We start from the raw sequence: 62,994 nt of genomic DNA, 5'->3' as shown, positions 1-62,994 counted from the left end.
GCATTTGCCCACTCACCTCACCTATCCAAGTCACCCTGCAGCCTTTTAGCGTCCTCTTCACAGTTCACACTGCCACCCAGTTTAGTGTAATCTGCAAACTTGGAGATATTACACTCAATTCCCTCATCCAAATCATTGATGTATATTGTAAATAGCTGGGGTCCCAGCACTGAGCCTTGCAGTACTGCACTAGTCACTGCCTGCCATTTTGAAAAGGACCCGTTTATCCCGACTCTCTGTTTCCTGTCTGCCAACCAGTTCTCTATCCACGTCAGTACAGTACCCCCAATACCATGTGCTTTAATTTTGCACACCAATCTCTTGTGTGGGACCTTGTCAAAAGCCTTTTGAAAGTCCAAATACACCACATCCACTGGTTCTCCCTGGTCCACTTTACTAGTTACATCCTCAAAAAATTGTAGAAGATTTGTCAAGCATGATTTCCCTTTCATAAATTCATGCTGACTTGGGCCGATCCAGTCACTGCTTTCCAAATGTGCTGCTATTTCATCTTTAATAATTGATTCCAACATTTTCCCCACTGCTGATGTCAGGCTAACCGGCCTTTAATTACCTGTTTTCTCTCTCCCTCCTTTCTTAAAAAGTGGCGTTACATTAACTACCCTCCAGTCCATAGGAATCGATAAGAGTCGATAGACTGTTAGAAAATGATCACCAATGCTTCCACTATTTCTCGGGCCACTTTCTTAAGTACTCTGAGATGCAGACTATCAGGCCCTGGGGATTTATCGGCCTTGAATCCCATCAATTTCCCTAACACAATTTCCCGCCTAATAAGGATTTCCTTCAGTTCCTCCTTCTCACTAGACCTTCGGTCCCCTAGTATTTCTGGAAAGTTATTTGTGTCTTCATTCGTGAAGACAGAACTCAAGTATTTGTTTAACTGGTCCGCCATTTCTTTGTTCCCCATTATAAATTCACCTGAATCTGATTGTTTTCACTAATCTTTTTCTTTTCACATATCTACAGCAGCATTTGCAGTCAGTTTTTATTTTCCCAGCAAGCTTCCTCTCATACTCTTCTTTTCTCCCTCCTAATTAAACCCTTTGTCCTCCTCTGCTGTATTACAAAATTCTCCCAGTCCTCAGGTTTGCTGCTTTTTCTGGCCAATTTATATGCCTCTTCCTTGGATTTAACACTATCCTTAATTTCCCTTGTTTGCCACGGTTGAGCCACCTTCCCTGTTTTATTTTTACTCCAGACAGGGATGTACAATTGTTGAAGTTCATCCATGTGATCTTTAAATGTTTGCCATTGCCTATCCACCGTCAACCCTTTAAGTATCACTCGCCAGTCTATTCTAGCCAATTCACGTCACATACCATCAAAGTTACCTTTCCTTCAGTTCAGGACCCTAGTCTCTGAATTAACTGTGTCACTCTTCATCATAAAATAAAAGAATTCTGCCATATTATGGTCACTCTTCCCCAAGGGTCCTCGCATAACAAGATTGCAAATTAGTCCTTGCTCATTACACATCACCCAGTCTAGGATGGCCAGCCCTCTCGTTGGTTCCTCGACATATTGGTCGAGAAAACCATCCCCAATACACTCCAGGAAATCCTCCTCCACCGCATTGGTACCAGTTTGGTTAGCCCAATCAATATGTAGATTAAAATTGCCCATGATAACTGCTATACCTTTATTGCACGCATCCCTAATTTCTTGTTTGATGCTGTCCCCAACCTCATTACTACTGTTTGGTGGTCTGTACACAACTCCCACTAGCGTTTTCTGCCCTTTGGTATTCCACAGCTCCACCCATACAGATTCCACATCATCCAAGCTAATGTCCTTCCTTACTATTGCATTAATTTCCTCTTTAACCAGCAATGCCACCCACCTCCTTTTCCTTTCTGTCTATCCTTCCTAAATGTTGAATACCCCTGGATGTTGAGTTCCCAGCCTTGGTCACCCTGGAGCCATGTCTCTGTGATGCCAATTACATTGTATCCGTTAACTGCTGTCTGCGTAGTTAATTCATCCACCTTATTCCGAATACTCCTCGCATTGAGGCACAGAGCCTTCAGGCTTGTCTTTTTTTAACACACTTTGCCCCTTTTAGAATTTTGCTATAATTTGGCCCTTTTTGCTTTTTGCGGTTGGTTTCTCTGCCCTCCACTTTTACTTTTCTTCTTTCTATCTTTTGCTTCTGTCCCCATTCTACTTCACTCTGTCTCCCTGCATTGGTTTCCATCCCCCTGCCATATTCTCCCCAACAGCACTAGCAAACACTCCCCTTGGGACATTGGTTCCGGTCCTGCCCAGGTGCAGACTGTCCGGTTTGTACTGGTCCCACCTCCCCCAGAACCGGTTCCAATGTCCCAGGAATTTGAATCCCTCCCTTCTGCACCACTCCTCAAGCCACATATTCATCTGAGCTATCCTGCGATTCCTACTCTGACTAGCACATGGCACTGGTGGCAATCCTGAGATGTCCTACTTTTTAAATTTAGCTCCTAGCTCCCTAAATTCGTCTTGTAGGACCTCATCATGTTTTTTACCTATATGCACCACGACAACTGGCTGTTCACCCACCCCCTTCAAAATGTCCTGCACCCGCTCCGAGACATCCTTGACCCTTGCACCAGGGAGGCAACATACCATCCTGAAATCTCGGTTGCAGCCGCAGAAACGTCTATCTATTCCCCTTACAATAGAATCCCCTACCACTATAGCTCTCCCACTCTTTTTCCTGCCCTCCTGTGCAGCAGAGCCATCCACGTTGCCATGAACTTGGCTATTGCTGCTCTCCCCTGATGAGTCATCCCCCTGAACAATACACAAAGCGGTGTATCTGTTTTGCAGGGGGATGACCGCAGAGGACCCCTGCACTACCTTCCTTCCACTGCTTTTCCTGTTGGTCACCCATCCCCTATCTGGCTGTGTACCCTTTACCTGCAGTGTGGCCAACTCGCTAAACATGCTATTCACGTCATTCTTAGCATCGTGGATGCTCCAGGGTGAATCCACCCACAGCTCCAGTGCCATAATGCGGTCTGTCAGGAGCTGCAGGCGGATACACTTCCCGCACATGTAGTCGTCCGGGACAATGGAAGCGTCCCTGAATTCCCACATAACACAGGATGAGCAGAACATGTGTCCGAGCTCTCCTGCCATGACTTAACCCCTAGATTAACTTAATTGGGCAACAACAATGCTAAAGCTTACTTACTTAAAAAGAAAAGAAAAATAATAAATTACTCGCCAATCCCCTTGGCTGTGACGTCACCTTTAGATTTTTTTCTACTTCTTTTTTGCCACAGCAGCCACACCAGCTGGCCTCTCTGATCTGCCGACGCTCCTGTTGTGCCTTTTGTAGGCCTCACGAACTGCCTCTCCGCCTCCCGACAATCCGCTGGCCTCTCCAATCTGCCGACGCTCCGGTTGGGCCTTTTGTAGGCAGCACGAACTGCTGCTCCGCCTCCCGACTCCCCGTCATAGTCTATCTTCCCTTTCTTAATCATTTTTTTAGTCATTCTTTGCCAGCTTTTAAAAGCTTAAACTAGTGCCGTCCCACTATTTTTGTCCACTTTGTATACCCTTGTTTTTAATGGATACCATCCTTTATTATGAAATAACTCCTTAAATGTACGCCACTCACTCATCAACCCCCCTACACTTTAATCTATGTTCCCAGTCCAATTTAACCAACTCTGCGCTCATACCTTTGTAGTCTCCTTTATTTAAACTTAGTACTGGTTTGTGATCCAACTTTCTCACCCTCTACCTGAATTTGAAATTTAACCATGCTATGATCACTCATTCCAAGGGGATCCTTTACTAGGAGATTGTTTATTAATCCTGTCTCATTACACAGGACCAGATCTAAGATAGCCTGTCCCCTGGTTGGTTCCGTTACAGACTGCTCAAGGAACCCGTCCCTTATGCACTCTATGAATTCTTCCTCAAGGCTCCCTGACCAATTTGATTTGTCCAATCAATATGTAGGTTAAAATCACTCATGATTATTGCTGTTCCCTTTTTACAAGCCCCCACCATTTCTTGGTTTATACTCCAACCAACAGAGTTCCTACTGTTAGGGGGCCTATAGACTACGCCCATCAGTGACCTTTTTCCCCTTATTATTCCTTATCTCCACCCAAACTGTTTCAACATCCTGATCATTTGAGGCAATATCGTTTCTCACTATTGCAGCGATTCCATCCTTTATCATCAGAGCTACACCACCTCCTTTTCCTTTCTGTTCTTCCTTCCGAATTGTAAAGTACCCCTGAATGTTTAGTTCCCAGTCTTGGTCACCTTGCAACCATGCCTCTGTTATGGATACCAGATCATATCTATTTGTAACTATTTGTGCTGACAGCTCATCTAATTTGTTCCAAATGCTGTGTGCATTCCGATAAAGAGATTTAAATGTGTGTTCTTCCCATTTTCTCCTGCTACGGCCCCAGTTTCTGATACACTCTGATCTTTATAGATTCTGTCCTTTCTTGTCACGCTCTGGTTTTCGTTTCCCCAATGCTACCCTGCTCTATTGCCTTCACCTTGTTCTTTGAGCTTTTAGGTTTCTGCTCACCTCCCCCCACCCCCGCCCCCAACTAATTAGTTTAAGACTCTCTTTAGATCTCGCTCCACCACCTCACTCCCCAAACCACAATCTCACTCCCCTCGTACTCCCCAAACCACAATCTCGCTCCCCTCGTAACGTCCCCACCACAATCTCGCTCCCCTCGCACCTCCCCACCACAATCCCGCCACAATCTCGCTCCCCTCATACCCTCCACCACAATCTCGCTCTCCCTTCGTACCCTCCCACCACCGCCACCTGCTCCCCTGACCACGTTCTACCCCCTCAATTACCATCTCTGCCTCCCCCCCGCCCCCGACTAGAATGCCGACAGCCATCTCTCTCTACCTGACTTTCTTCTGCAAGCTTCTTCTTAACTATCCTGCTATTTCTACTCTGACTAGCATGTGGCACTGGTAGCAATCCTGAGATTACTACCTTTTGAGGTCCTACTTTTTAACTTAACTCCTAGCTCCCTAAATTCAGCTCCCTAAACACAAGATAAGAGCTCATGGGGTTGGGGGTAATCTATTAGCTTGGATAGTGAATTGGTTAACTAACAGGAAAGAGAGAGTCAGGATAAATGGGTCATTTTCCAGTTGGCAAACGGTAACTAGTGGGGTGCCACAGGGATCGGTGCTGGGGCCTCAACTATTTACAATCTATATTAATAACTTGGATGAAGGGACCAAGTGTATTGTAGCCACGTTTGCTGATGATACAAAGGTGGATGGGAAAGCAAGTCGTTAGGAGGACACAAAAAAATCTGCCATGTAATATAGACAGGCTAAGTGAATAGGCAAACATATGGCAGATGAAATATAATGTGGGAAAATGTGAAATTATCTACTTTGGCAGGAGAATTAAAAAAAAACAAATTATTATTTAAATAGAGAGAGATTACAAAATGCTGCAGTACAGAGACCGAGGGGTCCTTGTGCATGAAACACAAAAAGTTAGTATGCAGGTACAGCAAGTAGCAAATGGAATGTTGGCCTTTATTGCAAGGGGGATAGGAGTATAAAAGCAGGGAAGTCCTGCTACAACAGAAAAGGGTAATGGTGGGGCCACACAGTTTTGATCTCCATATTTAAGGAGGGATATACTTGCAATGGAGGCAGTTCAGAGAACGTTCACTGGGTTGATTCCAGAGATGAAGGGCTTGACTTATGAAGAAAGGTTGAACAGGTTGGGCCTATACTCATTGGAGTTTAGAAGATTGAGGTGACCTTATTGAAGCATATAAGATACTGAGGGGGGCTCGACAAGCTGGATGCAGAGAGGATGTTTCCCCTCACGGGCGAATATAGAACTAGGGGGCATAGTTTCAGTATAAGGGGTCACCCATTTAAAACTGAGATGAGGAGGAATTTCTTCTCTCAGAGTGTTGTAAATCTGTGCAATTCTCTGCCTCATAGAGATGTGGAAGCTGGGTCATTGAATATATTTAAGGCAGAGATAGACAGAATTTTAGCGCTGAGGGAATAAAGGGTTATGGGGAGCGGGCAGGGAAGTGGAGCTGAGTCCATGATCAGATCAGCCATGATTTTATTGAATGGCGGAGCAGCCTCGAGGGACCAAATGACCTACTCCTGCTCCTATTTCTTATCTTTTTCTTATGAACTGAATGCAATACTTCGGATGTGGTTTCACCAGAGTTTTATAGAACTGTAACATAACTTCCACCCCTTTATATTCCAGTCCTTGAGATAAATGCCAGCATTATATTGGCCTTTTCAATTATTTTTTGTACCTGAATTGTACAATTCAATGGTAATTCGGGTAATATAATCCTCAAGTGTATTAACATTCTCTCCCGTGATGCACCTTTCCTTTCCTCAGATAATCCCACAAGTATTTCCCTTCCTTGTAATCTATAGCTATTCTCCATTATTTTCCACATTCGATATCATAGATCTCTGCCCAAACTGACTCAGATATCTCATTTCCCCCAAAATTCAATCAGCAATTTTGTTATATTTCAATCTCTCCCTGATTAGCAATACCGCTCTTTTTCCAATTTCTGACAGCTTAAACCCAGCTGATGAAATTATTAAAAACATTTTAACAGAGAAACATTATTCCCCAAATTTTAAAGTGGTCAGTTAAAACGATTGCTATTTTGTTCCCAACATGTTTGTGGAACTTAAGTTCAATAATGACATAAAAGCAATCACGAAGCATCTGTAATAATATTGGCTCCACTATTATAATAAAATAAAAATGCCTTTTATTCAGTAAAGTAACATTCAGCCAATTTACAAATGAATACACAGCAAATGAAAATGGACAACATGAGCGCAGAGCAGAGAAAAGCTGCAAATGAATTGCACTCGCTGGTGGAACAGCAACTGAGAAAGCAAGCTGCTTTTGCACCTTTTCTGCAGAAAGCAAATTGCTTTTGAGATTGGCAGTGAAGTAGACAGGAAGAGAGATAACAATAACAGACGTGACATCTGGGTCCGCCCAGTTCCCCGATTGTGGTGAAACTCGGGCTGTTTATCCGTGAGCTAAAACTGAAAGTGACTTTCGGGAAATCGGGGTTCTTTTTGCTCTAACTGCATTTACAAGAAGCCACTTGGACTGAATATCCTTCTGATGAACATAAAAGTTGCCTTTACTTTGTTTATAGAATGACAGAATGATAGAATGGTTACTGCACAGAAGGAGGCCATTTGGCCCAATGAGCCCATGCTGTCGCTCGGTGAGAGCGCTTCAGCTAGACCCACTAACACACCCTTTCCCTGTAGCCCTACCCCATTTTTTTCCCTTCAGCTACTTATCCAATTCCCTACTGAAAGCCATGATAGAATCTGCATCCACCACCCTTTCAGACAGCACATTCCAGATCTTAACCACTTGCTGTATAAAAAAGATTTTCCTCTAATGTCACCCTTGGTTCTTCTGACAATCACCTTAAATCCTCTGTGTCCTCTGGTTTGCAACCTTTCCACCAATGGGAACCATTTCTCTCTATATACTCTGTCTAGACCCCTTGTAATTTTGAACACCACTATTAAATATCTTTTCAACCTTCTCTGCTCTAAGGAAAACAACCCCAGCTTCTCCAGTTTGTCCACGCAACTGAAATCCCTCATCGCTGGAACCATTCTTGTAAATCTTTTCTGTAACACCCTTTAAGGCCTTCATATCCTTCTTAAAGTGTGGTGCCCAGAATTGGACACAATACTCCAGTTGAAGCCAAACCAGTGATTTATAAAGGTTCATCATAACTTCTTTGCTTTTGTACTCTATACCTCTATTTATGAAGCCCAGGATGCCATATGCTTTTTTAACCGCTCTCTCAGCCTGCCCTGCCACCTTCAATGATTTGTGCACATATACCCCCAGCTCTCTCTGTTCATGCACCTCCTTTAGAATTGTACCCTTTAGTTTATATTTCCTCTTCTCATTTTTCCTACAAAAATATATCACTTCGCACTTTTCTGCATTAGATTTCATCTGCCACATGCCCGCAAATTCCACCAGCCTGTCTACGTCCTCTTGAAGTCTATCACTAACCTCCTCACTGTTCACTATACTCCCAAGTTTTATGTCATCTGCAAATTTTGAAATTGTGCCCTGTACACTCAAGTTTAATTCATTAATATATCAAGAAAAGCAGTAATCCCAGTACTGACCCCTGGGGAGCACCACTGTAAACCTTCCTCCAGTCCGAAAAACAACAACAACCGTTCACCACTACTCTCTGTTTCCTGTCACTCAGCCAATTTCGTACCATGCTGCCCCGTCCCTTTTATTCCATGGGCTTGAACTTTGCTGGCAAGCCTATTATGTGGCACTTTATCAAACACTTTTTGGAAGGCCATGTACACCACATCAACAGCAATGCCCTCATCAACCCTCTCTCTTACCTCATCAAAAAACTCAATCAAGTTGGTGAAACACAATTTGCCTTTAACAAATCCATGCTCACTTTCCTTAATTAATCCACACTTGTCCAAGTGACTGTTAATTAGAATTGTACCCTTCAGTTTATATTGCCTCTTCTCATTCTTTCTGGATTATCGCTTCTAAAAGCTTCTGCACTGCCATGGTTAAACTGACTGGTCTATAGTTGCAGGGTTTATCCTTACACCCTTTTTGATCAAGGGAGTGGCATTTGCAATTCTCCAGTCCTCTGGCACCAGGCTGTATCCAAGGAGGATTATGGTCAGTACCTCCACAATTTCCACTTTTACTTCCCTCCGCATGCTAGGATGCATCCCATCCGGTCCTGGTGACTTATCTACTTCAAGTACAACCAGCCTTTCTAGTATCTCGTCCTTATCAATTTTTATCCCATCCACTATCTCAACCACCTCCTCTTTCACTATGACTTTGGCAGCATCTTCTTCCTTGGTGAATGAGATGTAAAGTCCTCATTCAGTACCTCAGCCATGCCCTCTGCCTCCATGTGTAGGTCTCCATTTAGGTCCTTAATCGGCCCCACCCCTCCTCTTGCTATCCGTTTACTATTTATATGCCTGTAGAAGACTTTTGAATGTCCTTTTTATGTTAGCTGCCAATCTATTCTCATACTCTCTCTTTGCCCCTCTTATTTTATGTTTCATTTCCCCTCTGAACTTTCTGTATTCAGCCTGGTTCTCCCTTGTATTCTCACACTGACATCTGTCATATGTCCCTTTTTCTGATTCAACTTCCTCTTTATCACTTTCATCATCCAGAGAGCTCTGGCTTTGGTTGCCCTCCCTTTCCCCTCGTGGGAATGTACCTCGACTGGACCCGAACCATCTCCTCTTTAAAGGCAGCCCATTTTTCGGTGACAATTTTGCCCACCAATCTTTGATTCCAATTTACCCAAGCCAGCTCCATTCTCAACCCACTGAAATTGGGCTTCCTCCAATTAAGAAATTTTATTCCAGATTGCTCCCTGTCCTATTCCATAACTGGTCTTAACCTAATGATACTGTGGTCACAGCTCTCTAAATGTTCCCCTAACGATACTTGCTCCACTTGACCTATCTCATTCCCCAGAACCAGATCCAGCAATGCCTCCTTCCTTGTTGTGCTGGAAACATCCCCTTTCCTTAAGGCCTGTTCACACCGGAAATCAGCGACCACGCGGCGGAGTGCAATGGCTGCTGACTTTTTGTGTAATGACCGCCATTATCAAAATTCTGCTCCTGCGCTATCCCAGCGGTGACTCGCTCCCCCCACTGCCGCTCCACTGCTGCCCACCCGTCCTAAGTGTGTCATCATTAGAACATAAGAACATAAGAATTAGGAACAGGATAGGCCATCTAGCCCCTCGAGCCTGCTCCGCCATTCAACAAGATCATGGCTGATCTGGCCGTGGACTCAGCTCCACTTACCCGCCCGCTCCCCGTAACCCTTAATTCCCTTATTGGTTAAAAATCTATCTATCTGTGATTTGAATACATTCAATGAGCTAGCCTCAACTGCTTCCTTGGGCAGAGAATTCCACAGATTCACAACCCTCTGAGAGAAGAAATTCCTTCTCAACTCGGTTTTAAATTGGCTCCACCGTATTTTGAGGCTGTGCCCCCTAATTCTAGTCTCCCCGACTAGTGGAAACAACCTCTCTCTTGTCTGTCCCTTTCATTATTTTAAATGTTTCTATAACATCACCCCTCATCCTTCTGAACTCCAACGAGTAAAGACCCCGTCTACTCAATCTATCATTATAAGGTAACCCCCTCATCTCCGGAATCAGTCTAGTGAATCGTCTCTGTAGCCCCTCCAAAGCTAGTATATCCTTCCTTAAGTAAGGTGACCAAAACTGCACGCAGTACTCCAGGTGCGGCCTCACCAATACCCTGTACAGTTGCAGCAGGACCTCCCTGCTTTTGTACTCCATCCCTCTCGCAATGAAGGCCAACATTCCATTCGCCTTCCTGATTACCTGCTGCACCTGCAAACTAACTTTTTGGGATTCATGCGCAAGGACCCCCAGGTCCCTCTGCACTGCAGCATGTTGTAATTTCTCCCCATTCAAATAATATTCCCTTTTGCTTTTTTTTTTTCCCAAGGTGGATGACCTCACACTTTCCTACATTGTATTCCATCTGCCAAACCTTAGCCCATTCGCTTAACCTATCTAAATCTCTTTGCAGCCTCTCTGTGTCCTCTACACAACCCGCTTTCCCACTAATCTTTGTGTCGCACCGCCGATGTTCCGTCCCGACAGCAAAATTCCACCGAGAAAATCTGCCTTCTGCCAGGTGGAGCCAAAACCTGCTTTTTTCAGATGGTGCAGCAAGGCTGTGGCCTTCTGAAATGGCGGTGCATCCAAGATCAGATCAGCCAGGATCTTATTAAATGGTGCAGCAGGATCGAGGGGCCAAATGGCCTACTCCTGCTCCTATTTCTTATGTTCTTGTGTTCTTAATTGATGGTGCTGGAGTAGAATTGAAATAGCAGGGAATAAGCAGGAAAATCTGTTACATTCAGAATAACTCCAAGACTGTATATCTTCAGCTCAACTGCTGTGACCTTGGTCTCTTTATTGTAACTCCAGAGTGAGGAGGCAGCCTTTTAGACCTGCTTGCCCAGGGTGTGCAGGTGACCCTTGGGTCTTCCACTGGTGTGCTCCCTAGTGGCAAGTCTTACAAATTGGTAATATTTACATACATAACAAAATCAGGCTTAATGTTATCTCTAAAGGCTAACAGAGATGAGGAATAATGTGGAGATGGTGTCCATTGGAAGAGGCAGCAACAGTGGGAATGAGAAATGATTTCTTGCACTTCTGGAGAGAAGGGATTGAGGGGCTTGGTGGGCAAGGAGGTCAAGTGAGGTCGATCCTTGAGAAAGGACATGCTTATTGTGCCTCTTTGGCCTTTGTCTGCTCTTAAAAATGCTTCTGTTGTAAGAGTTACTATTCATCCCTCATTCTGTTCCCTGTAGCACTCAGTACATTAGTGGAATATTGTGTCCGTCTGTGGAACCGTGGATTGATCTCCCCCAACAAAAGTGTTCCACCATGGAACCAAGACAAGAATTTAAAAGCAGCTGAGCCGCCTAGAGCAACATCAAGTGACTCCCAGTCCGACAGAAACGTCAACAAAATGCAGGGTCTTCACCATGGAACAGGTGGGCAGTATCAAAGCACCCTGGACAGACATGACAAAGTACCCCGGACAGACATGTCTGCATGTAATGAGACCTACAGTACAGAAGAGTACAAGAGAGGGATGGAGGTATGTGCTCCCATGTTAGAATGCAAGATAAATGTAGATGTGTACAGAATGTACTCTCAGAACTGCCAATATTCAGTTTAATTGCATTAAAATATTGGACCAATCTTTGTCCTTTCTCCTCTCCTAGATACAAACTAGGCAGGACTTCTAGTATAAGAACATAAGAAATAGGAACAGGAGTAGGCCATACGGCTCCTTGAGCCTGCTCCGCCATTCAATAGATCATGGCTGATCTGATCATGGACTCGGCTCCATTTCCCGCCCGTTCCGCATAACCCCTTATCCCCTTATCGTTTAAGAAACTCTCTATTTCTGTCTTAAATTTATTCAATGTCCCAGCTTCTCTGAGGCAGCAAATTCCACAGATTTACAACCCTGAGAGGAAATTTCTCTGTTTTAAATGGCAGCCCCTTATTCTAAGATCGTGCCCTCTAGTTCTAGTCTCTCCCCATCAGTGGAAACATCCTCTCTGCATCCACCTTATCAAGCCCCCTCACAATCAACCTAGTGAACATTCTCTGAACTGCAACCAAAGCAAGTATATCCTTTTGTAAATATGGAAACCAAAACTGCACGCAGTATTCCAGGTGTGGCCTCATCAATACCTTTATATAGCTGTAGTAAGACTTCCCTGCTTTTATATTCCATCCCCTTTGCAATAAAAGCCATATGTCACAGATTTATAAGATGCCAAGTTACAGCTTCCCTTGTGTTTTATTTGTTTGAAGCATTCTTCCGGATGCGGGTGTCGCTGACAAGGACAGCGTATATTGGCCATCCCAATTGCCCTGGGCATGAAAGGGTGGTGTATCAGAATCAATAGTAACTTTCAAAAGGGAATTGGATAAAAACTTGAAAAGGAAAAATTTGCAGGGCTATGGGGAAAGAGCAAGGGAGTGGGATTAGATGGATCGCTCGTTCAAAAAGCTGGCACGAGCACGATGGGCCAAATGGCCTCCTTCTGTGCTGTACGATTCTAAGGTGTGATGGGTCTTCTTAAACCACTACAGTCCGTGTGGTGAATGTTCTCCCACAGTGCTGTTAGGGAGGAAGTTCCAGGATTTTGACCCAGCGACGATGGAGGAAATATTTTTAAAGCCAATGAAATAGTTTTGAAGTGTCGTGACTATTGTAATGTAGGAAGACAAAGGGGAGGCACGTTTGCAGTGGCTCCTCCACAGTTCCCTTCACCTTTCCTGCTTCACTGAACTCAACATTTCCAATTTTAGAGGGAAGAAAGTAAGGAACGGTTCCTGAGGGAGCCCCAGTACTCAGAGCTACGGACTGGAAACTCCTACACTGCCAAGGTCAACAATCCTCGGCCATACGATACCAAGGGCCAAAATCAGGTGAGGTCCAGCTCCGGCTGCACACGTCTTGAGAGTCGGCCAAGAATATTATGGTCTGGGTGCAGCCTCACTGTCGGGTCTGATGACTGCCGATACGTGCAGCTGAACAAAACCTGAGTGGGAGATATTTGGGAAATACAAGCATGACTGTCATTCAATGAATTGTCCAATGCACTGTAGGGGTACATCATCATCATCATAGGCAGTCCCTCAAAACGAGGATGACTTGCTTCCACGCTAAAAAAGGATGAGTTCACAGGTGTTTCAATGAAGGGCCTAATATTGTGGATCCTGAACTACATGTTGATGTGTGGAAGATGCCTGTGCGTGGAGTTTTTTAACGTGTGGTGGCCGTTGCACAGCCACCATACGGGCTTGACAGAGCTAGGTCTTGGTCCAGTGGCAGGGATTGCACAGACCTAGTACACACACATATCGCAGTGTGGGCTGGCCCATGCTGCCCCTGGGCTCCTGACCCCAAACTCACACTTCTCCTGGGCCCCGATCACATACCTCCACAGTCTCTCACCGCTCCTGCTGTATCTGCCCACGTTCCAACCACCAACCTGGACCTTGATGACGTCACTCTTTGCTGCCGTCGACCTCCTGCACCAGCTCGAGTGGCAAACGTCCACACTGCTCGCGGGCCGCCGTACCTCCGCTCCTTATATAGCCCTGACCTGCCGCTGGTGTTCTCACATAGGTCGGGGCCTCCACACTGCTCGCGGGCCGCCGTATCTCCGCTCCTCCCATGGCCCTGACCTGCCGCTGGTGTTCTCACATAGGTCGGGGCCTCCACACTGCTCGCGGGCCGCCGTATCTCCGCCTCTCCCATGGCCCTGACCTGCCGCTGGTGTTCTCACATAGGTCGGGGCCTCCACACTGCTCGCGGGCCGCCGTATCTCCGCCTCTCCCATGGCCCTGACCTGCCGCTGGTGTTCTCACATAGGTCGGGGCCTCCACACTGCTCGCGGGCCGCCGTATCTCCGCCTCTCCCATGGCCCTGACCTGCCGCTGGTGTTCTCACGTAGGTCGGGGCCTCCACACTGCTCGCGGGCCGCCGCACCTCCGCTCCTCCCATGGCCCTGACCTGCCGCTGGTGTTCTCACGTAGGTCGGGGCCTCCACACTGCTCGCGGGCCGCCGCACCTCCGCTCCTTATATAGCCCTGACCTGCCACTGGTGTTCTCGTGTAGGTCTGGGCCTACATGTAGGGGTACATGTAGTGGTTATGTTGCAGGATCAGTGATCCTGGAGAAAGTAAGTTCAAATCCCACCATGGTCGCTTGAGAATTTTAATTCCATTTTCAACAACCTGGAAATAAAATGCTGGTATCAGTGAAAGTTATCACGAAGCTACGGATTGTTGTAAAAACCCAACTGAGGGCCATTATGTGACTCCAGTCCCACACCAACGTGGTTGACTATTAACTGCACAGTGAATTGACCTAAAAACCCACAATAAATGTGGTGTTGCCTGAGAATGAATAATATAAAAAAGCGAACTGTTGGTAGAGTTCTAATGTACCGTAAACATATTTAGTCAGTAATTACACATCCAGCTTGTGTCTCCAATTCTGATTCAGGACAGTCTCCAGGGTCGTGACCCTAAACATTCTGAACAAAATAAAGAATCGACAGACAGATGCAAAAATCTCTTAAAATCTCTGTCTAAATCCGTGGACGACAAATTGAAGGCAGGTGACTACGCAGTGAGTGGTGGGTATCAGAGATATGTGCACGATCGAAATGAAATTCTGGGAAGATATCGCACTGACTCAGGCAATGAAATTCAGGTATTTATTAATATTTAACAGAAGTGAACTTACTGATAAAGTTTTACAAAGATAACTAAGTATTGAATATTTAGTGTGAGCTGGTGATTTTGGTTGGAGTAATGTTCTGAATGTTTCTGATTTTAGAAGTGATTTGCCCAGGAATTAATAGAAAGTCACATTTCTACAGTACCTTTCACGACCTCAGGATACCAAAACACTTTACAGCCAATGAACTATATTTGAAGTCACTGCTGTAATGTAGGAAACGTGGTGGCCAATACAATGACTTTCTCCTCCCTCCTCCCCTTACAGCTTGGAATTAGTTCTGAAACATTCAAAATAACTTCATACGGCTGTACAGCATTTAATGCCTGTGCGCACCCTTTCACAATTGAGGGGAAACTTCCCCAGGCTGTGCTCCCATTGTGGAGCCTCACTCGAGGGGAGTGCAGGTAGAGATCTGGGCACAGATAGCAGCGTTCCCAACTCACGGTGTTCCAGATATCACCGGCAAATCAGCAATGCTGACTTCCCTGCTTGATTTCCTACCCCGGCATTTGGTGAAACAAGGCTCTGAGCCAACAACACAGCCCCACCAAACTTACTCTTTGGTTTCGTTTCAGTGAATGTGCTCAGCTAACTCTGGGCAAAGGTAGTGTACCAAGTGACCAGGCCTTGGCGGTCTGTACCTGTGCTCCAGTCTCAGGAGCTGTAAAGTATCCTTAAGATGGTAGGTGTGCCTCTAGTTTTCACACTGTCCATTGCTCTTTATGTCAGGCCTGGGGTACAGAGATGGTCCAGGTCCCTCCAGCACTGGGTGTGCTCTGCTTTCTTTCTGCGAATAACCTGCGAGGTTATTCACTTTGGTAGGAAGAATAGAAAAACAGAGGGGGGGGGAAATCGAGTGGCTTGCACCTTCCGTGGGCACCCACGGAGGGGGTAATGGGGCACAAGTGACTTTATGCCAGGCGCGGTGCCACTAACGCCTCCCGCTAAATTCCACGGGAGTTTAACAGCAGCAGTAACAGGTAGAGCCCTGTTCCGCTGTGCCGACGATGACAACACCATCACCGTGTGTGATGACCTGTTTTCGCCACGGAGCAAAAGTTCAGGTGTGCCCCCTGAAGCTGCTCCGGGCGATGCCAGCTTAACGAGGCGTGGACCGGGCTGCAGGCCATTCGCAGGGCACTACTTAAAGGGGACGTGGCGTTCGCACTAAAAACAATCGGCCGACTTGCCCATCACGGCCCGTTGAATGGTGGAACGCTGGGTCCGTGCAGCATGGCACTCCGCTGGCGTGCTGGGCCGATACCATGGCTGCTCTCTCCCCGGTGACCCAGGTAGGAGCCCGCAGAGTCAGCAGCATGGTCCTCCCCTTTAATGAAGGGGAGGGCCCTTTCCACGCAGCAGTGCTATGCCTCCCAGCGTGTAGCGCTGCTCCCCTCTCATTTCGCTTCCGCCCACTTGTGCCCCACAGAGCAAGTGGAGTGTGTTATTTTGTGCTCCACTTGCTCTCAGGGAGGAGGTAACACCAATATTGCGAGCCGGGTGGTACATAAGAACATAAGAATTAGGAACAGGAGTAGGCCATCTAGCCCCTCGAGCCTGCTCCGCCATTCAACAAGATCATGGCTGATCTGGCCGTGGTCTCAGCTCCACTTACCCGCCCGCTCCCCATAACCCTTAATTCCCTTATTGGTTAAAAATCTATCTATCTGTGATTTGAATACATTCAATGAGCTAGCCTCAACTGCTTCCTTGGGCAGAGAATTCCACAGATTCACAACCCTCTGGGAGAAGAAATTCCTTCTCAACTCGGTTTTAAATTGGCTCCCCCCGTATTTTGAGGCTGTGTCCCCTAGTTCTAGTCTCCCCGACCAGTGGAAACAACCTCTCTGCCTCTATCTTGTTGTCCCTTTCATTATTTTAAATGTTTCTATAAGATTACCCCTCATCCTTCCGAACTCCAACGAGTAAAGACCCAGTCTACTCAATCTATCATCATAAGGTAACCCCCTCATCTCCGGAATCAGCCTAGTGAATCGTCTCTGTACCCACTCCAAAGCCAGTATATCCTTCCTTAAGTAAGGTGACCAAAACTGCACGCAGTACTCCAGGTGCGGCCTCACCAATACCCTGTACAGTTGCAGCAGGACGAAAGTACCTGGTGGTTGCGGAGGAACGTACGATTGTGGTTGGAGGCCTCCATTCACTGTGCAACGTACGGGAACATGTACTTCACTTACGGATGTGTATCCTGAGATCACGTGGGCCTGGACCACCAATGAGCATCGAGTATTCTCATGGATAATAATGGGAACTCTGTTTGTATGAGCTCCATTACTATCAATGAGAATACCCCCCAAAACACTGAAACACAACACAATAAATAAAAAAACCTCACATTTAAAATTTATTCAATGTAGAAATTATATTTTTGGGATTTTATTTTTATATGTTGTAATAGGATTAAAAATAAACTTGCCTTAATAGACAGGTTTTTAATATAAAAATTAGTGATTAAATTTAATTTTTCTATGTTTTAAAACTCTTACGTTGGTAAAAATAGTCTCTACACCTGCTTTTACCAGGCTTAAGAGTTTGAAGGACATTCGCTGAGCAAGAGTTGGGCAAATAGCCCAATCTCTGCCCCATGGATGTCCTTCTCCCGGGGATGCATGAAATCTGTCAAAAAGAATGATGGCGGCCCAGTCGATGAGTCGGCCCGACAATGGTGGCCCTCGCAAGAGCCGGGCGACAAAATAAAATAGCGGCCTGGGGCATTAAAGGCCTGCCCTTTCAGGGGCACCCCGGTGGTAGATATCCGCCAGCATCGCAGCCCGTGCAGCAATTTCCCCCGCCGGGCGCAAAGGGTTCAGTGTGGGGGGCAGTAAGGGGTCGGCGTGCACGGCAATGACTTGCAAACCTCTGGGGCAATTTCCCCGGAGACACCACCGCCCCACCCTTCCCCGGGCTAAAATGGCATTACGCCCCGTTAGTGTCCCCCACACTACCACCCCCCGGAGGCACTAACGGAGCTATAAAAAGGGGCAATTTCAGCCCCAAGATCTAGTCAGTGTCTCTGCCTTGGTCCCTTCAGGGTATGTACTTCACACTGGCCACAGAGAAACAGTAGTTTTCTGAATTGGGCGTTAGCCAGTGGTACATGGATAGTGGCCACCCAACCCCTAGTGTGCTGCCGACCCCACTGAATTGTAGCGTTTTCATTTCAAGTGTAGGTGAGCACATGGGCCACATCAACACATTGTGTGCGCGATGGGTACATTTAAAGAGAGGTAGGCATTTAAAGATAGGTGATCGCATATGGGGGAGGTTACAAAAGCAGCTAGTATTTATAATGCAAGGGTTGTTTGAGCAACAAAATGTCTGACAAACCCAGTGGCTGGCAGAATAAATGCAGAGGCAGCAAACTGCGTCTCCATTTACAATCCACTCCGAGCAACTGCTTCATAATGTACAGCATTGCAGATTGTGGCAGATTGAATGCCTTTAAACAGAGTTACATAACAACATGGAGACAGGCCGATCAGCCCAATCAATCCATGTTACCCTCCACGCAAGTAAATAGTCCGAACCACATTAACCCACCCTCTTCCTATATCCCTTCAAACCCTTTTCCTTCACCGCCCTGTCCAATCTAATCTTGAAATATTATCGATGTCCAGAATCTCAGCCCCATGGACTTCTAATTGAGGATATGATTATAAGGCTCCCAAACATATAGCAATGTGTATACTAATAATCAGCAATGGAGACACCTCCATTACTTTTGTGCCCCAGGACAGTGATGTGGGAAAGCTGTAGTCTCCCAGGTCAATCTTTGAAATCCCTGAGTCTCGATTGACTACAAAATCAACCTTCGTACCCAGATTTTATCCAAGAGGGGAACCATTTAAAACTGGCATGTCCTGAGACAGATTTTCAGATTGGTTACACCTGATTACCAGGTATAAACACAGTGTTGTCGATCTGTTACGTCTGGTTTTGATCCATTCAGCTTCCGATATAATCTTCCAGTTGGGGTTAGTACTGGTGCCAGATGGACTGACCACTTTCCAGTTTAGTTAACATAGAAAAATGCAATAACTCAGATTGAGTAGTTGTAAGAGTCTGTCTGAACTGAATTCAAAGGCTGGATGAGGGACTCAACTTGCCGATTCATCCTTCAAATTAACCTGGTACCCTCAATGAGCAGGTAGGGTACAGATAGAGTGGAATTGCTGTGATGGGCAGGATCAATACATCTGTCACAGATGATGCAGAGTTAATGATCATGATTTTTTTGGTTGTATGTAGAAATATTAATCCCTCTAGGTACTGAGAAACAAATATCATGATGTTAATGTCCAGTTGTTCCTTTGTACAAGTGGATCTGGAAGTTCACCAACCATTTGAAAACTGGCTCCTGTCTCTTCATTTGCAAGACCGTTAGGAATGACAAAACTCTTGTATTTCAGGAAGGTGTTACCCTGCCTATACTAATCACCATGATAGTATTCACAGTGCACATCTAGGTATCTTTCACTAACATGTTTTATTTTCAAAACAGGCAAATGAAGTTTTAGAAAAATATTTGAAAGAAAAAATGATTGAATCAGAAATGGTTCAACTGATGGATAAATTCATTGCAGATAAAGAGAGGGAGATAACAGGCAAGTTGTATTTTTCTCTTGCTGATTGTGTTTCACCCTAATATTGAAACGATGGTGACTGACTGACTGTTGATGGGTACACAATAACCGATGCCTCTGAATGAATTCACGAGCAAAGGGTTCATGTACTTGTACATCATGAGTCAAAGGCTCAAGCAGCTTATAAGCATACTATTCGGATTTACTGCCTCCTATTTACTGAGTGTCTCTTATTTCTAACATACAGCAGTGAATGTTCTCACTTCTGTAGGATTATGTTTATGGTTCTGTTGGCAATTTGGTGAAAGGTGCTGTCTGACATGCAACATTGGCAATAATTAGTCACGTTTTTTGTTTGAAAGAGTATAAGACTTATATGTGGGGGGCACTTTCCTTAGGCGGGGTGTACACCCGGCCACCTGTCGTACACCCGGCCCGATCTTCATTGCCATTGAAGTCAGTGGCAAGGAGTTTCAGGCAGATGTATAATGGGTAGACCGTCTACAGTCGCCTGGTTTCCTCCCCTGTTCAAAATGAAAATGACCCCCACAGTGCTTCTGAATACTTATACCTCCTATTCAGTAAATTAGAATTTGTTTAAACTTGGTGGCATTATTATTTTTATCATTTGAGTGTCTTTAATTCATTTCATTTCGCCATACAAATAGGAATTTTCACCCTCTGACCGAGGAAATTCCTCTGGGAACATTGCAGCTTGAAATGCTTCATGTCACTACACTGCCACCTTGGCCAGCTGATCTTCCCCATTCAGCTGTACATGAGGTTTCAATCTGAATCATGCCCTCATTGAACAGCAAGCCCTGGGTGGTCTGTAAACCCAAAAGCTTCGGTTTTCTTATTTAGTGTTGATATTTTTCAGTCTCAATGTGGTCTAGTTTTCTATAGTCCAGGAAGAGTTCTGTAGTAGTTTTCACTTCTCTACATGTCATGATGGTTTAGGTTTGCTTATTCATTGACACCATTTTGCCCCAAGTAATACTTGTGTCAACTGACAATTGGCCCAGTAAGTTGGTTGTTTTTTCCAATTGCTTGGTTCCTAATATGTCAATCTCAGTTGTCAGTTTCAAAGTTTATATCCAGATCAACACTCATGACATATACTTACACGGTCTGGTGACACCGCTCGACCTTTAGAAGCCTGAATCCTGGTACAAATTCAGTAAAAGAGGACGGCAAGTGTCTTCTTCACTGGAAGGCTCAGGGTCACTGTCTGGAAGGATGTGCGAGCTTGACATGTGTACGTACAGGGAGACATGGCACTGCTATAAAGCACACCTCCATCTTCAGCTGGCCCGAGGAATTAAGTTTCAGTTGCAAGTGCTGTCAGGAATGTTCTTGAAAGAGACACCAACTGAAAGATATTTGTGCCCATTAGCTGAGTTGGGGCAATGTTGATGTTCAGGTCTTCTGAGCCTCACTCAGGATCCTCCAGCACGATGCACAAGCCTGCGACTGATCCAGTGCCCAGTGACGGGGATGGAGTTATTTGCAAGCTTCGGGTGAACACTGCAGCTGCGTGGACCCTGATGGAAGTCCCAAATACAAGAGTCGTGCCATGTTGCCCCAACCCCGAGAAGGTCCAGGAAGGGCCCAACAGAATGGAAAGATATTTCAAATCTTCAGGGAATTTTAGGGCATTTTATTTACTTTTGGCAGGAAAGGTTTTGGGACCTCTCCTGGGCTATATTGGGATGCAGACCAGCTCCCAGCTGCCATGAGTTCTACCAAGGCCTTTTAAGGCTGCAAAGGGTGGAATTTCAGGAGGAGCCTGGGAACTCCCCAGACGTGCTCATAGAATCATAGAAAAATTATGACAGAAGGAGGCCATTCGGCCCATCGTGTCCATGCCAGTCGAAAAAGAGCTACCCAGCCAAATCCCACCTTCCAGCACTAAGTCCGTAGCCCTGTAGGTTACGGCTCTTCAAATGCACATCCAAGTACTTTTTAAACGTGATGAGTGTTTCTGTCTCTACCACTTTACACTTTTGATGTAGTGTGACGGGTGGAAAATACAATCCGGGGCTCCCACCTGAAAATGGCTGCAAGGAAAATTCAGGAATCTAATACAACCAGGTCCTGCCCCAGTTCCATCCAGTGCCTGATCAGAATTTTGGGCCACATTACGGCTTCTAGGGCTCACATCCTCCAAGGGACTAACATTTACTTTAGCTACTCTCTTCCTTTTTACTGTAGAAACTCTTGCTGTCCGTTTTTATATTTCTTGCAAATTTACTCTCATAATCTATCTTCCCTCTCTTTATTATTTTTTTTAGTCCAGCATGACCAACAGGCCTATAATTGTTGCCACTCCAAGACTTGTAGGATTTTTCATTGTCCCTCCAGCACAGATCTCAACACTGAAGCAGTCACCTTGGGCCCAGGATCAGTAACTATCTGGTTAAAACCAACACTCAACAGGGGTCCAGACACTAAACACTCCCACTTATATCTCACAACAGAATTAAGAAGGCTTCTACCAAGGAAATCCTTCAGACTTTCTCGTGGTATTTGGTCATAGGAAGCCAATCACAACTCAGAACTAGTTTTGTCAAACACTCGAGGTGAACAGACAGTAACAGACACACACAGAATTTTCCAGGGTGGTAGTGGGCGTGATCGGTGACAGGTCGAGTGGGAAAATTATTTTTGACAGCATGTCAATAACCCGCTGTCATCTCACTCCCATGTGCCTTTCCCCCAGGCACCTCTGTTATTGTGGAGCCAACTCGACTGGCTGCAGTGGGAGACCCAATTGAAGTGATTATCGGGTGAAGTTTACAGGCTCTTAAGAGCCTTTTTTCACTTACTTTGTAAATTTCCCTGCACGGCCATGGGATTCACACAGCTCGGGACGCACGTCTATAAAACTGAGGTGGGAGTTTTGTGGTCATTGCTCCAGCTGATTACTTGACAGCATGAGGTACAGTAAAAGCTCCCAGCTGACAGATGATCACTTTCCTCAGGCAGAAGCTGTTGCTCAGTCCATTTCCAGCACAGCTTCTACAGGCCGCAAGTCTTTCCAGCAAAGTCTCCATCCAGTCTCACCTCATTGGAAGAACTCTCTCACCATTGACAGAATGCTTCTGTCATCTGTACTTCGCCTGCCATCTATTTCATCAATATGGGTAGCATTTATACTGTCTCACCTTGGTCCTCAGAATCCGACCACAAAGAGCCCCAACACCAGCAGCACCAGGCACACCACCAACCTTCTCCGCAATCACCTGATGCTGCACAGGACACAGGGCATCAGCACCCGAGCACATTGCCAACTGGGAGGCCAGGGATGGCCTCATCATAGCCAGATTTAGTTAACTTTACACTGTGCACCATATGGTTGTCACATGATGAGGCAGGTTGGCACAACCCACACCAACACCGTAAATCATCCCCACAATGCCCAAGCCATTCTTTTCACACCCATCACCATTGCAGGGGCTACCGTTATGTCTCACCATTCACTGCAACTCACCACTTCCAAAGGTGCACACAAATCTGTTCAAGTGTTGGAAATAAAGAGTTTTATGTTTGACACCACATTAACAGAAACTTTAAATAAAAGTTTGATAAAACACTCAAGTGGCTACTCTTGTGTGTTGTCAGTTGGTATGATTGCACCAGGATGAGGGTGAGTGTGAGGGGTGGTTAGTGAGATGGGGATGTGATGATGTAGATAAGAGAGGGATGGGTGGAGGTGCAAGGTCTGTTGGTGTAAGGATGTGCAGGAGTAGGATAGGGAAGGCAGAGTGTGATGGGATGTGATGAGAGGCACAGCAGGATGAAGTTGAGTGTGGCTTTGTACTAACGTTTTCTGATCTAATGAGATAATTGAAACACTGTACCCAGGTCCTCCTGACCACATCACTGCTTGTGTTCTCCTCTGCAATCTGCAACCAGGCTGTCTTGGTCTCCTGGGGAAGTCCCTTCCGCCCATTGGAGGGAAGAGGGCCTTCCTGGGAATTGTGTCTTCCTCCATAAGCATATGGAGGGAGTCATCAGAGAACCTGCTTCTGTGCTGTCACTGTCAGTGGTTGCAGTACTCCAATGCTGTAGTGCACTGACAGCATTATGCAAGATAAAACTTCAAATATAATGTGACTATGGTCCCTTTTAAAGATCCCAGCTGAAAACGCATCATGAATGACGTCACCAGATCTGCTCCATTTCCTTGGGCTGAGCCACAGAATCCCCGGAAAACATTTCTGTGGCTCTTTGCACAAATTACCACAGTCAATCAATGCAATGCACGTGGGAATTCAACCCAATTTCTTCATTTTTATATTGGATACTCTGCCATCAATAACTTTTATTTGATTTTGTACAGCTCTGAAGCAACTTCTTGCTTTCAGTGAACAAGAAAAACGAACACTGAGTCAGAAATTGGAGGAAACCAACAGCTACTGAACACACGACTCAGGGAAGCTCAGGGAAAGTAAACTACTTTCTCAAACAAGATGATGGAGGAATTCTTGTCCACCGCGACATTCATTAATAATATGTTCTTATGTTCTTAAGAAATAGGAACAGGTGTAGGCCATACGGCCCCTCGAGCCTGCTCCGCCATTCAATAAGATCATGGCTGATCTGGTCATGGACTCAGCTCCATTTCCCGCCCGCTTCCCATAACCCCTTATCCCCTTATCGTTCAAGAAACTGTCTATTTCTGTCTTAAATTTATTCAATGTCGCAGCTTCCACAGATCTCAGGCAGCGAATTCCACAAATTAACAACCCTCAGAGAAGAAATTTCTCCTCATCTCTGTTTTAAATGGGTGGCACCTTATTCTAAGATCATGCCCTCTAGTTCCAGTCCCCCCCATCAGTGGAAACATTCTCTCTGCATCCACCTTGTCAAGCCCCCTCATAATCCTATACGTTTCGAGAAGATCACCTCTCATTCTTAATTCCAATGAGTAGAGGCCCAACCTACTCAACCTTTCCTCATAAGTCAACCCCCTCATCCCCGGAATCAACCGAGTGAACCTTCTCTGAACTGCCTCCAAAGCAAGTATATCCTTTCGTAAATATGGAAACCAAAACTGCACGCAGTCTTCCAGGTGTGGCCTCACCAATACCCTGTATACCTGTAGCAAGACTTCCCTGCTTTTATACTCCATCCCCTTTGCAATAAAGGCCAAGATACCATTGGCCTTCCTGATCACTTGCTGTACCTATCGTTTTGTGTTTCATGCACAAATACCCCCAGGTCCTGCAATCTTTCTCTATTTAAATAATAACTTGCTCTTTGATTTTTTTCTGCCAAAGTGCATGACCTCACACTTTCCAACATTATACTCCATCTGCCAAATTTTTGCCCACTCACTTAGCCTGTCTATGTCCTTTTGCAGATTTTTTGTGTCCTCCTCACATATTGCTTTTCCTCCCATCTTTGTATATCGTCAGCAAACTTGGCTACGTTACACTCAGTCCCTTCTTCCAAGTCGTTAATATAGATTGTAAATAATTGGGGTCTCAGCACTGATCCCTACGGCACCCCACTTGCCAACTGGAGAATGAACCATTTATCCAAAATCTGTTTTCTGTTAGCCAATCCTCTATCCATGCTAATATATTACCCCCAACCCCGTGAATTTTTATCTTGTATAGTAACCTTTTATGTGGCACTTTGTCAAATGCCTTCTGGAAATCCAAACATACCATATCCATTGGTTCCCTTTTATGCACCCTGAATGTTACATCCTCAAAGAACTCCAGTAAATTTGTCAAACATGACTTCCCCTTCATAAATCCATGCTGACTCTGCCTGACCGAATTTTGCTTTTCCAAATGTCCTGCTACTGCTTCTTTAATAATGGACTCCAACATTTTCCCAACCACAGATGTTAGGCTAATTGGTCTATAGTTTCCTGCTTTTTTTGTCTGCCTCCTTTTTTAAATAGGGGCTAATAACCCTAACTTCTCTGTCCAACTGTGCTGTTATATCTAACCTGATCTAAGGAGTGACTGCAGGTCACTGAATAGAAATGAGAATAAATGTTGGCTCTTTAAATCATAATCAAAAATAAACTTAAAATTGAATTGCTCACTTGGGATTAACGTGTGTTAAATGAGAGTCATCTGTTACTCCTTTTATTAGGGGCACTCACGGGTCAAATTTTATCTGACTGCTCGTGTTAAAATTCTTTGGACATTTTACTGGATTAAAGATGCTATAAATAGCAGTTAGAATAATAGAAACTTGCAGCACAGGAGGAGGTCAATCAGCCCATTGTGCCTGTGCTGGCTCTTTGAAAGAGCAACCGTGCTTTCTCCCAATTCCCGCTTTTTGTCCATAACCCTACAAGTTCCTCATCCTCAAGTATCTGTCCAACTCCCTTAAATCAGCTCCCATCACCTTTTTACAGCAAGTATGTTCCCACAAAGCGACTCCCAAATCTACAGCTGCCTGGATGTCAAGGGGCAAACAGGGTCAAAAAAGGAAGCTTATGTCAGATACCGAGGGCTCAATACTGCAGAAAGCCGAGAGGAGTACAGGAAGTGCAGGGGTGAAATTTAAAAGGAAATTCGGAAAGCAAAGAGAGGGAATGAAAAAATATTGGCAAGTAAAATCAAAGAAAACCCCAAAATGTTTTATAAATACATAAAGAGCAAGAGCATAACTAAATAAAGAATAGGGTCTATCAGAGGAAGCTTGTGTGGGGAGGCGAAAGACATGGGTAGGATTCTTTATGAATACTTTGTGTCTATCTTCACAAAAGAGAGGGGCACGATGCAGGCAATGTAGTTAAGAAGCGGGAGTATGAAATATTAGATGAGCTGAGCATATTAAGCGAGGAAACATTCAGGGCTTTAGCATTTTTGAAAGTAGATAAATCACCAGGCCCGGATTAAATGTATCCCAGGCTGTTAAGAGAAGCAAGGAAGGAAATAGCGGAGGCACTGACCCTCATTTTCCAATCCTCTCTGGCTACAAGTGTGGTTGTACCATTGTTTAAAAAGGTAGGAAGGGAGAGACCAGTCAGCCTAACCTTGGTGACGGGCAAATTATTGGAAAAAATATTGAGACAATACTAATCACCATTTAGAAAGGCACAGATCAATCAAGAACTGTCAGCATGGATTTGTTAAGGAAAGGTCATGTCTGATTAATTGATTGAATTTTTTTGAGGAGGTAATAAGGAAGGTCGATGAGGGTAGCGTATATGATGTAAACTGTTATGTTCAGAATAAATCCACAGGACTGTATTGTAAGCTCAAACTGTTGTGACCTTGGTCTCTTTATTCAGACTCCAGAGTGGGGAAGCAGCATGGTAAATCACCTTTTATACCTGCTTGCCCAGGGTGCACAGGTGACCCTTGGGTCTCCCACAGGTGTGCCCCCTAGTGGCAAGTCTTACATTTTGGTGAGGTTTACATACATACATAACACTCGGCCCCCCCCCCCCCCGCCCCCCCAAAGTCTTATGTACAAGTTATGTACAAGTTGAGGCGATCTGGTGACCTGCGTCCCCGGGCCGATCGTCTGGGTTGAAGTCCTGACATGGTGGGTTCATCCTCGTGGTTGACGGTGAGGTCGATTGTGTTAGTGGATCGCTGGGGGCCTGGTCCTTTCACCGTGGTTCCTGGTTATCTGTAGTTTGCAGTTTGGTCTTGTCCAAATGCTTTACACGTTAGCCCGGTACATAGTTTCACAATCAGACACTCCGTTTTTATCACGTACACTCCATTCCCACCCCCACCCTTGGCTAATGCAGTGCTAGTGGCCCAACTGGGGCCCTGAACATGGTCTACATCACTTATTCTGATATCGTGTGGAGGGCCGTGCAATCATGGTGTATCCTATGCCGATTGCATACGGAAGGCTCGGTTCTGAGTGATTCTGTCTGGTGACCGCATAGCACCCAGGATAGCCGGGTCTGTTGGGAGTCTACCGTGACACGCGTGGTGCTTGGTTTAGTGACTTGGGCTGCCTGCTCCGGGCTATTGTCGCTGACCCCGAGGTCTAGCAAGCCCAGGATGGCCGCAATGGCCTTGAGACTTTCGGTAGTGGCGGGAGGCCTAATGGTCCCCATGGATCCTGGGCCGTAGTATGGGGGCCCCAGACCACCGACTGTGTGTAGCCTCCCTGCCTTACTTTGCAACATTGGGATGGGCCTTTCGTCTTTGCAATGGATAGGTTGCAACATCCCGTCTAGCAGTTCACCTTTGGCAGGTTGGTCCAGGTCCTAAACCATCTTTAATAATTAATTCCAACATTTTCCCCACTACTGATGTCAGGCTAACCGGTCTATAATTCCCTGTTTTCTCTCTCCCTCCTTTTTTAAAAAGTGGGGTTACATTAGCTACCCTCCAATCCATAGGAACTGATCCAGAGTCTATAGAGTGTTGGAAAATGACCACCAATGCATCCACTATTTCTAGGGCCACTTCTTAAGTACTCTCGCATGCAGACTATCAGGCCCTAGGGATTTATCGGCCTGCAATCCCATCAATTTCCGTAACACAATTTCCTGACTAATAAAGATTTCCTTCAGTTCCTCCATCTCGCAAGACCCTCGGTCCCCCAGTATTTCCGGAAGGTTATTTGTATCTTCCTTAGTGAAGACAGAACCAAAGTATTTGTTCAATTGGTCTGCCATTTCTTTGTTCCCCATTATAAATTCACCTGATTCTGACTTCAAGGGATCTACATTTGTCTTCACTAATCTTTTTCTCTTCACCTATCTATAGAAGCGTTTGCTGTTATGTCTTGAATTAAGAGTCAGACTAGATACTGCAAACTCAAAGTAAGGTGTGACCATAGTCCTTTACTACAGATCTCAGAGTGCCTCTCCAGCCTGGGAGGTCTCCTTATATTGTGGGTTCCCTTGGGACTCCAGGGGATAAGCCCTCTGGTGGTTAGACATGGTATTTACAGGTTTACATACATAGCAACACTCCCCCCACCCCCCGCCAAAGTCAATAGTGTAACTATTTACAATGTGAGTTGATCTGGGGCCCTCCTTTCCCTGGTTGATTGTTTCGGTGCAAATGCTGGTGTTGGTAGGTCATTTGCTGGGCCATCGCTGGGCTGTTGCACAGCTGGTCTTGCTGGGCCACTGGGGATGGTGAGTCCTGCTGGGCTACTGCGGGTGATTGGTTCTGCTTCGTGGTCAACCGCTGGGTTGGTTGCCACTTGTGTGTTGGAGAGGCGAAAAAAGTAGAGTCTATTATGTGTTGTTCCGAATAGTCCGTAAATCTGAGTTTGGTTTGGTCCAAGTGTTTTCTGCAGGTGATTGCATTTGCGAGTTTGACCACAAACACCCTACTCCCCTCTTTAGCCAAAACAATGCCAGCAAGCCACTTGCGACCTTGTCCATAGTTCAACTCAAATACAGGATCATTTATTTCAATTTTGCGTGACACATTTGCGCGATCATGATATGTATTCTGTTGAAGCCGCCTGCTCTCTACCTGTTTCTGCAGATCAGGGTGGACTAATGAGAGTCTTGTCTTAAGTGCCCTTTTCATGAGCAGTTCAGCGGGAGGAACCCCAGTGAGCAAATTGGGTCTTGTGCGGTAACTAAGCAGGACTCGGTCTGCAGTGAGCCTTCAGTTACCCTTTTCAAGCTCTGCTTGATTGTTTGAACTGCTCGTTCTGCCTGACCGTAGGACGCTGGTTTAAAGGGGCAGATGTGACATGTTTGATCCCATTGTGGGTCATGAACTCCTTGAATTCGGCACTGGTAAAGCATGGCAAATTGTCACACACAAGGACGTCAGGCAGGCCGGGCGTGGCAAACATGGCCCGTAGACTTTCAATGCTGGCAGCGGACGTGCTTGCCGACATTATCACACATTCAATCCATTTGGAGTATGCATCTGCAACCACTAAAAACATTCTCCCAAGGATGGGTCTCCCTAGCCGACATGGACCCTAGATCCTTGGAGGGCCAGGATCATAAACTTAGTGACGCCTCCCTGGATGCATTGCTTAACTGGGAACATGTATTACATTTGTGCACACAGGACTTTAAGTCTGCATCGATCCTGGGCCACCACACGTGGGATCTGGCTATCGCTTTCATCATTACGATGCCTGGGTGGGTGCTGTGGAGATCACTAATGAAAGTGTCCCTGCCCTTTTTTGGCACCATTACCCGATTACCCCATAGGAGACAGTCTGCCTGTGTATACATTTCATCTTTGCACCGCTGGTACGGCTTTATTTCTTCCTGCATCTCTAACGGGACACTAGACCAACTCCCGTGGAGCACACAGTTTTTTACTAAGGACAGTAAGGGGTCCTGACTCATCCAGGTTCTAATCTGTCGGGCGGTAACAGGTGATTGCTCACTCGAATGCTTCCATTACCATAACTAAATCTGCGGGCTGTGCCATCTCCATCCCTGTGGTGAGCAAAGGCAGCCTACTGAGAGCATCGGCACAGTTTTCTGTGCCTGGCCTGTGGTGGATGGCGTAGTTGTATGCGGACAACCTGAGTGCCCATCTCTGGATGCGGGACAATGCATTCGTATTTATCCCTTTACTTTCAGAAAAGAGGGATATAAGCAGCTTATGGTCGTTTTCCATTTCGAATTTCAGCCCGAACAGATATTGATGCATTTTCTTTACCCCGTAAACACATGCTAACGCTTCTTTTTCGATCATACTGGAGGTCTCTCAGCCTTAGACAGACTTCAGGATGCATAAGCAACTGGTTGCAATTTCCCAAATTCATTAGCTTGTTGCAATACACACCCTACCCCGTACGACAACGCATCACATGCTAGTACCAAACGCTAACATGGATCATACAATACAAGCAATTTGTTTGAACATAACAGCTTCCGAGCTTTCTCAAAGGCATTTTCTTGACTGTTACCCCATATCCATTCATCTCCTTTACACAGTAACGAGTGCAGGGGTTCTAACAATGTGCTAAGGCCCGGTAAGAAGTTACCAAATTAGTTCAGGAGTCCCGAAAACAACTGCAGCTCCGTCACGTTCTGTGGTCTTGGTGTGTTCTTGATTGCCTCCGTCTTCGAATCGGTGGGCCTGATGCCGTCCGCCGCGATTCTTCTCTCCAGGAACTTCACTTCAGGCGCCAGGAAAACTCACTTTGAGCGTTTTAGCCTGAGTCCCACACAATTAAGCCGATTAACAACCTCCTCCAGGTTCTGCAGGTGCTCGACGGTGTCCCGACCTGTAACCAAGATGTCATCCTGGAAGACCACGGTGCATGGGACCGACTTCAGCAAGCTTTCCATGTTCCTCCGCAATATCGCTGCAGCTGATCGAATCCGAAACGGGCAACTGTTGTAAATAAGGAGACCTTTGTGGGTGTTGATACAGGTGAGGCCTTTCGATGATTCCTCCAGCTCCTGCATCATGTAGGCCGAGGTCAAGTCCAGCTTCATGAACGTTTTCCCACCCGCCAGCGTCGCAAATAGGTCGTCTGCCTTTGGTAGCGGGTATTGATCCTGCAGGGAGAAACAATTGATCGTTACTTTGTAATCACCACAGATTCTGACGGTGACGTCTCCCTTGAGGACTGGAACAATCGGACTGGCCCACTCATTGAATTCGATCGGCGAAATGATGCCCTCTTGTTGCAGCCTGTCCAACTCGATCTCCACCTGCTCTCTCATCATGTAAGGTATCACGCTCACCTTGTGATGGATGGGTCACGCCCCTGGAATCAAATGGATCTGCACTTTTGCTCCTTGGAACTTCCCGATGCCCGGTTCGAGCAGCGAGGGGAACTTGTTTAGGACCTGGGCACATGCGATGTCGTCGACGGACGAAAGTGCTTGGACGTCATCCCAGCGTATCTTACCCAGCCAGCTCCTGCCAAACAGCGTGGGGCCATCGCCCGGTACCACCCAGAGTGGTAACTCATGCACCGCTCCTTCATAGGAAACCTTTACGGTAGCACTGCCAATTACGGGAATCAGTTCCTTTGTGTACGTTCTCAGTTTAGTACGAATGCGAGTCAGGACTGGCCTTGAGGCCTTGCTGCACCACAATTTATCGAAAGTCTTTTTGCTCATTATGGACTGGCTCGCGCCCGTGTCCAGCTCCATGGACACCGGGAGTCCATTTAATTCAACCTTCAGCATTATCGGGGGACACTTTGTGGTAAATGTGTGCACCCCATATACCTCTGCCTCCTCGGTCTGAGGCTCTGATTCGTCGTGATCCACCGTGGATCTGTCCTCCTCTGCTACATGGAGGTTTGCAGGATTAGCAGGGTTTGCAACTCGCCTGCACATACGTTGGAGGTGTCCCATTGTTCCACAGCCCTTGCAAACGTACCCTTTGAAGCGGCATGAATGGAAACGATGATCACCCCCGCAGCTCCAACAAGGTGTTAATAGCCTTGTATTCACCACCCTTGATGGTGGACTCAGTCATCTGTGGACGTGCAGTTGCAGGCGTGTAAGTCCTGCCCTGTACATTTCGATTGGAAAACAACGTTACTCGTGTGCTGAGAAATTTGTTTAGTATTGTCACTGGTGGCGATAAATGCCTGGGCTATCGCTATGGCTTTCTTCAAGCATGGCGTCTCTACAGTCAAAAATTTGCGAAGTATTACCTCATGGCCAATGCCAAGTACAAAGAAGTCCCTGAACATGTGCTCCAAGTGTCCTTCAAATTCGCAATGTCCTGCAAGGCGTCTTAGCTCGGCGACATAGCTCGCCACTTCCTGGCCTTCAGACCTCTTGTACGTGTAGAACCGATACCTGGCCATCAGAACGCTTTCCTTCGGGTTTAGATGCTCCCGGACCAGTGTGCACAACTCATCGTACGACTTGTCTGTGGGTTTCGCTGTAGCGAGCAGGTTTTTCATGAGGCCATACATTGATGCTCCCCAAACGGTGAGGAGGATCGTCCTTCTGTTTGACAGCGTTCGCTTCTCCATCCAGCTCATTGCCACAAATTATTGGTTGAGTGGCTCCACGAAGGTTTCCCAATCATCTCCCTCCGAAAATTTCTCCAGGATGCCCACAGTTCTCTGCATTGTTGCAGTGGGGTTCGTCATCTGTATCTCGTCGCCAGTTGTTATGTGTTGAATAAAGAATCAGACTAGATACTGCAAGCTCAATGTAAGGTATGACCATAGTCCTTTATTACAGATCTCAAAGTGCCTCTCCAGACTGGGAGGCCTCCTTATATATAGCTGCTCCCAAGGGATTGTGGGATCCCTTGGAACTCCAGGGGATAACCCCTCTGGTGGTTAGACATGGTATTTACATTCATAACATTTGCAGTCAGTTTTTATGTTCCCTGCAAGTTTACTCTCATACTCTATTTTCCCCCTCCGAATTAAGCCCTTTGTCGTCCTCTGCTGAATTCTAAGTTTCTCCCAGTCCTCAGGTTTGCTGCTTTTTCTGGCCAATTTATATGCCTCTTCATTGGATTTAACACTATCCCTAATTTCCCTTGTTAGCCACCGTTGAGCCACCTTCCCCGTTTTATTTTTACCCCAGACAGAGATGTACAGTTGCTGAAGTTCATCAATGTGATCTTTAAATGTCTGCCATTGCCTATCCACCATCAACCCTTTCAGTATTATTCACCAGTCTGTCCTCGCTAATTCACGTCTCATACCATCAAAGTTACCTTTCTTTCATTTCAGGACCCTAGTCTCTGAATTAACTGTGTCTCTCTCCACCTTGATGAAAAAATTGACCATATTATGGTCACTCTTCCCCAAGGGGCCTTGCACATCCCCAAGATGCCTTGCATCTAACAGTCACAGCTGCATGTAATGGACCCACACTTGCACTCATTGCCGAGGCCTCTGGAAACTTACCGACACTTCGTTGCTTTACAGGCCAAGGTGGTGCACAACCGTGTCGCCCAACAAGCCACTGGTGGGGGCGACTCGCAAAATGTGCAGCTCACAGATCCTGAGGAGAGGGTGCAAGGGCTAGTGGGTGCCTGGGTTTAAAGCAAAAGCTGCTGTACGGTATTGGACACCACCTTCCCGGTCCGTCTTCATACCGTTGGGCACTTGTGGTGACACAATATGTCCCACCGCCTACATATGCTGCCTGTGGAGGCATGTGGTTAGGGGCCATTACCTCCATTGTGCAATTGATAGGCGCTGCCCCAGCAGTGTTGAACCCGCATTGTGGCCTTGCAAAAGCGTTCAAGTGCTGGGGGCACAGGATTACCTGTGTTCCCCTGCTCCGACAACCCGAGAGGTCTGTACCTGTCACAGTGTGCTCCCACATTGTGACATAAGGTGGGACCTCTTGGAATCGAACATGCACCCCTCCACGAATGACTCCCACATTCTCCACTCGGTACAGGGGTGCTGGTCGTGGGGACGCCCCCATCACGGGCATCCTGACCACCACACCCATGGTGGTATGGTTTGACTTTCCACAGTCCACCGGTACCGGGTAGGCTTCCGACGCTACACAAAGTTGGCAAGGACTCAAAACATTATCATAAGGGTGCAGTGCTGCTAAGTGCTGGTTGCTGATCCAGGAGGGGACCTGTCCCTGTCTCAGATCCTCGAGGTTACTCCGTCCCTCTCCCAGCGACCAGGCCCCATAGAGCACGCACACCTCATTTTGGGCGGCTTGATCGGAGGCGTTTCTATCCTCCCGAATCAAGGCGTTTACAGCCCTGGCCTGTGCCTCCAATTGAGAGATAATCTCCTATAAGTGAACTGTCATTGCCACCTCTTCGTGGAGCGCGGATCCCACTACGGTATTCTCGTCCCCCAGGACTTTGCGCAGCTGATTCTTTAACCCATTTGTCTGGAGGGCCAGCTGCATGTTATCCAAACTGTTTATGGCGGACGCCCCGGTGTTAAACCCCGTGAAAATTTCATTTAAAGTGCTACACCTCTGCCTGCCCGGTTCAGCCCTATCCCACTGTTTATACAAGTCTGTCACTTTGATATCCCCGAAGTCCAGTTCATAGAACTTCCGGAACATCTCCCGCAGCGGAGCCTGGTATAACAGCTCGGTTTCCCGGGGACACCACGTAGGTAGACGGACTTCTGTCAGATTTAGCACCACTGATGCCACCGCGTAGTGTACCCCCTGATAAAGTAGTTTCTCGGTAGGGACCAACACTAAACCATTCCCCGGCCCCCTGGTTGTTGTCGGTAACCCGTGTGGGACGGTGGGCTTGGCCGTGGGTGGGGGTTTCCTTTCCCGAACTACAAGTTCGGTGGCGTTTACTGGTACCTGGGGATTGGGGGTCACACACACCTCCCCGCTGCGATCCCATACCATCCCATCCCCAACATCCTGGCCCCACCTATAGAAAGCAATGGAGACCCCCTCTGAACACACGCGAGTGGATCCCCACATACACAAATAAATTCCTTGGTCGTACACCCACCATTTCTCCCAGCACACCGTGACCCCGCCAGATGACCCCATGATGGTTCGGTAGGTATCATTATCCAGACGTTCCCAGTCCGAGTGTCGGTCTCCCACGTCCCTCTTGAGCTTTCTGAGCCACCACCACCGTCCCAGAGGTATGTCCCCTTGGCAAGTTAGGCATACCTTCCTGCCTTCTGTCACTCTTACTCTGGAAGTGGCCACAGTGATCTCCGGGCAGGGGATGGAGGCCTCTCCGTAGGTAAAGTCCTTATGGTTGGAGTACTTGGTGGAGTTCGATCCCAACCACTCAGGCCATTTCCCCTCGTGGGAGTAGGTGACCCGGCCATCCGCCGCCGGAGTCCCTTCTCCTGTGGTCACTGTCGGCGCTCTGCCCCCGGAGCATCCGAAAACCAGGGAGTCCTCGGTGTCCCCTCGGTGCCCGGTGCAGATCCTTAGCGATACCAGCATCACTAACGTCCAGTAGGGAGGTGTTGACATCTGAAAGGCAAGAAGAACATGGCCTTGCCCTGAGAGCCCTCTCCAGGCTCGGCCCACTTAACATGTTCCAAACATAAAATGCTGTACCCAACCGTCACTGCCTTACCTAAACACATATACTCACAACACAAAGTAACAAAACAGGAAGGGAAAATATACACACCACCACCCGTCCCCGGGTGGCCAGGCTACATCCTGTCACTGTACAGGCGTCGTCGACCACTCGGCTGACCGTACCCTGGGGACCAGGATGCCCTCCGCTGAGGGTCTCGTATACTCCCCCTTAATGAGTCTTGTGCTGCCCTCCAAGGCCCTCCCGAGCCCCGGATAATCGGTGGGAGACCCTCGCTAGTGCAACAGAGCACCCTCCCTGTTGTCTTTCGCCTTCTCGGTCTGGGGCGGGGAGCTAAGTAAACAGGGGACCACAGTGCCCTGGGCTGAGGCACTCTGTCACTCCTCCTTACTGTCGATGCAGAGTCCCACGTTATGGGCTGCAATGCCATCTCCTCCACCTCTTGGGCTAGCCCCAGCTGATCCACCATGGGAGGTTCAGCTTCCCCTCTGACCTTGCTAATGGTAGAGCCTTTCTCCCGACTTCTGTTAGTGGGCTGGGAAACTCTACCCAGTGGTGGGATAGCCTTACAGGAGCAGTGAACCAGCCCTGGCTGTAGAGCTTCGGGGCCCGCTGCCTCCTCCGGAGCCTCCAAATCCACCGGGGCCTGTTCTTCCCCCAGTGCCTGATTCCCTTCCCTTGCTCGTCCCCTCTGTTTTTTACCTCTTTTGGGGTCAAACATTTGACACTGATTAATGTGATACCACTTCACCCGGCGAGGCAGTCGAACCACATAGACCACAGGGCTGGCCTTGTCGACGATGCTGTATGGTCCCATATACAGTGGTTCAAATACCCCGACCCGGGCGAAGCTGCTCACCATCACCTGGTCGCCCACCTCCCAATCATGGTGACTGCGGGGTTCCAGCAGCAGCCGATTGGCACGGTGCTGTTTACCCATGTTGTTGGTCGCCTGCCAGTGAATCTGGTGAAGCTGTTCGAACAGATTCCTGACGAAGCGGTCCCGGTTCACCTCTCGGAGCTGCCCTTCGGTGAGAACCGGCGCCAACACATGCACTGGGGTCCTCATGATCCGGCCCGTCATCAGCTCATGGGGTGAGTACCCTGTGCTCTTTGACTGACTGGCCCGGATTCCCATGAGGACCAACGGTAAGACCTCCACCCACTTGTTCGGTGAGTCTCCCGTCTCCTTGCACAGCCTTTCCTTTAGGGTCCGGTTCAGGCGTTCTACGGGGCCTGAGGACTGAGGGTTGCAGGCGACATGCCATTTGGCTCTTATCCCCAGCACCTTTAGGGTGGCCTGCATCACCTGGCCGGTGAAGTGGCTTCCTCGGTCGGACTCCACGATTTGAGGTAGACCCCACCGAGGGAACACCTCCCTCACCAGGATTTTCGCAGTCCCCACCGCAGTAGCTGTTCGGCAAGGGAAGGCTTCCACCCACTTGGAAAACACATCCACCAGGACGAGGCAGTATTTATAACCTCCCTGGGCGGCCGGTAGGGGTCCGATATAGTCGATCTGGATCGACTGCCATGGTCCCTCTACCTGCCTGACGTGTCCCATAGACACCTTCCTTTTCTGGGGGTCCGGGTTGTTTGCAGCACAAACCAGACATCCCGCACAGAAGTCACGGACGTCTTCCCGGAGGTCTGGCCACCACCCTGCCTTTTCTACCCGTTGCCAGGTAGATTCCGGCCCAGGGTGTCCCGCACCTGGACCCTCATGGGCCAGCTGAAGGAATTCCCTCCGGTGTTGTGGCGGCACTACCCATTTGTCCCCTTTAAACAACATGCCTTCCCGCACAGCAATATCTGCAGCACTGTATGGGCCCTCAGCCTTTTCCCCCTTTCTGATAGCAGCCAAGGCAGCCTTCAGGACCGGATCCTGCATCTGGACTACTTTAAGGTCCGGGGCCGCAGCCGCCCCTACGCTCCCTTGTGTCCCTGGCTTGCTTCTTGCTGCTGCTATCCTGCCTGCCTCGTATGGGTCCCATGGGCGACCTGTGCGAGCACCTTCCCTTGCCAGCAGGTCTGCCTGCTGGTTACCTTCCCCCCGTGGCTCAGTTTTGGAGTGGGCCTTTACCTTATGGATATATACATCCCCGGTTTCTCCCACTGCAGCCACGATCTTTTCTAGCAGGGGTTTGGTCACAAGGGGCTTCCCAGCCACAGAGGTGTACCCCCGGCGTGACCAAATCGCCAGATACTCTGTACACGAATTGCAAGTGAACATGCTGTCCGAGCAAATCGTGTATGGGGTAGGGAATTCCTCGGGGTGTGTGACCACATACATCACCGCCGAGAGTTCCGCCTGCTGGGCGCTCAGGGTGCATGGGAGTTTAAGAGCCAAGGCAATTCCTGCCTTGGGATCCCAAACTCCGCAGCCCGTGAGTCTTGTACCCGCGGACACTGAACTGGAGCCATCAACGTAGATCTCGCGGCCTGTGGGGTGTATCCCTGCCCGAAATCCAAAGTTAATGTCCCATACTCCCTCCACAGAGCATCGATGCGGCTGCCCTGGATAGATTAAATTTGCTGCGAGCCTGGGCTCGCAGAGGCCCTTGACCTTTAAAGTCATTTGGGAGAGGAGGAGGGTCCAGCGAGTGATTCTAGCACTGCTCACTGTCCCGTCCTTAATCCTCCCGTCCAACAGCATCTGCGTCGGGGTATGATGGGTGAGGAGTGTAATGGGGGATATTCCGGTAAAGATCTGAGCTCTCTTTACTGCCCAGTGGGTGGCAAGCAAGTGCCTCTCACAATTGGAGTATCCCTTTTCTACCTCCGTGAGGACCCTGGAGGAGTACACCACTGGTCTCAGCTAACCGTTTCACTCCTGGAGCAACACTGCACTTAAGCTGTCGCCACTGACTGCCACCTCCAGGAAGAATTCCTCCCCCCCATCAATTGCCCCGAGGGCTGGTGCTACCTGCAGGTCTCTCTTCAGACGGACAAATGCTGCCTCACAGCCCTTGTCCCATTCCCACTCGACCCCCTTATGTAGGAGTCTGAGCAGAGGGGCGGCAGTGGCTGCATAGTCCTCGATGAAGTCCCGACAGTAGCCAGTGATTCCCAGGAAAGACCTTACCCCTGACACATCCCTAGGGACAGGGAGTTCCTGCACTGCCTTTCTTCTAGCCTCATCAATGGCCCTTTCTCCTGCCCTTATCGTCAGGCCCAGGAATTTTACTTCTCCTAGACCTATCTGGGCTTTCTTGGGGTTAACTTTAAAACCCCCTTCCTTCAGTAAGACCAGCAGTTCGGCCAGCAGTGGACCGTGTTCCTCACTGCTGTCTGTGAACAACAACAGGTCGTCCACATACTGGACCAGCTGGTGTGGCTGGCTGAAGCCTTTTAAGCAGTTCGCCATGCATTGGTGAAAGATGCTGGGACTATTATGAAAGCCCTGTGGGAGGCAGCTCCATGTATACTGCTGTTCCCGGAAGGTGAAGGCAAACTTGTACTGGTCTTCCCTCCGTACAGGGATAGACCAGAACCCGTTGGATATGTCCAACACTGTGAACGTGGTTGCGGATGCAGGGATTTCCCCGATCAGATCCCTTTTCCCACCTGCTCCCAGTTCATCAGGATGCACTTCCATTGTGTTTGGAGTGCTCCTAAATGAACTGCGAGCGGGACTGAGAAAAACCCAGCCTTCTCATTACCTGTGAACCCAACTAGTTGATACGGCACCCCGTTTGATAGAGGTGAGGTTGCGGGGTCCTCCGAATGGACTATCGTGCTGGAAGTACCAGTGTCCAAAAGGTAAGTACCTAATACACCCTCAACCTCCATCTTGACCCAGGGTCGTCCCCAGGGGTCGTATTCTAGTGGGCACAGTTATGCAGGCTGGGTCTGGGCTAGTCACGGCCTCTGTACTGGCAGGGTTGCTGGTGCTTCCCTGCCTGTTGCCGTGGTTACCTTCCCAGTCCCCTCCAGCGCTGTCCTCACTGCAGCTACTATCTGGTCAAGGGATGGTGAGGAGCTCGCTCCACTTCCCCCACTCTGGGCGGCTCCTGAAGGACTTCTCCCCCCATATCTCTCTCTTTACTGGGCTCCTGCAATCCCTTTTAAAATGCCCAGCTTTCCCGCACCCGTAGCACACTCCCTCCTTATCAGACGAGCGGCCACCCTCCTGGTCCCATTCCCTTTTGGGAATCGAGTTGGGTTTTACTTCATTTACCCGACCTTTGGAGGTTTTCTCCTCCTCCCCTCCTCCATTCCGTTGGACCAGTGCCAGTTGCCTGACCACTGCTTCCTCGGTGAGGTTGGGGTCCCGGGAATCGAACCACAGTTCTGCCCTGGCCTTGAGCCGGGGCAAGCAGTTTGCCACCAACATCCTCAGCCAGCGGCCAGTCTGTACCGCGGAAAGATTCGCCCGGTCGAGGAGCTCCCCACAGGCTGCGTGGTATACCACCCACAGCCTGTCCGCAAACGCCTGCGGGGTTTCCCCTGCGAGCTGCCTTGTCCTTTCGACCCGTTCGAAAGGACTGCCGTCATCGAAGCCCATAGCCTCAAGGACGGCCCTCTGGACCTCAGTAAATGTACGCTGTCCCCTCCGGCATTCTGCCGGTAGGGCCTGGTACAATTTGCTGTCCAGAGAGAAGAGCAGCAGCTTGGCTGTCTCTTCCTCGTCGCACCCATTAATTTCCCCGGCCTGCATCACCTCCATGAAGTGGATAGACGGGTCCCCGCTGCGAGTGAGTTTGGCCAAATGGGCCACCATGGCCCTGAGTGATTGAACTCCATGGGGAATAATAAAGTCGCTCTCCAGCGCTCCCTGACCTTGGCCACCTCCCTGTGGAGGACCGTACTTGTGCTGCCTGACCGGGCACATCCGCCCTGGTTCAGGATCTTTCTGCGCTGGTCCCTCTACCTCCGGCTGTCCCACCAAACCCGGTGCAGCAGACAGTGCCTGGTCGCCTGATCCAGCCCTTAACTGACCCTCGGCTGGAGCCTCACATCCCCGCTGCCGAGCGGGACTCATTGGTCCTGCCCCCAGCCCTGGGTATGCTACTACCTGCGTGCCCCGCCCCTCCTGGTACCCCACCGGACAAACCACCGGTGCCTCAGGAGGTGGTCGGGCGTCTCTTGCCTTTGGATTCTCCTCTACCCCCCAATACTCTCCTTTGTCCCCTGTGGACCCTCCGGGTCCTATCAGGGCGACCATCCCCTTTGCCTGGGATAGAGCGTGGGTGAGAGTTTTAATCCTCTCCTGGCAGGGACCGTGATCTGCCTTTTGAAACTCACTGCTACTGGCCACTTTATAAGCTGCCTGTACATCTTTTAATTTATTCTCTAGTTCCAAAATTTTCTGGGTGTACCGAGAGTTCTGTTCCCGGAGGGACCCCTCACTACCCTTGGCCTCAGTGACCTGACACTGAAGATAGTCCCGTTATTTCGGAAGGTCTCCTCCAACTGCCGGTTCCTTTACTGCTCCCCAGCTAATTCGGCCAGCAGGTTGTCCCCAACCACAGCCCGGATAGCAGATAGCTCCTCTGATTTCTGAAGACTCTGTTCCAAGTCCTTCACCCGCTGGTCGAGCTTTCGGACTTGGCGGGTGAGGCAGATAAGCCAGATGGCCTTTTCCACCCTGTGGTTGTGGTCCTTCCCTGCTGTCCACTGAGCAGCAGCATCCACTGGGCGCTCTGCCCGAGTGAGGGCTTGCACCCAAGGTTTGGTGAGGTTCACCTTGCCAAAAATGTATGAGGAAATTCTCTCCTCCATTTTAGTTTCCTCTCTTATCACCTCATCTGTTATATTAACATCTCCTGTTTGCTTATGTCCTGCCGCGGTCACCATGTTCTGTAAGGGGTTCTCGGGGAGTGTTGTTGTGCCTTGGGTGTCTCTCTCTGGCCTTCTGCCCTCACAGCTTATGCCTGGCCTGTGAGGTACCCTGGGTGCTGCAAGAGCACCCCTGGAGAGACTGTGTCCACAGTTTATGAAGGGGGTTTTGAGATTCGAGCGTCCCCACAGCATATGACTAGCCTGTGAGGCACCTGTGAGTGTCAAACACTCCTAACCCCTTACTTCCCTAGCCTGTGGCACAGAGTTGAGTGCTTTCGAGGCGCTCCTGTCTACCCTTACACTGTTCTGACACAAGACTCACGATCAGGAGATGTAATACAACAGAACTGAGACGAGGCGATTCCAAGAGGAACTTTAAGCTTCCAATTTATTTGACAAGGTATATCTCAACAAACAGCAATACACCAACAAAACAATCCCCCTAAATCCCACTAAACGGACACAACGGAAATTTTTACACGAGTTTAACAGCAGTGCAATGCCCAACCTCCCACCTTCCTGACCTAACTGAGTTGGGAGTTCTGGGGACCAGAGATTATACTCACCACAGCCTTTACAGTCTTTCCAGGTCAAAACGCGGTTTCGGGGTTCTCTTTTTGCTATCTTCAGGAGCTTGAAGTTACTTTTTCGGTTGTGATTTTCTTGGAAACTTGGTTGTTGTTGCGTCTTGTTGTTGCTGTGGATCTACCTGAGACCAGCTCTCAGGGGAAAATCCTTGTGGAAAAGAAAAGGTTCGGTCTCCAGTAGCGAAAGGAGGCTGAACTGATGCCGTCTCGGGATGGTGGTTTGCTTCTTCTGTCTTCAGTGTCTTCGGACACTGGTCTTCCTTCTGTGTCGAAAGGCTGACTGCTTGCTGGAACACGAGAACGGAACAACTTGTCAGGGCAGAAACCCCTTCTTATGGCCAGACTTTCGTGCTGAAATAAATCCTTCCCATTGGTGGGCTTGTGATTTTTGAAAAATGCAGCAGTGTTGGATTTCTCGGGGGTTTTCCACTGGCCATCCCTGATGTTAACCTAATCAAGGGTTGAGTAGGTGTTAATTGGGTTGGCAGGGTGTGGGCCTCCTGTAGCCATTGTGTCGGCCCTCGGTTTGTTTTGGGTTCCCTAGTTTTCTTAAGGCCTGCATAATATCCCTCCATAGTGTAAACGTGGGGGAGACAATAGCCCGGTATCGGTGATGAGTCAGTCCCGAGTTTTCGAGCAAGGGCACTCCCATTGGCTTGGAGTCCCTTGCTTCGGGCTGACTCTGTCCCACCATTGGCACTCTGTTATCATCCCCCGTCCAATCACTGCCCTGCCAAGGCCAAACCGTATCGGTTTCAATCCACATCTGGTTCTGGGTTCCCTGTTCCTTCCAGGACACTGGCCTGCTGCAGCACAGAAAGATCCCATAGCCCTTTTCCTTCTGGGTAAAATGAGGGGTTTTCATCTTCCCCTACAGTGTTAGGTATTGGGAGGTGGGAGGTGTATTATTCACTGTAACCCCTTTGAATGTGTGATGTACTGTTCTTTATTAGAGTAATTATAAGTTTGACATTGTATTTTCTTGTCTTTAATAAAATCAAAGTTATTTTGCACCAAGCCAGTTGTCTCTTGCACTTTATCACATTCCCCAAATAAATCCAGAGTCGAGAACCCAAGGGAGTGGGAGCGATTCGAAGCGCTCAGAAGGTCAGAGGTGAACCTGGCCCCCGAGACCAGCCCTTACAGTACTGAGTAGGGTGGATAAGGGGGAATCAGTGGATGTGGTGTATTTTATAATGTGAGAAACTGTGAGGTTATCCACTTTGGCAAAAAAAATAGAAAAGCAAATTATAATTTAAATGGAGAAGCATTGCAAAGTGCTGTAGCACAGAGGAACCTGGGGGTCCTTGTGCATGAAACACAAAAAGTTAGTATGTAGGTACAGCAAGTAATCAGGAAGGCAAATGGAATGTTGGCCTTTATTGCAAGGGGGATAGAGTATAAAAGCAGAGAAGTCCTGCTACAACTGTACAGGGTATTAGAGAGGCCACACCTGGAGTACTGCGTGCAGTTTTGGCCTCCGTATTTAAGGAAGGATATACTTGCATTGGAGGCTGTTCAGAGAAGTTTCACGAGGTTGATTCCGGAGATGAAGGGGATTGACTTATGAGGCTAGGTTGAGTAGGTTGAGCCTATACACATTGGAGTTCAGAAGAATGAGAGGTGATCTTATTGAAACTTATAAGATAATGAGGGGGTTTGACAAGGTGGATGCAGAGAGGATATTTACACTGATGGGGGAAACTAAAACTAGGCGACATAATCTCAGAATTAGGGGCCGCCCATTTAAAACTGAAATGAGGAGTCATTTCTTCTCTCAGAGGGTTGTAAATCTGTGGAAATCTCTGCCACAGATTTTTGAGTGAATAAAGGTTTATGTGGAGGGGGCAGGGAAGTGGAACTGATTCCATGATCATATCAGCATGATCTTATTAAATGGCGGAGCAGGCTCGAGGGTCCAGGTGGCCTACTCCTGCTCTGATTTATTATGTTCTTACATCACTGACAAGGTGTGCCAGTGCAGCCTCCTTTAGTTGTCTGAGGAAGAGAGTGTTTGAAGACCATGACCTCAAACCCGGCACCAAGCGTATGGTCTACAGGGCAGTGGTGATACCCGCCCTCCTGTAGAGCTCAGAGACATGGACTATGTGCAGTAGGCACCTCAAAACACTGGAGAAGTACCACCAACACTGCCTCCGCAAGATTCTGCAAATCCATTGGCAGGATAGACGCACCAATGTCAGTGTTCTCGCTCAGGCCAACATCCCAAGCATCGAAGCACTGACCACGCTCGATCAGCCCCATTGGGCGGGCCACATGGTCCGCATGCCCGACACGAGACTCCCAAAGCAAGCGCTCTATGCGGAGCTTCGACACGGCAAGCGAGCCCCAGGTGGGCAAAGGAAATACTTCAAGGACACCCTCAAAGCCTCCTTGATAAAGTGTAACATCCCCACCAACACCTGGGAATCCTTGGCCCAAGACTGCCCAAAGTGGAGGAAGAGCATCCGGGAAGGCACTCAGCACTTCGAATCTCTTCGCCGATATTATGTATGGATGTAAACCTTGTCAAAATGTAAGACTTGCCACTAGGGGGCACACCTGTGGGAGACCTATTGATCACCTGTGCACCTGGGGCAAGCGGGTATAAAAGGTGACTCACCATGCTGCTTCCTCACTCTGGAGTCTGAATAAAGAGACCAAGGTCACAACAGTTTGTGCTTGCGATATAGTCCTGTGAATTTATTCTGAACATAACAAATTGGCGACGACTAACGGATCACGAACTTTCACGCGGTAATGACAGAAGTTAGTGTCCCACCACCACACCAGGCCCAGGGAATGGTTTAGTTTTAGTCCTGACCAGAAAGGTTTTATTCCAGGGGCTGCATTACACAGTGGCATCGGTCATGTTAAACCTAACCGCGGTACATCTGCCTGAGTGGTGTCTAAAAGAAACTGAGCAGCTGTATGAGGTGCTCATTGGAGAAATGTTCCGCCAGTTCTTTGAACTCAGTTACGGGGATGTGAGTCGGGATAGATTGTACACTATGGGAGTGAGGGATAACGTTAGTCCGGGGAGGCAGAGGCGAGGGGTGCTCAATGAGGTCACTACAGCGTTTAGCGCGGGTACATCTCTGGTCAACAGCATGGACACCGTGCAGCTGCAGATCAGTGGTTTCAAGGACCAGCTGTGGAAAATCCTGGGGAAGGGAACGCGGTGGGAGGGTCAGAGTTAGAGGAGGACCAGGCAATGACTGTCCATTTAAAGGTTATCGCAGAGCTGGAGACACATGCAAAGACTGTAAATGTATTAATACTGGAGGACAGGAATACCTCGGTGCAGGCAGCACGAAACGAAGTGTGCATGTTGTACGGTGCCTGGTTGCTGAGCGAGGGGTGCAGTAATTTAGAGGACCTCCAGCAAGGTCACGTCCCGCCATGGATCAGCAACCAGCACCTCGCAGCACTCAGCCCGTACAGTAATTCGATGAGCCCGTGTCAGCTGTGTCTAGCCTCTGAAGCCTATCAGTCTCAGTGGATTGTGGTCGGTCCAACCACTCAATCATGGGGATAGTGTTGTGTACGCCGGTAATGGGTGGGACATCACAACCAGCGCCGGTATACAGGGTGGAGAACATTGGGGGCGTACGGGATGGGGTGCACGTGCGGTATCATGCGGTCCCACCATTTGTTATAAAGTGGGAGCACGCCATGACTGGCACTGACCACAAGGGGTGCCAGAGCAGGGGTGCACACGTCATATTGTGTCCCCAGCATTTGAACGCATTCGATCGGCCAGAGTGTGGGTTTGAATCCAAGAGGCACGAGCTCATCAATTGCCCCATGGAGGTGAGGGCCTAGAGCCACGTCCCACCTCAGGTAGCACATGTGGGCGACGGGACATACTGTGTAACCACGAGTGTGGACCGGTATTGAATGCACTGGGACACTTGGTGTCCGGCAATGACAGCACTTTCTGCTTCAAACCCCACGCCGAAGTTCAAGTGGCACAGGAAGGTATTATTCCGATCCCAGAACCATCCACGGTACACATTACGGTAAACAACACGATCCCGAACCTGCAACAGTACATTACCCAGTTCAGGTATCAGATTCCTTTTGAGCCGGGACACCTAACAACGTTATTAAAGGTCATTGAGCTAACCCCAAAAACATTATTTCACGCTGGAACAGACGAACCGGGACACAGGGGAAAGAATTAAAGGGATAAATGCCCCGTCCTGGTGGGACCTTGGTATAAGTGTGGAGGTTCCTCCGTGGATCCAGATATGCTCACATGCTCTCGTCATTGTACAGTGTTTGATTGTGATATACCTGTTGTGTATTTCTTGTAAAAAGAGAAGTCAGATGCTCCGGAGTCGATGGGAGGCTGCAGTTAACGAACCGTGAATGTAACGTTCTGTATCTCCATGGTAACAGTGCGATGCACGGTTGTATTTCAGGGATGTATATTCGGGGTGTTTTAAAAGTAAAAAGGGATAGGATTGGTTGGGAACCACGAGGCTTGCTCACCAGCGGACGTTGATATGTTCTCGAAGACTCTTGAAATATCATAGGGGAGACTGTAAGGACTGTAAGCAACGAATCCCCAAGGATCTGGACATTGCGTTTTAATCCCCAAGGATTTGCGTTTTAATGTTTTTCTCACCACAGAAAAAGCTGGAAGGGGCCCAGGTGCGGCTATGATGGACTTAGAATGATGGGCAGGGGTTCTGGGAAGACAATGGCCACGCTAAGGCAATTTATTGCAGATGATGAGCAAATGGACTGTGTTTTCTTAAGCAATGTGAACTGGTCAAGTGAACTGATCAGTGATGGAGCCATTACCTGGATGAGATACCAGAACAATGGAAAGCCATTAAGCCCCACACTGCTCAGAAGCAAAACCCATCACTGGAAAAACAGGAAACCTCGAAACAAAGGGAGAAACTTTATTGAGCTAAAAGCAGAAGACACACCCACAGGAAGTCTTGCCTCAAAACAAACTTTATTCAGCCTGAAAGGACAGACAGTACTGGGATATAAAAGAGGCCGTGTGGTCACTCTCTCTCTCTCGCATCGCTGTTTCGCCGCGACAAGAATCCAACCCTCCATGTGGGATGGAGAGAAGAAACCAGAAGAGACACCTTTTCATCGGAAGAAGCAGTGAGGAAGCCAGCGAATCGGTGAGCATCATTTCTGCACACACATCTTTTAAGATCACAGTCACGGTGTGAGGGGGTATCGTGCGTTCTCCCAACCAATATCTTAGGGATTTTCAGGGGAGGTGTTTTAGACGTGGGTACTTCGCAGTAGGTTTAGACAGGCCAGACTGTGTGTTGTACTGCGTTTGTTTTTATTACACTACCAGGGTGTGTTTGTACTGGGTGCAAGTGTGTGTTTTAACTTTAATAAAAGCATTGCCAGTACTCGGACCAAGGTACCCATCCCTGACTCATCCATCTGTTCGGTACAGTAATAATTCCCAGCGTTAGAACTATTGTAAAGTGGGGATGCTTCGAAAACACCGAAGGGAAACCACTTCCAGCTGAGAGGGCAGGGGGTGTGGGAGACACTTACAGGGCTGTGGGAAGGGAACAAGGAGAGAATTAGATGTGTGCTGGGAGGGCAGCGGGTGGTTAGGAGCCATTTGTGGGACTGTGGGGAGGGAGCAGGGGAATGGGACTTTTGTGTGGCTCGTGCAAAGGTCCAGCATAGACATAATGGGCTGAATGGCCTCCTTCCGTGCTGTATGAGTCCATGGCTTGTCACAGAGTCATCACCCTCTGGAGCAAACGTGTGCAACATGTGGTGAGTAACAGAGGGTGAGTGTTGGGGCACTACACTCATTTATTTTGCAGGGGAAGTTGAAAAGTTTCTGAGCGGACATTGGCAGTTACGGGGAGTGAGAGGCCACTTTAGATTGTGATGTTACTGGAGCAGCAATGCTCTCCCTGGAGCCTCAGGGAGTTGTAGAGCAATTTCCCAGAGGTTTCTTTCCTGAATTGGCCACATTCCTTTGTTTGTTCCAAGAGATAGCGTTACTGGAGGTGGGACAGGAGCAGGCGAGGTTATGCTGTCTGAGAGTCTTTATCTACTGATGGTCCTTTTGTAGGTTTGTATGTGCAGACTGAGGATTGTCTCTGGGCCCTGCCTGGTGTGTGGCTCAGAGAGTTCACCCAGTCAGTAGCTCAGCCCAAGGACAATCCACAGTCTGCAAAAACTCCCCATCGAAGAACTCAACCCTCCCCCTTTGTTCCTTGCTATGATCTGTGCACAAAGGTGTAAAGAAAGGAAAGATAGATTATGAAAGTAAACTTGCGCAAAACATAAAAACAGGTAGTAAAAGCTTTTACCGATATATAAAACGGAAAAGAGTGACTAAAGTAAATGTTGGTGCCTTAGAAGATGAGAAGGGGGATTTAATAATGGGAAATGTGGAAATGGCTGAGACCTTAAACAATTATTTTGCTTCGGTCTTCACAGTGGAAGACACAAAAACCATGCCAAAAATTGCTGGTCATGGGAATGTGGGAAGGGAGCACCTCGAGACAATCACTAACACTAGGGGTTAGTGCTGGACAGGCTAATGGGACTCAAGGTAGACAAGTCCCCATGTCCTGATGAAATGCATCTCAGTGTATTAAAAGAGATGGCAGAAGTTATAGCAGATGCATTCGTTATAATCTCCCAAAATTCTCTGGATTCTGGGGAGGTACCAGCGGATTGGAGAGCAGCTAATGTAACGCCTCTTATTAAAAAAGGGGGCAGACAAAAGGCAGGTAACTATAGGCCAGTTAGTTTAACATCTGTAGTGGGGAAAATGCTTGAAGCTATCATTAAGAAAGAAATAGCGGGAAATCGAGATAGGAATAGTGCAATCAAGCAGACGCAGCATGGATTCATGAAGGGGAAATCATGTTTAACTAATTTACTGGAATTCTTTGAGGATATAACGAGCATGGTGGATAAAGGTGTACCGATGGATGTGGTGTATTTAGATTTCCAAAAGGCATTTGATAAGTTGCCACACAAAAGCTTACTGCAGAAGATAAAGGTACGCGGAGTCAGAGGAAATGTATTAGCATGGAGAGAGAATTGGCTGGTTAACAGAAAGCAGAGAATCGGGATAAATGGGTCCTTTTTGGGTTGGAAATCGGTGGTTAGTGGTGTGCCACAGGGATCGGTGCTGGGACAACAACTGTTTACAATATACATAGATGACCTGGAAGAGGGGACAGAGTGCAGTGTAACAAAATTTGCAGATGACACAAAGATGAGTGGGAAAGCGAGTTGTGTAGAGGACACAGAGAGGCTGCATCGAGATTTAGATAGGTTAAGCGAATGGGCTAAGGTTTGGCAGATGGAATACAATGTAGGAAAGTGTGAGGTCATCCACCTTGGAAAAAATTATTTGAATGGGGAGAAATTGCAACATGCTGCGGTGCAGAGGGACCTGGGGGTCCTTGTGCATGAATCACAAAAAGTTAATTTGCAGGTGCAGCAGGTAATCAGGAAGGCGAATGGAATGTTGGCCTTCATTGCGAGAGGGATGGAGTACAAAAGCAGGGAGGTCCTGCTGCAACTGTGCAGGGTATTGGTGAGGCCGCACCTGGAGTAATGTGTGCAGTTTTGGTCATCTTACTTAAGGAAGGATATACTAGCTTTGGAGCGGGGTACAGAGACGATTCACTAGGCTGATTCCGGAGATGAGGGGGTTACCTTATGAAGATAGATTGAGTAGACTGGGTCTTTACTCGTTGGAGTTCAGAAGGACGAGGGGTGATCTTATGGAAACATTTAAAATAATGAAAGGGATAGATAAGATAGAGGCAGAGAGGTTGTTTCCACTGGTCGGGGAGACTAGAACTAGGGGGCACAGCCTCAAAATATGGGGGAGCCAATTTAAAACCGATTCGAGAGGGAATTTCTTCTCCCAGAGGGTTGTGAATCTGTGGAATTCTCTGCCCAAGGAAGCAGTTGAGGCTAGCTCATTGAATGTATTCAAATCACAGAGAGATAGATTTTTAACCAATAAGGGAATTAAGGGTTACGGGGAGCGGGCGGGTAAGTGGAGCTGAGTCCACGGCCAGATCAGCCATGATCTTGTTGAATGGCGGAGCAGGCTCGAGGGCCTATTCCTGTTCCTAATTCTTATGTTCTTATGTTCTTATGTAAATCAGGAAACACAGAGTAAGTTCGTTAATCTTCATTGCACCTTTATTTCCCGATGTTAAACTTCTCACATTTTAGTTGTTGAAATAACGTGACTTGAAACATAAATGAGGACAGGAAAAGACCCGCTGCTCCATCCAGCCTGTCCCACACAACTGAGATGCTCTGTACCAGCAGACAACATTCGATGATGACTTGAAACCCGTCAGCGGCTTGTCCCGAGTTTTCACTTTGATGTCATTCCGGCTTGCACAAACAATGTCGCCAATCTGTTTTTGAAAGCGCTAACTGTGACACCTTTCATTTGCCATTCCTTTGGGCCCTGCCATGCTCAGTGGATTGGAATTGAGTTACAGAGCCAGCAGCAATGAATGGATGAAACATCAGCTCCTAAACATTAATGGGCTAAATGGGAGGGTTCAAGGGGGGTGAGGCGGTTGGGGATGGGGACCTAATTATCGGGGTGCATCGGCACAATTTACGCGGCTCCCATGCTGTGTTAACTTTAGCACACTCCAGAACTCAGTTTGTTGACACCCAAAGACAACCCAGAATGAGGAGAATCCATTCACTTCCCTCCCCAAAAGACACAAGAGACAACCAGGTAGCTTGAAAATGCCGTCACTTGAAGAATGAAGAGGAGCTTACAAGGGAACAGCTTACAAAGGAGCTGATCTTCATTTGGGCATTCTCCACGCACTGCTGGCAACCATCCAAGTAGACGAGGAGGATGAGAAAGGAGGCTTAAGTGACCAGACAGACGTGATAAAGTGATTATTACCCATGGGTACACCCTACTCTGATGGGCATGCCATCTCAACAGCCAGGCTACCAATCAGAAGCTGGCAAGATCCAAATCCAGATCCTGCTGATGCAGTTTGCTGTTTCGATCTGGCGCTGGTGTCCGTGAATAACTCTGACTTTGATCAATTTGTCCTGGGAGTTGGAGAGTCTGTTCCCTTACAGGGCCCACCCTTCTCACCCTGATTACCAGTTGGTCAGTGTCCAACAGTATGTGGAGCATGTTGGAATGAAAAATAACGATTCCCTAAAAAAAAGTAGGCTTGTCTTTAATCTGGAAATGACTCCTGTGAGCTTCTGAAGTCAGACCGGCAATATTCAACACGCGGGTGTATGAGAAACACGGTTTGTGAGGCAAGGAAAGGGTTAACCAGAATCACCATCTGCTGCAGTTTTCTGTAGCATCCTGGAGATCAGGCAACCCATGAGCAACAGAATCTAAAAACTAAAGAACGAAAGACTGTCCAGCCTGCGCCTGACTGCCTGAGGTCCTCGAGCAGATTGGCGATTGTCCGGTGATACGAGCAAGTCCATCGATCTGGTAAGCCTCAAAGTGCTGAAGATATTCTGGACTATCTCAGTGTGGATCATCCACTTGTCAGGGTGAACCACAGAGCGACTGACTGTGCTGACTGTAGTATTGTCCACCCCGACCGAAGGGACTCCAGGGCCGGAACTACCCAAAACTACTGCTCAATACACCCAGCTTGCACTCGGGTCCCCAGTGGCATCCAGGCCTCTCCCCGGTGACGTCTGGGCCTCTCCCCGGCGGAGTCCGGGCATTCGGGCCCCCTTTGGGGACGACTGGGCCGCTACTTCCCCGCAGTACTCCGGGTGTGGTCTGCCCAGGGCTTTGTGCAGCTGCAGAGGGCTGGCAGTGCCCATGGAGCAGTGCCAAGGGAGTAACCTACTACTGACTTACATCTTAAACTTTTAAGAAGCTTTTAATAAACTTTTAAACTTTTAATCAACTTGAGAAACTTTTAAAACAATTTGGGAAAACTTTTAAACTTTTAAACAACTTGGAGAAATTAGTTTAAAACCTCTGGAGAAAGTTTTACATAATTTTGGAAAACTTATTTTTTAAACTTTGGAAGAAACTTTTTAAAACATCCCTCGGAACTCCAGCGGACAACTGACCTTCCTAATGCCTGCCCCCAACCAAGCCTCGGGACACCTACAATCAAGGGCGCTACTCAGTGCCGAGCTTGCCGCCAACATCTCGCTGTAGGCAATTCGGCTCATACAGCAGTGCCTGGTCGCCAGTCGTCTTGGACCCCTTTGCCACTGGACCAAGACCTTGCTCAGCTAAGCCCGTGTGCAACGACCACCCCACATTAAAAGAACTCATACACAGGCATCTTTCACTTTGTTAACATGAAGTTCGGGACCTGAAACATCAGGACCCTCATGGAGAACTCCAACAGCGACAGGCCAGAACGCCTCACCGCCATAGTCGCCCGGGAACTTAGGCGCTTTGACATCGACATAGCCATCCTAAGCGAGACCTGGCGGGCAGGGGAAGCCCAGCTCAAGGAACAAGGTGGAGGTTACACCTTTTTCTGGAATGGAAAACCAGAGGAAGAACGCTGCCTTCACAGAGTCGGTTTCGCCATCAAAAGTGAGCTGGTCGGCCACCTCAAAGACTCCCCCTGTGGGGTTAACGGACGCCTCATGACTCTTCGACTCACCCTATCCCGGAACTGATGCACCACGGTCATCATTGCGTAGGCCCCTACACTTGATGCAACGGATGAGACCAAAGAGGGTTTTTATTCCAACCTCGAAATATCCCTGTCCCGTGTCCCCACGGGCGACAAACTGATCCTCCGAGGTGACTTCACGTCAGGGTCAGCAAAGACACAGCCCTCTGGGATTGGCAGCGAGGGGATAGAGAAAGCCAGCGGTACCCTACTCCTGACAAAATGTCCAGAACATGAACTTCTCATCACCAACATCCTGTTCCGCCAGAGGGACAAATACAAGGTATCGTGGCAACACCCTCGCTCCAAACACTGGCACTTACTCGACTGTCATCATCCGAGCCAGGGATTGCAAGTATGTGCACATCACCCGCGCCATGACAGGAGCTGACGACTGCTGGACGGACCAGCGCCTAATCCGATCAATCATCGACATTTAAAAGCCCCAAAGCGAAGGGGACAGCAGAAGCAGTGCCACAAAAAAGTCAATGCAGGGGCACTTAAAGACCCAGCAAAGATGGACCTATACAGCCAGCACCTCACAGCTAACCTGGCATGCCTTGATAACCCTGAGATACTGAATGCCCACAGCACTTGGTCTGCCCTCCAGGCCTCCATAACCAGTGCCTGTGAAGAGACACTTGGTCACTCAACTGGAAAACACCAGGACTGGTTTGATGAGAATGATCAGGTGATCCAAGAACTAATAGATCGCAAGAGCAGAGCATTTCTGAACCTCAAACAACAACCCAACATGGGAGCAGCAAAGTAACATTACAGACGGCTCAAGGCTGAGGTCCAACAAAAAACCCGGGACCTAACAAAAGGGTGGTGGATGGAGAAAGCACAGGAGATACAGCAGCTGGCCGATAGTCACGATATGCGAGGATTCTTCATCGCAGTCAAGACCAACTACGGTCCAAACTTCCAAGGCCCCATAATCATCATCATAGGTAGTCCCTCGGAATCGAGGAAGACTTGCTTCCACTACTAAAGTGAGTTCTTTAGTGGCTGAACAGTCCAACACAAGAACCACAGACCCTGTCACAGGTGGGACAGACATTCGTTGAGGGAAAGGGGGTGGCACTGATTTACCACACGCTCCTTCCGCTGCCTGCACCTGACCTCTTCACACTCGCAGCGTTGAGATTCGAAGAACTCAACACCCTCCCGAATGCACTTTCTCCACCTAAGGTGGCCTTCAGCCAGGATCTCCCAGGTGTCAGTGGTGATGTCACACTTCACCAGGGAGGCTTTGAGGGTGTCTTTGTAACGTTTCCGCTGCCCACCTTTGGCTCGTTTACCATGAAGGAGCGCCGCATAGAGCGCTTGCTTTGGGAGTCTCGTGTCTGCCATGCAAACTAAGTGGCCTGCCCAGCGAAGCTGATCGAGTGTGGTCAGTGCTTCAATGCTGGGGATGTTGGCCTGGGCAAGGACACTGATGTTGGTGCGTCTGTCCTCCCACGGGATATGAAGGATCTTGCAGAGACATTGTTGGTGATATATCTGCAGCGACTTGAGGTGTCTTCTGCACATCGTCGATGCTCCTGACCCATACAGGAGGGCGGGTATTACTACAGCCCTGTAGACCATGAGCTTAGTGGTAGATTTCAGGGCCTGGACTTCGAACACTCTTTTCCTCAGGTGGCCGAAGGCTGCACTGGCGCACTGGAGGCGGTGTTGAATCTCCGCATCAACATCTGCTTTTGTTGATAAGAGGCTCCTGAGGTAAGGGAAATGGTCCAGGTTGTCGGGGGCCACGCCATGGAACTTGATGACTGGGGGACAGTGCTTTGCGGCAAGGACAGGCTGGTGGAGGACCTTTATCTACCACCAAGCTCATGCTCTATAGGGCTGTAGTAATACCCTCCTGTATGGCTCAGGGGCATGGACGATGTACAGAAGGCACTTCAATTCGCTGGAAATGTAGCACCAACGATGTCTTCGCAAGATCCTACTAATCCCCTCGGAGGACAGGCGCACCAACATTAGCGACCACGTCCAGGCTATCATTCCCAGCACTGAAGCACTGACCACACTCGGTCAGCTTCGCTGGGCAGGCCACATAGTTCGCATGTCAGACACGAGATTCCTGAAGCAAGTGAACTATGCAGAGCTCCTTCACGGCAAATGAGCCAAAGGTGAGCAGCGGAAATGGTGCAATGACACCCTCAAAGCCTCCCTGATAGAGTGCGACACCATCACTGACACCGTGAGTCCCTGGCCAAAGACCGCCCTAAGAGAAGAAAGTGCATCGGGAGGGTGATGAGCACCTCGAGTCTCAACGCCAAGAGCGTGCGGAAATCAAGCGCAGACAGCGGAAAGAGCATGTGGCAAACCAGTCCCACCCAGCCTTCCCCTCAACGACTATCTGTCCCACCTGTGCCAGAGTCAGTGGCTCTCTTATTGGACTACTCAGCCACAAAAGTACTCATTTCAGGAGTGGAAGCAAGTCTTCCTCTATTCCGAGGGACTGCCTATGATGATGATGTCAACCCTGGCCAAATGTGGCAGCAAGAGTGTCACCCCGTTGTTCAAGCACCAATGGGAAGTAACACGTCAACTTGACAGAGGGACCCAGGAGGGGGTCCCAGACTGTAGAAATACCGGACCACAATCATACAGTCTGTCTGTAGACATGCTGACTTGCCCGGCACTGAGACTGAAAGTGTACACTGTCCTATTGGACCATTCACATCCTGAGGCTGCTGATCACTGTTTGGGGACGTGGAGCTGGAACGGGTTTCGAAGATTACTGCCCTGCATTCCAGGTCCTAATCGGGAATGATGGACTAGATGGTACAAAGGACATTACGGTCTGGATAAAGCATTGTAAAGTCTTATGGAGGTGAATGATTACATCGATTACAGCACAGAAACAGGCCATTCGGCTCAACCAGTCCATGCTAGCGTTTATGGTCCACTCGAGCCTCCCCCCTGTCTCCCCTCATTTAACTATCAGGTAACTCTCTGGTCACTTCTCCCTGAAATGCTTATCTCAATCAATCATCAGAGGCAGTCTCTCGGAATCGAGGAAGACTTGCTTCCACTACTAAAGTGAGTTCTTTAGTGGCTGAACAGTCCAACATGAGAACCACAGACCCTGTCACAGGTGGGACAGACATTCGTCGTGGAAAGGGTGGGGTGGCACTGATTTACCACACGCCCCTTCCGCTGCCTGCACCTGACCTCTTCACACTCGCAGCGTTGAGATTCGAAGAACTCAACACCCTCCCGAATGCACTTTCTCCACCTAAGGCGGTCTTCGGCCAGGGTCTCCCAGGTGTCGGTGGTGATGTCACACTTCACCAGGGAGGCTTTGAGGGTGTCCTTGTAACGTCTCCACTGCCCACCTTTGGCTCGTTTGCCATGAAGGTGTGCTGCATAGAGCGCTTGCTTTGGGAGCATCGTGTCTGGCATGCAAACTAAGTGACCTGCCCAAGCTGGGGATGTTAGCCTAGGCAAGGACACTGATGTTGGTACATCTGTCCTTCCACGGGATATGAAGAATCTTGCGGAGACATCATTTATGATATATCTCCAGTGACTTGAGGTGTCTTCTGTACATCATCCATGCCCCGGAGCCATACAGGAGGGCGGGTATTACTACAGCCATGTAGACCATGAGCTTAGTGGTAGATTTCAGGGCCTGGACTTCGAACACTCTTTTCCTCAGGTGGCCGAAGGCTGCACTGGCGCACTGGAGGCGGTGTTGAATCTCCGCATCAACATCTGCTTTTGTTGATAAGAGGCTCCTGAGGGAAGGGAAATGGTCCAGGTTGTCGGGGGCCACGCCATGGAACTTGATGACTGGGGGACAGTGCTTTGCGGCAAGGACAGGCTGGTGGAGGACCTTTATCTACCACCAAGCTCATGCTCTATAGGGCTGTAGTAATACCCTCCTGTATGGCTCAGGGGCATGGACGATGTACAGAAGACACCTCAATTCGCTGGAGATATAGCACCAACGATGTCTTTGTAAGATCCTACAAATCCCCTCGGAGGACAGGCGCACCAACATTAGCGTCCACATCCAGGCTATCATTCCCAGCACTGAAGCACTGACCACACTCGGTCAGCTTCGCTGGGCAGGCCACATAGTTCGCATGTCAGACACGAGATTCCTTCAGCAAGTGAACTATGCAGAGCTCCTTCACGACAAATGAGCCAAAGGTGAGCAGCGGAAACAGTGCAATGACACCCTCAAAGCCTCCCTGATAGAGTGCGACATCATCACTGACACCGAGAGTCCCTGGCCAAAGACCGCCCGAAGTGAAGAAAGTGCATCGGGAGGGTGATGAGAACCTCGAGTCTCAACGCCAAGAGCGTGCGGAAATCAAGCGCAGACAGCGGAAAGAGCATGTGGCAAAAAAGTCCCACCCAGCCTTCCCCTCAACGACTATCTGTCCCACCTGTGACAGAGGCAGTGGCTCTCTTATTGGACGACTCAGCCACAAAAGTACTCATTTCAGGAGTGGAAGCAAGTCTTCCTCTATTCCGAGGGACTGCCTATGATGATGATGTCCACCCCGGCCAAATATGGCAGCAAGAGTGTCACCCCGTCGTTCAAGCACCAATGGGAAATAACACGTCAACTTGACAGAGGGACCCAGGAGGAGGTCCCAGACTGTAGAAATACCAGACCACTGTCATACAGTCTGTCTGCAGACATGCTGACTTGCCCGGCACTGAGACTGAAAGTGTACACTGTCCTATTGGACCATTCACATCCCGAGGCTGCTGATCACTGTTTGGGGACGTGGAGCTGGAACGGGTTTCGAAGGTTACTGCCCTGCATTCCAGGTCCTAATCGGGAATGATGGACTAGATGGTACAAAGGACATTACTGTCTGGATAAAGCATTGTAAAGTCTTATGGAGGTGAATGATTACATCGATTACAGCACAGAAACAGGCCATTCGGCTCAACCAGTCCATGCTAGCGTTTATGCTCCACTCGAGCCTCCCCCCTGTCTCCCCTCATCTAACTATCAGGATAACCCTCTATTTACTTCTCCCTGAAATGCTTATCTCAATCAATCATCAGAGGCAGTCTCTCGGAATCGAGGAAGACTTGCTTCCACTACTAAAGTGAGTTCTTTAGTGGCTGAACAGTCCAACACGAGAACCACAGACCCTGTCACAGGTGGGACAGACATTCGTCGTGGAAAGGGTGGGGTGGCACTGATTTACCACACGCCCCTTCCGCTGCCTGCACCTGACCTCTTCACACTCGCAGCGTTGAGATTCGAAGAACTCAACACCCTCCCGAATGCACTTTCTCCACCTAGGACGGTCTTCAGACAGGGTCTCCCAGGTGTCGGTGGTGATGTCACACTCACCAGGGAGGCTTTGAGGGTGTCCTTGTAACGTCTCCACTGCCCACCTTTGGCTCGTTTGCCATGAAGGTGCGCCGCATAGAGCGCTTGCTTTGGGAGCATCGTGTCTGGCATGCGAACTAAGTGACCTGCCCAAGCTGGGGATGTTAGCCTAGGCAAGGACACTGATGTTGGTGCGTCTGTCCTCCCACGGGATATGAAGGATCTTGCGGAGACATCATTGATGATATATCTCCAGTGACTTGAGGTGTCTTCTCTACATCGTCCATGCCCCTGAGCCATACAGGAGGGCGGGTATTACTACAGCCATGTAGACCATGAGCTTAGTGGTAGATTTCAGGGCCTGGACTTCGAACACTCTTTTCCTCAGGTGGCCGAAGGCTGCACTGGCGCACTGGAGGCGGTGTTGAATCTCCGCATCAACATCTGCTTTTGTTGATAAGAGGCTCCTGAGGTAAGGGAAATGGTCCAGGTTGTCGGGGGCCACGCCATGGAACTTGATGACTGGGGGACAGTGCTTTGCGGCAAGGACAGGCTGGTGGAGGACCTTTATCTACCACCAAGCTCATGCTCTATAGGGCTGTAGTAATACCCTCCTGTATGGCTCAGGGGCATGGACGATGTACAGAAGGCACTTCAATTCACTGGAAATATAGCACCAACGATGTCTTCGCAAGATCCTACTAATCCCCTCGGAGGACAGGCGCACCAACATTAGCGACCATGCCCAGGCTATCATTCCCAGCACTGAAGCACTGACCACACTCGGTCAGCTTCGCTGGGCAGGCTACATAGTTCGCATGTCAGACACGAGATTCCTTCAGCAAGTGAACTATGCGGAGCTCTTTCACGGCAAATGAGCCAAAGGTGAGCAGCGGAAACGGTGCAATGACACCCTCAAAGCCTCCCTGATAGAGTGCGACACCATCACTGACACCGAGAGTCCCTGGCCAAAGACCGCCCTAAGTGAAGAAAGTGCATCGGGAGGGTGATGAGCACCTCGAGTCTCAACGCCAAGAGCGTGCGGAAATCAAGCGCAGACAGCGGAAAGAGCATGTGGCAAACCAGTCCCACCCAGCCTTCCCCTCAACGACTATCTGTCCCACCTGTGCCAGAGTCAGTGGCTCTCTTATTGGACTACTCAGCCACCAAAGTACTCACTTCAGGAGTGGACGAACGTCTTCCTCTATTCCGAGGGACTGCCTATGATGATGATGTCCACCCTGGCCAAATGTGGCAGCAAGAGTGTCACCCCGTTGTTCAAGCACCAATGGGAAGTAAGACGTCAACTTGACAGAGGGACCCAGAAGGGAGTCCCAGACTGTAGAAATACCAGACTATTGTCATACAGTCTGTCTGCAGACATGCTGACTTGCCCGGCACTGAGACTGAAAGTCTATACTGTCCTATTGGACCATTCACATCCCGAGGCTGCTGATCACTGTTTGGGGACGTGGAGCTGGAACGGGTTTCGAAGGTTACTGCCCTGCATTCCAGGTCCTAATCGGGAATGATGGACTAGATGGTACAAAGGACATTACGGTCTGGATAAAGCATTGTAAAGTCTTATGGAGGTGAATGATTACATCGATTACAGCACAGAAACAGGCCATTCGGCTCAACCAGTCCATGCTAGCGTTTATGGTCCACTCGAGCCTCCCCCCTGTCTCCCCTCATTTAACGATCAGGATAACTCTCTGAGATAAGCATTTCAGGGAAAAGTGACCAATCAATCATCAGAGGCAGTCTCTCGGAATCGAGGAAGACTTGCTTCCACTACTAAAGTGAGTTCTTTAGTGGCTGAACAGTCCAACACGAGAACCACAGACCCTGTCACAGGTGGGACAGACATTCGTCGTGGAAAGGGTGGGGTGGCACTGATTTACCACACGCCCCTTCCGCTGCCTGCACCTGACCTCTTCACACTCGCAGCGTTGAGATTCGAAGAACTCAACACCCTCCCGAATGCACTTTCTCCACCTAAGGCGGTCTTCGGCCAGGGTCTCCCAGGTGTCGGTGGTGATGTCTCACTTCACCAGGGAGGCTTTGAGGGTGTCCTTGTAACGTCTCCACTGCCCACCTTTGGCTCGTTTGCCATGAAGGTGTGCTGCATAGAGCGCTTGCTTTGGGAGCATCGTGTCTGGCATGCGAACTAAGTGACCTGCCCAAGCTGGGGATGTTAGCCTAGGCAAGGACACTGATGTTGGTGCATCTGTCCTTCCACGGGATGTGAAGAATCTTGCGGAGACATCATTGATGATATATCTCCAGTGACTTGAGGTGTCTTCTGTACATCGTCCATGCCCCTGAGCCATACAGGAGGGCGGGTATTACGACAGCCCTGTAGACCATGAGCTTAGTGGTAGATTTCAGGGCCTGGACTTCGAACACTCTTTTCCTCAAGTGGCCGAAGGCTGCACTGGCGCACTGGAGGCGGTGTTGAATCTCCGCATCAACATCTGCTTTTGTTGATAAGAGGCTCCTGAGGTAAAGGAAATGGTCCAGGTTGTCAGGGGCCACGCCATGGAACTTGATGACTGGCGGACGGTGCTTTGCGACAAGGACAGGCTGGTGGAGGACCTTTTTCTACCACCAAGCTCATGCTCTATAGGGCTGTAGTAATACCCTCCTGTATGGCTCAGGCGCATGGACGATGTACAGAAGACACCTCAATTCGCTGGAGATATAGCACCAACGATGTCTTTGTAAGATCCTACTAATCCCCTCGGAGGACAGACGCACCAACATTAGCGTCGACGTCCAGGCTATCATTTCCAGCACTGAAGCACTGACCACACTCGGTCAGCTTCGCTGGGCAGGCCACATAGTTCGCATGTCAGACACGAGATTCCTACAGCAAGTGAACTATGCAGAGCTCCTTCACGACAAATGAGCCAAAGGTGAGCAGCGGAAACGGTGCAATGACACCCTCAAAGCCTCCCTGATAGAGTGCGACACCATCACTGACACCGAGAGTCCCTGGCCAAAGACCGCCCTAAGTGAAGAAAGTGCATCGTGAGGGTGATGAGCACCTCGAGTCTCAACGCCAAGAGCGTGCGGAAATCAAGCGCAGACAGCGGAAAGAGCATGTGGCAAACCAGTCCCACACAGCCTTCCCCTCAACGACTATCTGTCCCACCTGTGACAGAGGCAGTGGCTCTCTTATTGGACTACTCAGCCACCAAAGTACTCATTTCAGGAGTGGACGAACGTCTTCCTCTACTCCGAGGGACTGCCTATGATGATGATGTCCACCCTGGCCAAATATGGCAGCAAGAATGTCACCCCGTCGTTCAAGCAGCAATGGGAAAAAACACGTCAACTTGACAAAGGGACCCAGGAGGGGGTCCCAGACTGTAGAAATATCGGACCACTGTCATACAGTCTGTCTGTAGACATGCTGACTTGCCCAGCACTGAGACTGAAAGTCTACACTGTCCTATTGGACCATTCACATCCCGAGGCTGCTGATCACTGTTTGGGGACGTGGAGCTGGAACGGGTTTCGAAGGTTACTGCCCTGCATTCCAGGTCCTAATCGGGAATGATGGACTAGATGGTACAAAGGACATTATGGTCTGGATAAAGCATTGTAAAGTCTTATGGAGGTGAATGATTACATCGATTACAGCACAGAAACAGGCCATTCGGCTCAACCAGTCCATGCTAGCGTTTATGGTCCACTCGAGCCTCCCCACTGTCTCCCCTCATTTAACGATCAGGATAACTCTCTGTTCACTTCTCCCTGAAATGCTTATCTCAATCAGTCATCAGAGGCAGTCTCTCGGAATCGAGGAAGACTTGCTTCCACTACTAAAGTGAGTTCTTTAGTGGCTGAACAGTCCAACATGAGAACCACAGACCCTGTCACAGGTGGGACAGACATTCGTCGTGGAAAGGGTGGGGTGGCACTGATTTACCACACGCCCCTTCCGCTGCCTGCACCTGACCTCTTCACACTCGCAGCGTTGAGATTCGAAGAACTCAACACCCTCCCGAATGCACTTTCGCCACCTAGGACGGTCTTCGGACAGGGTCTCCCAGGTGTCGGTGGTGATGTCACACTTCACCAGGGAGGCTTTGAGGGTGTCCTTGTAACGTTTCCACTGCCCACCTTTGGCTCGTTGCCATGAAGGTGCGCCACATAGAGCGCTTGCTTTGGGAGCATCGTGTCTGGCATGCGAACTAAGTGACCTGCCCAAGCTGGGGATGTTAACCTAGGCAAGGACACTGATGTTGGTGCGTCTGTCCTCCCACAGGATATGAAGGATCTTGCGGAGACATTGTTGATGATATATCTCCAGCGAATTGAGGTCTCTTCTGTACATCGTCCATGCCCCTAAGCCATACAGGAAGGTGGATATTACTACAGCCCTGTAGACCATGAGCTTACTGATAGATTTGAGGGCCTGGTCTTCAAACACTCTTTTCCTCAGGTGGCCGAAGGCTGCACTGGCGCACTGGAGGCGGTGTTGAATCTCCGCATCAACATCTGCTTTTGTTGATAAGAGGTTCCTGAGGTAAGGGAAATGGTCCACGTTGTTGAGGGCCGCGCCGTGGATCTTGATGACTCGGGGCAGTGCTTTGTGGCGAGGACAGGCTGGTGGAGGACCTTTGTCTTATGGATATTTAGCGTAGGGCCCATGCTTTCGTATGCCTCAGTAAATACGTCGACTGTAACCTGAAGTTCAGCCTCAGAATGTGTGCAGATGCAGGCGGCATCCGCGTACTGTAGCTCAACGACAGAGATTGGGGTGATCTTGGTCCTGGCCTGGAGGCAGCGTGGGTTAAACAGCTTCCCACTGGTTCTGTAGTTTAGTTCCACTCCAGCGGGGAGCTTGTTGACTGTGAGGTGGAGCCTGGCCTCCTGTGTCTGCGCACATTCTGAGGCTGAACTCCAGAATAGAGTCGACGTATTTACTGAGGCATACGAAAGCATGGGCCTTACGCTAAACATCCGTAAGATAAAGTTCCTCCATCAGCCTGTCCTCACCGCACAGCACTGCCCCCCAGTCATCAAGATCCACGGCCCTCAACAACGTGCATCATTTCCCATACCTCGAGAGCCTCTTGTCAACAAAAGCAGACAGTGATGCAGAGATACAATACTCCCTCCAGTGAGACAGTGCAACCCTCGGCTGCCTGAGAAAAAAACTGTTCAAAGACCAGGCCCTCAAATCTAGCACCAAGCTCAAGGTCTACAGGGCTGTAGTAATACCCAACCTCCTGTATGGCTTAGGGGCAT

At 48.7% G+C, this 62,994-nt stretch overlaps 1 protein-coding gene across 1 annotated transcript; it reads left to right on the top strand.

The window, feature by feature from the left end:
• Positions 1-11,395: 11,395 nt before the first annotated feature.
• On the top strand, positions 11,396-25,578 carry LOC139245687 (guanylate-binding protein 1-like). Its single transcript, XM_070871248.1, has 5 exons — positions 11,396-11,736; positions 12,966-13,085; positions 14,671-14,880; positions 19,433-19,535; positions 23,860-25,578. The coding sequence occupies exons 1-5, from the start codon at positions 11,605-11,607 to the stop codon at positions 23,937-23,939; spliced, it is 645 nt and encodes a 214-aa protein (XP_070727349.1). The 5' UTR covers positions 11,396-11,604; the 3' UTR covers positions 23,940-25,578.
• The last annotated feature ends 37,416 nt before the right edge of the window (positions 25,579-62,994 follow it).

Source organism: Pristiophorus japonicus, unplaced genomic scaffold (genome assembly GCF_044704955.1).
Source record: "Pristiophorus japonicus isolate sPriJap1 unplaced genomic scaffold, sPriJap1.hap1 HAP1_SCAFFOLD_231, whole genome shotgun sequence".
NCBI lineage: Eukaryota > Metazoa > Chordata > Chondrichthyes > Pristiophoridae > Pristiophorus > Pristiophorus japonicus.
Note: the sequence above shows the minus strand (reverse complement) of the source record. Positions and strands in the feature narration are given on the sequence as shown.

Coding starts and splice junctions, on each gene's coding strand:
- LOC139245687 (XM_070871248.1), top strand. CDS start 11,605: ATGCAGGGTCTTCACCATGGAACAGGTGGGCAGTATCAAAGCACCCTG. Junction 11,737..12,965: donor AGTACAAGAGAGGGATGGAG/GTATGTGCTCCC, acceptor TTCCAATTTTAG/AGGGAAGAAAGTAAGGAACG. Junction 19,536..23,859: donor TAAAGAGAGGGAGATAACAG/GCAAGTTGTATT, acceptor GATTTTGTACAG/CTCTGAAGCAACTTCTTGCT.